The following is a 72089-nucleotide window of genomic DNA, read 5'->3' as shown; positions in this document are numbered from 1 at the left end:
GAGTTTAATACTGCCATTTGATGCTAGCTGGATATATTTTTGGAAAGGCTGATACTGGTTGTTTGTTTATATGTGTAGTGCTTCTTTCAGAAGCTTCTGTAAAGCAGGCCTGGTGGTGGTGAAGTCTCTGAGTACTTGCTTGTTTGCAAAAGATTTTATTTTTCCTTCGTTTTTGAAACTCAGTTTGGCTGGATATGAAATTCTGGGTTGAAAGTTCTTTTCTTTAAGGATGTTGAATATTGGCCCCCACTCTCTTCTGGCTTGTAGGGTTTCTGCTGAGAGATCTGCTGTAAGTCTGATAGGCTTCCCTTTGTGGGTAACCTGACCTTTCTCTCTAGCTGCTCTTAGCATTTTCTCCTTCATTTCAACCCTAGTGAATCTGACGATTATGTGCCTTGGGGTTGGTCTTCTTGAGGAATATCTTTGTGGTGTTCTCTGTATTACCTGGAGTTGAATATTGTCCTGTCTTACTAGGTTGGGAAAGTTTTCCCGAATAATCGCCTGAAGAGTATTTTCCAACTTGAATTCATTCTCTTCGTCACATTCAGGTACACCTATCAAACGTAGATTAGGTCTTTTCACATAGTCCCGTATTTCTTGGAGACTTTGCTCATTCTTTTTTATCTTTTTTTCTCTAATCTTGACTTCTCATTTTATTTCGTTAAGTTGGTCTTCGAACTCTGATATCCTTTTTTCTGCTTGATCAATTCAACTGTTAAAACTTGTGCATTCTTTGCGAAATTCTCGTGTTGTGTTTTTCAGCTCCACTAATTCACCTATATTCCTCTCCAAATTGTCTATTCTCGTTAGCATTTTGTCAAACCTTTTTTCAAAGTTCTTAGTTTCTTTGCATTGGGTTAGAACAAGTTCTTTTAATTCACAGAAGTTTCTTATCATCCACCTTCTGAAGCCTACTTCTGTTAATGGAATGCACTCGTTCTCCATCAGGACTTGTTCCGTTGCTGATGAGGAACTGTGATCCCCTGTAGAGGGAGAGGCATTCTGATTTTGTGTATTCTCAGTCTTTTTACGCTGGTTTCTTCCCATCATTGTAAATTTATCCGCCTGTCATCTTTGTGATTTCTGACTTTCAAATTAGGTTTCTGAGTGGACATCAAACTTGTTGATTCCCAGCGCCGAAATCTGAGCAATCCACTGTGCCGGCCAAAACAGCAGTGTCAAGATTGATGGTGCTTTTCTGCCTGGGAATCGGCCAAAAGGGACCCAGTCCCGCTCACTCTGCACCAAGAACCGCAGCACTGAGGCGCCAGCAAAACTGCCGTGCCGGCCACAAGAGTCGCGCTAGCAACCCGTGGGGCTCCTCCGCTGGGAATCTCCTGGTCCGTGAGCAACAAAAATTCATCTGAAAGTGTGGCGTTCTCTCGTTCTCTGCACTTTCACTAGGAGCTACTATCCCAAGCTGCTAGTGGTCAGCCATCTTGGATCTCTCCAGAAATCAATCTCTTTATAAATTTTTTTTAAATAGCCAAATGCTGAACAAAATTGTTCAAAAACAGTAGATTACATAGTGTAATTGAATATTATAATGGAATGCTTTAACGTGCAATTTAGACACATAATATATACTGGTTTTACAAACTATCTCTATTATTTTGTATTCAGCTTGCTTATAAAATCACTTTTCTATCTTGAACATCAGAGAGTAGCAAAAACTTGACTAAAACTGCCTAGAAAATTACAATAGGCTAAATTATAATGTTTTAATACAGCTAGGCAATCTCCCCTTTATTCCTGAATGACATTTTCACTGAACATAGAATTCTAGGCTGACAGTTCTTTTCATTCAGGACTTGAAAAATGTGTGATGCTTCCTTCTGACCTTCAGGATTTCTGATGAGAAATGTCTGTCATTCAAATTATTGTCCCCCTCTGTGCAAGGTGTCATTTCTCTCATTCTGTCTTGTCATAGTTTTACAGAAGTTTGATTATGATGTGCCTTGGTGTGGATTTCTTTTCAGTTTATTCTGTTTGGGGTTCATTAGCTTCTTGAATGATGCAATCACAGCTCACTGCAACCTCTGCCTCCTGGGCTCAAGCCAACCACCCACCTTATCCTCCTGAGTACCTGGGACTACAGGCACACACCAGCTATTTTTATATTTTTTTTTGAGACAAGAGTTTGTCATGTTGCCCTGGCTGGTCTCGAACTGCTGGGCTCAAATGATCCTTCTACCTTGGCCCCCCAAGGGCTGGTATTAATGCAGTGAGCCACTGCACCTGGCTTATTTGGCTCCTCTTCATATCTTGTGTTCTCCTGCCAAGATATTCTATTTTTTAATTTGCTTTAAGCATGTTTATAACTGCTCATTGAAGCATTTTTATAACAATTTCTTTAAAATTTTTGTCAACATCTGTCATCTCAACACTGGCATCTGTTGTCTTTTCTCATTCAAGTTAGGACATTCCTGGTTCTTGACATGATTTCTTCTATTAATTCCTGGACTTTGGGGAAATTATATGATAAGATGTTAGATCTTATTTAAATTTCCTGTTTTAGCAGGCCCTGTCTGACACTGTGCCAGTAGGGAAAGGGAGTTGCTGCTTCATAATTGCCAGGTGGTTGTGTAAGTCCACAGTCCTCACTTGGCCTCCATGGACACTCTAGTGGGGGAGGGTGTTTCATACTGTTGGGTGAGGATGAGAGTTCCAGGTCCCCACATGGCCTTCACTGACATAATCATTGAGGAGAAGGTCATTACAGGGCACATCACCCCAGCAAGGAAGGGTTGGGGTGCCTCAGTACAGCTGGGTGAGGGAAAAAGCCTAGGCTCCTTTTTTATATGGGTCATATTTTTCCACTTCTTCACATAACTGGTAATTTGTGCTTAGATGCTAGACGTTGTAAATGTACTCTGTTGGACGTTAAATGTTTTTGGATTCCTATATATATTTTTGAATTTTGTTCTGGGATAAGCTAAACTACTTGGAAACAGTTGGATCCTCAGGTTTTGATTTTATGATTTTTTTTTTCAAGGGTGATGAGAAGTGTTTAATCTAGGGCTATTTATTGCCCACTTCTGAGGCAAGGCCCTTCTGTACACACTACTGAGTGCCCCATGAATCATAGGGCTTTCCAATCTGACTGGTGGGAACTGGCACTGTTCTCAGCCCTGTGTGAGCACTGAACAGTGTCACTCCTAATCCTCTCAGATGGTTTCCTCACACACGTGTGCTGATTGGTACCTAGCTGAACCGAACTTGAGGAGACCCCTGAGTATCTCCTGGGCTCTCTCTGTGTACCTCTCTCCTCTCCATCATCTATCCTGCAAACTCTAGTTGCTTTGGTCTCCCTAGACTCTTATCTCTGTTTCCTCAGAGAGTTTTCCAGGTTCCACCTGGGTTCCAACTTCCTGAACTGTGGCCTTGGAACTTCTTAAGGGCTGTAAGCTGGAGCAATTGCAAAACTCTCCTCACCTCCCAGGAATCACTGTCATTTGTTACCTGATGTCCATGTCTTGAAAACCATTCTTTCATATATGTTTATTGTGTTTGTTGTTGTTGTTTCAGGCAAGAGGGCAAATCTGAACCTATCACTCCATTTTGGCCAGAAGCAGAAGAATTCTAGAGGAATTGTTAACTTTTTTTTAAATCAGACTTTCATAAAAGCTGCAAGAATAGTACAGTGAATATTTACATACATTTTACCTAGATTTACCAATTGTTAGTATTTTGCCTCATTTGTTTTCTTTCTCTCTAGATTGTTGAATAGATGGATGGATGGATGGATGGATAGATAGATAGATAGATAATCTGCACTCATACACACATCATTATTGTTTCTGCCTAACCATTTAAGAGTAGTTTGTTGACATCATGCTCCTTAACTCCAAATACTTCAGCATCTGTCTTTTAAGAACAAGGATCCTTTTATATAACTACAGTATAATTAACAAATTTGAAAAATTTAGCATTTATAACAAACTATTATATAATATATAGTCTACATTCAAATTTTGCCAATGTACTTTTCAGTAATTTTTTCCAACCCAGAATCCAATCTAGGATCATGAAATGCACTTATTTATCAGATACATGTTTTGACTCCATAGTTAGTCAAATGACTCCATAGTTAATCAAATGCAGGTAGTAGATGGGTGAGATCCAGCTTTGTTCTGCTTCCAGGTAGCAGAGGAGACAGAGTGGTCTACCAGGGATCCTGCTTGGTCACTGCCTCTGAAGCCTGCTATCTAATCCCTGCAGTTAGGGTGTCTCCCCTCCTCATTTGGCTCTTTGATGAGTGTGAAGTGAAAACGCTCAGAAGTGCTCAGTGGAGTGCAAATACTAATAGAAAGGAAATGAAGAGATTTCAAACAAATAGGCAAACTCAGAAGTGAAAATCAATGACACAAAAGTGGTAATGCTATAAAATAAATAAATGCAAAGAGATTAACCATGAAATATGAGTCAGCAAACCTCATCTAAGCAACCTAGTCCAGTACTGCCCATGTCAGAAGCTTCCCCATGTCTACTCCAGACAGCCCATCTGTCCCTACCCTTCCTCCTTGCCACGGCACCCATATGCTTTGGCTTTAGGGAAAAGCTCTAGCCTCAGTTGCTGATTCCTAAAATCTGACATCAAGTTCACATCAGATCTCCCTCCCTGATTATGCAGCCAGATATCCCCTCTCTGCATCTCCATGACCCTCTGTTTGTCTCACTCATGGGCCACTGATCTGGGTCTGCCTGGACTTGAAGTCTTTGGGTTTGTGGGTTCTGAGCCCCTCTAGTACTGCAAGCTCCTGTGGTCTCATGAAAAAATGTTAAACCTGCATGAATAACGGTAAGTTCTTTGGAGTCAGATTTGGTTTCAAATCCCACTGAATGTACAATCTTAGGCTAGTTTCTAATCTTCTATGAGCCTCAGTTCCCTTATCTGTAAACTGGAAATGTAATATCCTATGCAATTATGGTAAAAATTTAAAAAATTAAATATGCAAAGGATTCAGTTCCTTACCTAAAATGTTAAAAAAAAATCAATAACTGTTATTTCTCCTTATCCTATTCATTTTTTGGATTCCCAAAGCCTAAAATGTGTTACCAGTAGTTTAATGGAAATTAAAATAGCTTGTAATTACATGACTAATTCAAGTTCACCATAAAGCAATCAGAAAATATATACAAAAGCAAAAATAATAATAGAAAATAGTGCTCGCTTCAGCAGCACTTACACTAAAATTGGAACGATACAGAGAAGATTAGCATGGCCCCTGCGCAAGGATGACACGCAAATTCGTGAAGCATTCCATATTTAAAAAAAAAAGAAGAATAGAAAATAATTTGTAACCTCCAAACACCAAGATACTAGTGTATAAATTAATACATAAATTTTGAAACTTTAAAAATACGCAAATATTGCCAGGCTCAGTAGCTCACCCCTATAATCCCAGTGCTTTGGGAGGCTGAGGCAGAAGGATTGCCTGAGGCCAGGAGTTCAAGACCAGCCTGGGCAACATAGCGAGATCCGATCTCTACAGAAAAATTAAAAATTAGCTGAGCATGGTGACACACAGTTGTAGTCCTAGCTACTCAGGAGGCTGAGGCAGGAGGATCACCTGAGCCCATGAGTCAGAGGTATCAGTGAGCTATGATTGTGTCACTGCACTCCAGCCTGACAGATAGAGCAAGACCCTGTTTCTGTAAAAGTAAAATGTTTAAAAATACTCATTATAATATACTGTACAGGGTGGCTGGCAAGATGGTTGAATAGGAACAACTCCACTCTGCAGCTCCCAGCAAGATCAACACAAAAGGCAGGTGATTTCTGCATTTCAAACTGAGGTACCTGGCTCATCTCATTGGGACTGGTTAGACAGTGGGTGCAGCCCACAGAGGGTAAGAAGAATCAGGGTGGGTCATCACCTCACCCGGGAAGTGCAAGGGGTCAGGGAACTCCCTCCACTAGCCAAGGGAAGCCATGAGGGACTGTGCTGTGAGGAACAGTGCACTCTAGGATGAGTGGTCATGAAGAGAAAATGATCCTAATTTGCATGAAACTGATGGACCCTTGGATTGAGGGGCAGGAGGAGGACCAAATGCCTGGGAGAACAAAGACAGCTGCAGTGTTGGGAGGAACTGAATAAGAGCAGGGCAAATTATAGGACTCCAGGGCTGGCAGAAATGAAGGTCAGCATTATGGGGCCAGGTTTGGAGAAGGAGAGAAGCTAGGAAGGGACAAATCCAATGATCATTCAGAAGGCAGTCGGGGCTCTGCTAGGGTTGGGAGCATTACTGGCTACATCTGGCTAAGTGCAAATCCAGCCCACATTAGTAGGCAAGTTACAGTGTCTACTCACTCTTGTGTCAGCTCATTATACAATATTCATCCCCTAATAATTACTTTTCCTCAACTCCAATTGGTTAGATAATAAAAGTAATAACAATAAATAATTGTTGAGCTCTTTTTATATGTCAGGTGCTTTACTCTACATGCATTATCTAATTTGATCCTTACAAAAACCTCATGAAGTTTACACTAGCCAATTGTACAGATAAGAAAACAGCCTTAGAGCTATGCAACAACTTGCTCAAGGCCACATAGCTGGTAAGAAGGGATCCTAGATGAGAACTCCAACCTTTTTTCAAAGTAACCGCAGTATTTTACAAGGGCTGACATCTTTATCCCACCCATGAGTCATACTAGATAGTATTTCAAGTTGAAGGCCGAATAGCCATGAGAAAATAAAGGTAAGACTCTAGCAGGAATTCTACATGGAGAATGAGGAAAAGGAGATCAACAGTTCTGCCCCTCTTCACGCCCAGTTTATTCTAGTGACTCATCTAAGTCCCCAATTATTCAAACATCTGCTTTGTTAGAACAACTCTATGCCTACCTCACAAGCTGGGGTGAATTTAATGTACTTGACTCCTTGGAGATTTTACACTCATTTAGGCACAAAGAACAAATCTATTTCCTGATTCACACTTCCTGCCTGCCTTCTCCCCTATGCAGTCTAATCTAAAATGGGTACTAGGAACTCACACTTCTCAAACCCTACTTTGCACCTGGCTACCACCCACAAGGTTCGTGTCTGTGCTCTTTGGGGCTCCTCTAACACAGACTCCAAGTGGGGCTTGGCCACATCTCTAGAGTACAGGTACAAACTCAAAGCCTTAAGAGATGCAGGAAGGCCCTCCTATTGGCAGCTTTTGGTAGTTAACTCAGGACAATCTGTGGCCCCCTTGGATTTTCATGCTACAAAGATTTGGAAGTAGAAGGTGTAACTAAGTTTCCACGGGTTGGTTCCTACTGAGTCCAAAGCCTGAGCTTGACCTGAAAGACTTGTTTCCTCTCCAGCCAATTTGACCAGGTCAGGTGGGGATCCACTGAAGCCATTGTGATTGTTTTTCTGTGCCTGTTACAGCATCTCCCCATGACAGCCTCTTCCTGGAAAAGGCAAAGATTAGTGTTTCATTTTGGCCCATTGCAACACAAGCTGCTTCCCAGCTGTTAACGAGAGGGGAAGAAGGATGGAAGAAAACTTGCTTCACTATTTCCCTGCTAAGTTCCACTCCCTTCATGAGACTTTTTCCAGACCACTCCTGCCAACAAGTCCTTGGGCTGCATTCCTCCCTGCTCCCCAGCTTCTCTGAGCTTCTAGAACATTGCTTGTCTCCATGTACGTAATAATGCCTTGTTTGTTCTATCACCAAAATTGGCATGTGAATGCTGTCTTGTTTCCTTAACCAAAATGGACATTTCTGGAGGGCTGGGACTGTATTTTAATTTTTTTTTTTTTTGTATCTTCCCCCAGCTCAGAAGATGATGTTATGGTCCCTGATCACTGAACTTAAAAACTCCAAATGAATCATCTCCTCTCCTCCAACCTGGAATATAATTTATTTTGTTCAACTCTGACCCCCAATAGAAGGTTAGCTTCAGAAATGCAGGGATTTTCACCTGTTTTGCTCAGATTTTCCTTCAGCATTTAGAGCGTGCCCAATATATAGTAAATGCTCAATAAATACATGCTGAATTAAAGGATTAATTCAGGAAGAATTATGAAGTGAACCATCAATATCTATGGGAAGATGACCGTTTTCTATTTCAGCTTTTCAATGAGTATTTTACATGGTTCTCTTTATGCATTTCAGGATAATTTCTTTAGGCTCCCAAATCAGTTTCATTTTTTACTTTATTTCTAGCTGAGAATACCCTAAGTCATTACTACTAGTAGTTAACTGAGATTTTACTATGCATCAGTGACTACACATATTCTCATTTAATCAACACCCTCCTCCCCTAGCTTGATCCTATTAAAACCACCATTTTGCTGATAAGGATATGAAGCTTCTGGAAAGCAAGTAACTTTCCTAGTCTCACAAGCAGTAAGTGGTGGAGCTAGGGTGTGAACCCAGACCATTGATCATCAATCTGTTTTCCTGCCTGAATGGAACCCAGGTTTCTAGAATTCCCCTTGCTCTTCCTTCCCCTGCAGTCTTCAGGCCCTAATCAGATGAGACCAAGCTTTTGATGACAGTCTAGGTCTGAAGATGCCCAGGAAAAGAGTTCAAAGTTCACTACTAACGAAAGAACTAACATAGAGTAAGTTTGTGGAAGAAAAAGAAACTAAAACAACAGTTTCTGGTTGACAAAGTTGTTTCATTATATGCTGATGAGCAATTTTTGCTGCACCATAAACATGAACTGAATAGAGATGACTGCAGATAGAACAGGTTTCGGGGCAGAGGAAGGAGTTAAGTTTTGGTCATCTTAAGTTTGAGATGTCACTTCAACACTCAAGAGCAGATGTTCCATAAACAGTGTAAACAGTCTGAACTTCAAGTAAGAGTGCTAGAGATATAAAATGGGGAGTTGGTATCATCATGGGAGCTTGTTAAAAGCAAATGCCTCGGGGCTACCAGACTTACCTCCTGGCTGTCAGGTATCTAATCCTGAAGATTGTGTCAAATGTTTTTGAGAGGTTCCTAAGAGCCATGGAGAGATTTCAGTGTTCCCTGAATTGCTGCAGCTGCGGCATTATGAAGCTCAGGTTTATCACAAGGCCCTTCTCATTGGGGTCCCCCTGGAACTCCATGAGTGTATGTGTGATCAACTGCAATTGTTCAACAGCTGGAATGGTTGACCTCTGGAATTACCTTTTTCCTGGGCTTCCAGGCTGCCCAAGGCACTTGTAAATAAACACGTTCTTTTCAGATAGGTTAAAGCCATCATCCAGGCCTGGGATCCAACTTGCTTCTTTTCAGTAACTTTGCGTATCTCTGAACTGAAACAAGTGGCACAGATTCCATGTGTGATGTGAGGACCCTCCAATTTCCTTTCTTTTCGTACTCTGGGCACAGCATGTACCACTTCACCAACTACTCAGTCAATATGCATCTCATCCCTGCCACCAGCTGTGAAGATAGAAGTTACAGACAATGAGAGGTGCTGAGGAAAGGGGAGGGACTCATGGAGCATGGTGAGAGCTCAGAGCAACCGACAGGGGGTATCTGAAAAGTACTGACTGAATGAAAAGATTTTTTTAGCAGCATTGAGAACACAGCTGAGGTTGGAAATCATAAATTTGTTCTGGAACCAGTCAACCTGTGTTGCGAACCAGCCCAACCCTACACATGGTTGCCCTTAGTCCCGGTGGTGATGAGGGATTGAGAAAAGGAAATAAAGACAGAGACACAAGAGCAGAAGTTACAGCATGGCTCCAGGGGACCAACGCAATCGTTGGCCCCGAGCTCTGGGCTCCAAACACTTGTATTATGTGCACAATCTCATTGATCTTATGGGCGTGGAAAGGGGGGGTAAAGGAGTAGTTAAAATAGCCAGGTGGAGAGCACTTGAGATCCTTCTAAAACATGCTAAACTAGTGCTCTGAGCATCCAACAGCACTTGAGATCCTTCTAAGACATGCTAAAGGTACTCTGAGTTTACCACGGATTGTTATCAGGGTGTGGCTGCATCAGAACTATAGTGGATGAGGAGCCACCCAGTCTGACCACTCCCAGTGCAACAAGGGGCTTTTATCTCCCAAGCATTGAGGACATAGAGCAATTAAAATCACTCCATATTCCAAGAACCTAGGCAGAGCCTGAGATGTTCCGTGATTTCTGCCCTGCAAGGCTTTTCTCCTCCTTGCCAGCTCCCATCTGCAAAGACCCTCCCGGATCTTGTGAGCAGAGGTCGCCTCCCTTCTCAGAGATCTTTGCCTGAGCCCTCTTTACGAGACCCTCACGCAGACTCCATGTTGAGAAGGCATTTGTGGGACCAGAGCAGTATACCCTGCTCTGCAGCCACCCCGAGGTGTTCCCCGTTGTTACTGTGCTCTCGGATGGTCTTTACCTTAGGCCTCATGTTGCCACTTGATTTCTAATTAACTGCACCAGTAATATAGTTTAGTTTGGTGTATAAACTTCAGTGCACTGTAAGCCAATCAAGCTTATAATTATTTAGCTAGAATTAACATAGGTCTCCCCCTGGCCATCTTGACCCACAAACCTGGCTGTGGAATTTTCTCTAGCTGACTTCAACCATAGAAAATAAATGGTAGAGCTGATTCAGGACTGGGAGGTGGCCTGGCAGGTGCACCGGGAGAGCAAGGTGGGAGTCATTGATGAGAACGTAATTGAAATTGCCAGTGGGTCTCAGTCTGGGTAAGGAAGGAAGGGAAACCCAGAAGGAACACCCAGAAGGAACTGATACACAGTGTCCCATCTCAGACAGTCCGCCGGTGAACCAGTGATCACCTCAACAGGATGAAGTGGGGGAATCCAGGAAAGGCGAGGCCAGAACAGTGGAGACCAGTGCAACTGATACCCCCATGTGTGGTCCAGCTCAGTAATCTCAACAGCCCCATCCTCTCCCACAAGCATGACAGCAGGGGTGCTACACATTCCCCTCTGGCTAAGCCATACCCTGCCCATTAGAGATCCCCAAATATCAGGGGCTACTGAAGGCTGAGTGTCCCAGGAATGATTCAGAACCTCCAGCTGAATCTCTCCAATTTCATGTTTTACTAGAATGACACTGGGTTATCTCATAGCATCAAGGGAATAACTGAAGAATTAAGCCTCAAGAAAGCAGGAACAAGGAAATCTCCAGGGACCTCAAGGACAAGAACCAGGAACTGAAACACTGTTAGAACCATCACTGTCTTGTCCCCTCCCTTCTCTCCTTTGTTCTACATGTTACCTTCACTTTCTCTTACTAAAGAAAGTTAAGGTGGGCCAGGAACAGTGGCTCACGCCTATAATCCCAGCACTTCAGGAGGCCGAGGCAGGAGGATCGTAAGATCAGGAGATCGAGACCATCCTGGCTAACACGGTGAAACCCTGTCTCTACTAAAAATACAAAAAATTAGCCACGTGTGGTGGCACACACCTGTAGTCCCAGCTACTCGGGAGGCTGAGGCAGAATTGCTTGAATCTGGAAGGCAGAGATTACAGTGAGCCAAGATCACGCCACTGCACTCCAGCCTGGACAGAGTGAAACTCTGTCAAAAAAAAAGGAAGGAGGGAAGGAAGGAAGGAAGGAAGGAAGTTAGTTGAGAACATGGTCTCTGGAGCCAGTGCCTGAGATTTGAACCCTTGCTCTGCTCTTCCAGCTGAATGACCTTGAGCAAGTTGCTTACCCTCTCTGTGCTTCAGTTTCCTTGTGGAGATAACACTAGTGCCTACCTTGTATATTGCTTGAGGAACAAATGATTTAATACTTCTAAAGCACTTGGAAGAATCCCTGCCACACCCCCCAGGCTTTGTCTTATCTAAGAGAAGAGTTTGGACAACAACGGTATTATTTAGCAATCTATCCTACGAGGCTGAAGATAATAAACTGAGGTCCCATTCAGTCCATGGTTGGATCCAATGCCATGGACGGGGTAGGGGCAGCAGGAGCCATGGTGCTACTCAGGGTCAGGCAGGAGACATATCGTTTGGTGAGGAGCAGGGAGTATCTATTCCAAAATGTGGTATTTACTCTCAGACCCTTACTCTACCATTGCTCACTTTACTCACAACAGATGACCTCATCTACTATGTCAAGGCAAAACTGGGCACCTTGCCCTGCACCCTACCCCTACATTCATTCAGAGATGTCTGCTCTGAAGCCCATCCACATTGCCTTTCCTTCACCTCTGTGAATGATCTGTCCTATCCGAAGGTTATTTAAGAATAATCCCCTCCACTGTCCTTTCGTGCCCTCAATGCTCTTCCTCAAGACCATTCCAGCCATGGCTTTCTGCCCACTCTCCACCTATCTTCCACCTCGTCCTCCTCCTGGCCCCTTCCATTAGCATTGAAACACGCTTGGGTCTCTCCCACCCTCAACACAAATGACACTCCTTTGACTCTCCCTTGCCAGCTAGCATCTCAAAAAGTAGTCTTTACTCCCTGCCTCCACTTCTCCACTCCCATTCTCTCCTCAGCCTTCTGTTCTCTAGTTCTCGTTCTCATTTCTCATGAGAAGCTGCCCAATGCCTGGGCCTCTGCTACATTAAACATCATTGCTATCCCTATTTTGAACACTCTCCTCCCTGAGTTTCTATGGTAATAGTCTCTTGATCATTCCCCTGACTTTCCAACTGCTCCTTCTCCATGTCTCTTGTGTGCTCCTCCGTCTTCCTCCATCTACCCTTGAACAATCCATCTTCCCCAAGGTTCCATCCTCTCTTTATCTTCAGTTTCCATAGGTGACCTTAACTACCTTCAGCCACCCCCAACATGAGCTAATGATTCTCAAATCTATACCCATTGTCTTAGTCTTCCCTCTGAATGTCAGATTATTTATCCAACAGCCTATGTGGCATCTTCACTTGGAGGTCCGTCCCTCTGAGGCATTATTCCTGTTTTCAGCCATTCTCCATATGATATGGTTTCAGGAGCTCTCCCCTACACCCACGTGCAGGGCACTCAGCATGTGGGTGTAGGGAAGAGTTCCTGAAACCATATCATATGGAGAATGGCTGAAAGCATAGGAGGTGTCTGATCCACAGAGGTGACTCAGATGAGTTATGGTAGTAAACTGGGCCACAGTCTGGGTCAGCTGGGAAAGGCCCTGGAGATGTTCTGTGTGTACCCCAAGGGGTGAAATGAAGACCAATGATTGGAAAATTGGAAAAGATAGATTTCAGCTGAACCTAAACAAGACCCTTTGGAAGTCAGAGTGGCTCAAAGGTAAACTTGGCTACCTTGTAAGTTACCTTGGTTACTGAGAGCATTCAAGCACCAGGCTTTAAACTCTCTCAATAAGGCAGGGCACAGTAGCTCACACCTGTAGTCCCAACACTTTGAGAGGCCAAGGCAAGAGGACTGCATGAGGCCAGGAGTTTGGGTCTAAGCTGGGCAAAATGGTGAGACACCATCTCTACAAAAAGAAAAAAATAATAATTCCCTAAAACTTGAGGAGTCTGTGATTCGGTGAGAAAGCAAAATAGAGCTTATGCAGATTTGACCAAACACAGTGAAACCTGGTACTACTGCAGCTTATTAATTGGGCATTGGTTTGCTTGTGGGGGCTCTGACCCTCTGAAGTGGAAATAGCAACAGGGATCTTTTAGGATACCTGATAGAAAAGAAGAAATTGAGTAAGCCCTCAAGAGGGAAGGACTGATAGTCAGAGGAAAACTCACCATGGCATGACTTTCTTGGAGGTATTTGTACTTAGGTATATTTGTAAGGAACCCCTCAGTGGATATGGATTTGGCATGACTCATATTGCAGTAGGGCCTTCGTGCTAAGGTTCTGTTTCAATAAACCTAACCAGATATCCTTTCAAGCAGGGCCCCCTGAATCTGGGTGGAGTAAAATGGCCTGATAACCAGGCTGGTAAGGACTTCTGTGACTGAGTCTACAGGTATCCCTGACTTCTAGGTAGAGGACAGAAGACTAGAATTGCTGTCTGGAAAAGAATAGCTCCCACTTACAGCCAGCTCCATGCACATCTACTTGACCAGGTATCCCAACTCTGTGACAGCTCCATCCCTGCCCATCCCTGGGCCATCCCATCCCGTAATATGTATTATACTTATATTTTCTTACTTATATGGATCCTATAACCTCTGCCTTCTTTCTCCCAGTTTAAATCTTCTTTTTTTTTTTTTTTTTTTTTTGAGATGGAGTTTTGCTCTTGTTACCCAGGCTGGAGTGCAATGGCGCGATCTCGGCTCACCACAACCTCCACCTCCTGGGTTCAAGCAATTCTCCTGCCTCAACCTCCCAAGTAGCTGGGACTACAGGCGTGTGCCACCATGCTCAGCTAATTTTTTGTAATTTTAATAGAGACGGGGTTTCACCATGTTGACCAGGATGGTTTCGATCTCTTGACATCGTGATCCACCCACCTCGGCCTCCCAAAGTGCTGGGATTATAGGCATGAGCCACCGCGCCCGACCCAAACCTTCTTATTATGAACAGATTTCTCTTACTTGCATCCAGTTTTTTCACACCTGGATTTTCCAGCTCTGCCTAGTGCCTTCGGATTGATGGTTTGACTAGATTCTTTCCCATAGCATCACCCTTACACCTAGGCCCTACGTTTTAGAGGGATCTTCTTTGGGGAAATCTATGGGCCCTAAGGGATGTGCTCATCTGGAGTCCAAACCTCCTTTTGGACCATCTTCCAGGTACCTGGGACCCTGGAATTTCCAAACAGTCCTGATCCTGATTCCAGGGCCCGGACAAGCATCTTCTCTGGGTCTGGAGAGTGGACCTTGCTTCCTGTGAGTAAACTCCCAGGCCTGAGGGGTGGCTGAGGCCAGCACACAGGGCTTTTTGAGATGCAGGATGGAGCCAGGGCCAGGAAGAGAAGGGGGAAGACTAGGGGCTGGAATGAGCTGTTTTTACTCCTGCCCTGGCCCTGCTAATCTTAGTGGTTCCAGGTACTAAGACAAATGAGGTCCAGTCCCTTGCCCGAGGGAACATCAAGAACACACGCAAATCAGGGATCAAAGTTGAACTAAAGATAGTTTCTTTCTTCTGTCTAAAGCCTGCAGGCTGGAGCAGACTTCAACGTGCTGCTCTCTACTCCCTTAAAACAACCTGCACCTCCCCAGCAGGAGGCACCACCACCTCAAAGTGTTCCCTTCTCAAAATACTCTCCAGTTCATCAAGACCCCAATCTTACAACTGGGGCTCATCTCAGAAGAGGAAGGGGGCAGTAAGAAAGTGCTCTCACAGGGCATAGTGGCTCACACCTGTAATCCCAGCACTTTGGGAGGCTGAGGCAGGCGGATCACGAGGTCGAGAGATGGAGACCATTCTGGCCAACATGGTGAAACCCCGTCTCTACTAAAAAATACAAAAATTAGCTGGGCATAGTGGCGCACGCCTGTAATCCCAGCTACTTGGGAGGCTGAGGCAGGAGCATTGCTTGAACCCAGGAGGTGGAGGTTGCAGTGAGCTGAGCTCGCACCACTGCACTCCAGCCTGGCGCCTGGCAACAGAGCAAGACTCTGTCTCAAAAAAAAAAAAAAAAAAGGAAAAGAAAAGAAAAAAGTGCTGTCTCTTCCCTCTGTGCCTCAGCTTCTTCATCTGTCAAGTGGAAGTCATAACTACCCCCTCACATCCCACAGGATCACTTTGAGGATAAAATTAGAATTGATCGCCTGATTGCCCAAATTTTGAGGCTTATTTTTTCTTGAGATGGAGTCTTGCTCTGTCACCCAGGCTGGAGTGCAGTGGCAGGATCTTGGCTCACTGCAACCTCTGCCCATTTGAGGCTATTCTAAGCAACAGCCTCTCAAAGAGAAGTGCAAGAAAGAGCTAATCTGAGGTGAAAGACACTGATACTCTGGACTGTACATTGAGCACTAGCCATGCCAAGTTCTTAAGTCGATGCTGGTTTTCCATGTTACCCAGCATGCCTCAGGACTAATGCCCCCCAACCCCAGTATGTACTCAAGAGATGAAACAGAATTTAATTTTAGTCCAAGCAGACTATAACCTGGGAAGACAGATCTCCAGCAAGGGCTAACTCTAGCTGTGGAGAGATGGGTACACTTCTGCTTTGTTCATGGAAATACAAAATGGTACAGGCCTTTGGGAAGGTATTTTGGTAATATCCATCAAAACTACACATGCAATTACTTTTTGACCTCACAAATCCATTTCTGGGAATCCACAGATACACATTCTTATGAGATGACAAATGTACAAAGTTAGTTATGACAGCTCAGGTTGTAACAGCAAAAGATTAGAAATAACCCCAAGGTCCATAAATAGAGATTAGTTCAACATACTATGATTCAGCCTTACAACCCAATACCTTAAAACGGAACAAGGACACTTTCTATGCATTGATGTGGAAGGATCTCCTTGATAAATTGTTTATGTAAGAAATGGTGGAAATAACGCATTTTAACATTTTTATTTTTCTTTCTTTTCTAAAAAAAAATTTTATTTCCATAGGTGTCTGGGGAACAGATGGCATTTGGTTACATGAGTAAGTTCTTTAGTGGTGATTTGTGAGACTTTGGTGCACCCATCACCTGACCATTATACACTGAACCCAATTTGTAGTCCTTTATCCCTCTTTATATTTGATTGTATTTTCACAAAGAAACACTAGAAGGATACAGAAGAAATTAATAAGAGAGGCAAGGCCGGGCACAGTGGCTCATGCCTGTAAACTCAGCACTTTGAGAGGCCAAGGCGGGTGGATCACCTGAGGTCAGGAGTTCGAGACCAGCCTGGCTAACATGGTAAAACCCCCATTTCTACTAAAAACACACAAAAAAGTTAGCCAGGCATGATGGCATGCGCCTGTAGTCCCAGCTAATTGGAAAGCTGAGGCACAAGGATCCTTGAACCTGGGCGGCAGAGGTTACAATGAGCCGAGATTGTGCCGCTGCACTCCAGCCTGGGCAAAAGAGCAAGACTCCATCTCAACTTAATAAAAGAGAGAGAGAGAGAGAGACAGTAGAGAGGTTTTTCAGTACACAAATTTTTATATTGCTTTTATTTTTAAATCATGAATATTTTAACTTTGCAAAAAGGAAATTAATATTTTTTAAAACCACTTCAGAATGCCTTCTAGAAGGGCAAAGAGTGCTGGACTAGGTGACAGAGGTTCAGATTTGATCTTGGGTGGGCCCCTGGCTTCTCTGAATTTACTCTGCTGTGAGACTAGGGTGGCCCTGAATGCTCTCAGTCCCTTCCAGCCCTACTCTTCTATAAATAAGATTTTTTCCTGGCTCACACCCTGTGTTATATTATTGCTCCCTTCTGTGCCCTTTCGTTTGTACAGGCAATATCAAGCTTACTGAGCATGTTTGGTATCAACTCCGGGAGAATTCCCAGCATCTCACAATTCATATCTGGTTACTTCCTGCTCATGGATTATATCTGTCAATTGTCCACGTCATGAACTTCTCTCTTAGGCTTTATTCAGTGGCTTTTAAATTTGCAGTTTAAGTTGGATTAATCCTTTTGGAAAGCACTTTGGTCATATAAAAGGTAATTCATTTACCCTTTTGAAAGAGTTTAATACAGCATCCTGTTTCTTGGGAAATTACCCTCTATATGACAAAGTCCAGTTGTTTTATTCACTGACTTGGAATTACTTCTGTTGAGGGTTGTAGGGATGAGGGAATAGGAGTAACAGAAATCTATGGGTAAAAGAGATGGAAGACGAGGTGAGCCGACTGCTCTGCTGTGTTTTGGGAAGGAAAGGGTAAGGCTGAGGACAATGAAAAACCGGACAGTGGAGTGCTCTGCGCAGGTCAGAAGCACTGTTGTGCTCTGAGGTTGTGCAAAGGAGATCATTGTGTGAGAAGCATGGAGACAGCGGGCGAAGGCTTAAGGAGGATAGAGGAGCTCTACAAGTATAAGACACGAGCTCTGCAATTGAGTCTGCTCCCAATTACACGGGAGTCAACTCGACTCTCACATCTGGCTGGGTGTCTGATGCTAGTGTGGACAGTGTTGATATAACCTGTTGAAAAAAACAGAGATCCCAGCACAACAATTTTCTTCTTTTTATCCTTAAAAACCATTTTTGTTCAAAAACAAAATTTCAAATTAAAAAAAAAAATTCTCAACCCAGCTATCACATTCCTCGGGATTTACTCAAAGGAGTTGAAAATTTATATCCACACAAACACCTGCACATGTATGTTTATAACAGCTTCATTCATAATTGCCAAAACCTGGAAGCAATCAAGATGTCCTTCAGGAGAGGAGTGGATAAACTGTGGCACACACCCAGACAATAGAATATTATTCAGCACTAAAAAGAAACAGGCTATCAAGCCTTAAAAAGGCATAAAGTAACCTTAAATGCATTACCAAGTGGAAGAAGCCAATCTTAATAGGCTACATACTCTATAATTCCAACTATATAATGTTCTTTTTTTTTTACCCCCACAGTTTCCCTCTGTCATCCAGGCTGGAGTGCAATGGTGCAATCTTGGCTCACTGTCATCTCCACCTCCTGGGTTCAAGCGATTCTCTTGCCTCAGCCTCCCAAGTAGCTGGGATTACAGGCATGTGCCACCTTGCCCCGCTAAATTTGGTATTTTTAGTAGAGACAGGTTTTCGTCATGTTGGCCAGGCTGGTGTCGAGTGATTTAGCCTCAAGTGATCCTCCCACCTTGACCCCTCAGAGTGCTGGGGTTACAGGCATGAACCACCGCATCCAGTCATTCCAGCTATATAACATTCTTCTGCAAAAGGCAAAACTATAAAGACAGTATAAAAAGATTAGTGGTTGTCAGGAATTAGCAGGGAGGGAGGGATGATTAATTGTAGTATAGATGATTTTTAGTACAATGAAACTACTTAGTATGATATTATAATGGTGGATACATGTCACTATATGTTTGTCCAGATCCATAAAATGTACAACACCAAGAGTGAATCCTCATGTAAACTATGGACTTTGGGTGATAATGATGTGTCAATGTAGGTTTGTTAATTTTAACAAAAATACAATGTTGGTGAAGGATATTGATAATGGGGGAAGCTATGCAACCGCCTCCTGTATGAGGCGGACTCTGTACTTTCCTCTCAATTTTGCTGTGAACCTGAAACTGCTTAAAAAATAAATTCTATTTTTTTATTCTAATTACTCTCACCCAAACACAATTCTTTTTTTCTCTTTGTTTACTTCCAGGTCCTGATCATAAAAACTTATTCTTCCAGAAGTAGAATAATTCTGTAGGTAAATTTCTGATGTCTTCATTTAATATCCCTTTATAAACCTGTGGCCTGAAAGCCTTCAAAATGATTATTTTAATGACTGAATAATGTTCCATTGCATAGATACACTGTAATTTAGTCAACCCTTTCCCTATTACGTTAAATTTTCTTATATATTTGGTTTTCCTATCCTCAAAAATGTTTCTTTAAAATGAATTCTCAGCACGAGGCAAGGTGGCTCACACCTATAATCCCAGCACTTTGGGAGGCATTAGCAGGTGGATCACTTGAGGCTAGGCATTTGGCACCAGCCTGGGCAACATGGCAAGACCTCGTCTCTACAAAAAATACAGAAATTAGCCAGGCATGATGGTGTGCACCTGTGGTCCCAGCTACTTGGGAGGCTGAGGTGGGAGGATCACTTGAACCTGGGAGGTAGAGGCTGCAGTGAGCCAAGATTGTGCCACTGCACTCCAGCCTGGGCAACAGAGCAAGACACTGTCAAAAAAAAAAAAAAGAAAGAAAGAATTCACCAGAGAAGCATAACTAGGTTAAAATATATGAATATGGTAGATGTTTTCATTATTTCTTACTTTTTTTCTTTCTCAAATTATCCTATCTTCAGCCATGAAGTTAGTAAGACATTTAGGCAGAGCATCTTGGCCATTATTTGGGGTCAATAATTCATTTTCTTATGTACTTTAATAAGCTTTTTTAAACCTCTCGTTTAAGTTACCATAACCATTATCTTTATTTTAAAAGTCATGCTATCACATTGATTCATTTAATCTACTGTGTTTTTAAGTTCTTTTTTGAGATTTTCATTGCTATCTATTAATTTTTTTCTTTACCATTTTTTTCTGTAGCTTTAGTTCTTATAAAGTTATTCCTACACAATAGAAATTAATACTCTTTACTAGTTTTTCCACAACTTGATTTAGAGGTTTAATAAGCTTACAAATCTGGACTTTAATTTGATATATGGTGTGTGGCCTTCAGAAAGAAGAAACTAGTCTTGACTGATTGGTTGTACTTATTTCACAATGTTTAAGTCCCTACCCTGGGAAGTCAGTTTGGCAGCATCATCCCATGGGAGCAGTTATTTACAGGTTAACCAGTCAACGTACATATTGCTTGGCAAGACCAGGCTTCAGCTTGTCCAGCATGAGTCTCGACTTACCCTTCTATATTCCCTACAACAACTAGCTCCATGCTTTCCACCTGACAGATGTTCCACAAGTGTTTGTTAATTTTACCTGATTGGCATCAAAACAAAGATAGCAACACAGAGCTGTTATTTAAAAGAATAAGCCAGAAGCTGAAGGGTATTGTTTTTAACTATTAGGACATGTCGCCACACATTAGTCTTTCCCAGCTCATTGTTAGCTAGGAATGACTGCGAATGGGAATGCTAGGGGAAAAATTCTGGATGGGTGTGGCTAATAAAGAGGATATGGCTGTGGAGCACGTAGACTTGGCTTCAAGCTCTGCATTTACTACCTCCTAGCTGGGGACCTTGAGCAAACTGAGCTCCGGGTTCCTCATTTTGTAAAAAGAGTTCAAAAGAGCTGTTAGTGTGGTTGAAATGAGAGTTCGAAATAATACACTCAGAGAACCTGGCAAGGTGTCTGGCCCTGGGAAGGTGCTCAAGGCCTAACAATGATTATCACCTTCCTTGCTTCCAACATGTGCTAGAAAATATAAGTACGGCCAGGTGCTGTGGCTCACGCCTGTAATCCCAGCTCTCAGGGAGGCAGAGGCAGGAGGACAGCTTGAGCCCAGGAGTTCGAGACCTGCCTGGGCAATATAGTGAAACCCTATTCTCCACAAAAAGGAAAAAAACAAAAAGACAAAAAAAAAGAAAAGAAAATATACGTGCATTAAAAAAAGAGAGACTGAAGGATGTGCATCACTATGAGAAAGCATGACTATCAAGAAGAAAGCATAAAAGGTTGAAAGAAGCACACACACACGTGTGCACATATGCACACACGTGCACGCGCACACACACACGTGCAACAATTCCAGGCTCAACCATCTTGGCTGCAGATATTTTATTAAACATAGGAATATATTATAGCCAAGTTGTCTAAACTGTTTATCTGAGTCTTTCAGAGTTTGTCTGTTAATAATCTAGCTCTAAAAGGTTGAAAGCTTCCCGGTTCATTCTAACACAGCAGTCCCATTTCTGAGAATTTCTTTTAAAATATATCCACATACCTACAGAATAATGTATTTATGAGGTTACTTACTGCAGCAGAAGACTGGAAACACTTCATATATGTATCACTAGGGAACTGGTTGAATAAATAAACTGTGACACAACCACACAAAGGAACACTCTGTAGCTATTAAAAAAAAAATGAGGAAACACCCTATGAACTGATAGGGGACAATTTCCTTGATTTATGGTTAAAAAGAGCAGGTGTAGCACAGGTTATAAAGCATGCTACTTTTTCTGCAATATTTTCCAGAGCAGCAACTTCCCCTTCCCGAGCTGCAAAACCACTAACACAGGGCTGATCTTAGGAACCAACGTGGGTTCAGCACTGGGACATTCACAGGCTAAAGGAGAAAAACTATACCATCATCTTACTGTCTGCTTAGGAAGATATTTGGCATAATTCAACATCCATCCTATCCCCTGAAAAGAAAAATATAAAACCCTGTTAGTGTTAGAGATAATACAAAGACTCCCTCTATATTATAAACCTATTAGAAATCAAGAGGAAATATGAAAAACAATGGTGAAATACTAAAGGTGCTGCTGTAGAATCACGTTCAAGTCAAGAATTTGAGTTCTATCTGGGCCAGTTGTGGAAGTTCCAGCCAACACACTGAAATAAGAAAAAAAAGAAACAAAGGTAGTATTTTCAAATGATGTGATATTAATCAATGGAAAGTGAGTTAAAATAAGAAATATCAAGCAATAGCATCTTTTGCAGGATGGTGATATAGAATAAATGTATTATTGTGAAAAAGTATCCAAGATATAGTATCAAATGGAAAAAGCAGTTTACAAAACAGTATCATACTGTGTTTATTTAAAATATCTATTTATATCCCTATGTTGAATATATACATAGAGAAAAATCTAGAAGGAAATTCACCAAAATATATTTAGAGATTGTATCTCTGGCCTATGGGTTTTGAAGTGATCCTTATTTTTATATTTTTTTCAGCATATCCTAAATATTATGAGCATATTTACATAATTTTTTTAGATAAATATCTTTCACCCACAAACACACACACTCATGTGTGCACATGCAAAACTCATTTCAAGGTCAGTGGGATGAGCTGCATTTCTCTTAAAGCAGTTAGTGTTTGTGACCTAAGGCTACTTTCCAACTCACTCCCACTCTTGTGAAAAACCAAGCTGGTCTGCTCTGCCTCGTCCCTGCCCCTCTGAAGGGAAGCCTCAGATCTGTGGGCTCCAAAAAAGCTTACTCTGGGCTCAATTCCCCAGGTAACCAGGGCCCCTGTCCTCAGTAACCACACCCAGTGCTAGCCCTATCCTAGCTGTTTGCAAAGAACTCCCAGCCCTCTGAAGACTGCCCACTTTGCCTGAGTGAAGAGGGCCCCTCCTTGTGACACATCCAACAGAAGCCGTTGCCTCCCCAGTGGGTGATTTTGGAGGTCACTTTGGCAGCCTCAAGCTTCCAAATGCCAGACTTCTCAGCCCCACAACGGAGCTGAAGTTCATAGGCAGAGCATACCAGGTCCTGTCATTTCATCCCAGATCTCTTGAGACCTTAAATGTCCCTCACGTGTTCCCTCCCTTGGGTCCCTGCCTTGTACTTTAGACAGCTGGTTGGGTGCATTCTGCTGCTTTGTTTCTGTTGGCCACATTTCATGAACCCTGTGTCTGCCTGTCCCCACCTCATCTTAGGTACACTGCCCGGCACAAGCTGCTGGTATGTGTGGTGTATCTGATCCTTACCTATTCTCCACCCTGCATCCTGAAGTTGTGAGAAGGGCCCTACCAGGTCTCAATTCCTCTGGGGAGAGGACTGGATTTGCTATCTTCCTGTGTCAACTTGAGTCACAATCCAGCAGCTTGCCCCAGAGCCTGGTACTTCTTTTGCCTGGTACTCGCCCCACACCCCACCAGCTTCCCTCCTGGCCCAGTGCCTACCACACCATCGGAGGGTGGTCAGGCCACTCTGTAAGGCTGGACACCCTCACCACAGACAGGAGCATTCCCTTCACATGACTGCAGCAGTGAAGTGAGTGACCAAGCCATACATATGCCCAGCGTGACTCAGTAGACTGAGATCAAAGCTGGCCTTGATCACTTTGGATCTCTGAAAAATACTGGCATAATCATTCCTCATTTATCCAGAATCAGCTATCAGTCAGTGTCTCCTTTCCATAATTCAGTTATGAACCAGGAATTAATGCACAAATACAAATGTCTTCAAATAGAGTTGCTTTGAACCTGGGAAAACTTGATGTTATACTCATTTTCACCTAGCTTGGTTATTTGATTTCTAACTCCAAAACGTTTTAAGAAAAGCAAACTAGAAAAGGAGCTACGTGGCAGGCATCAGGAAATGACTGCCTGATAATTGATAACATGCAAGGTTTGGGAAAGTATGAGACCTCCAACGGAGCAAACAGTCCTTTGCATCTGATACTACCACTCAGCACAAAACTTCACGTTTATAACAAAACCCCAAGTCACGCATGTGCAAACATGAGTCACCTTCAGCATGCTCCCCCAGGAGTCTCTCTGTTTCCGAGTAACTCCCAGACTTCTGAAGACTGAACACCTTGTCCACAGTTGAGAGGGCCCCTCCACATAATGCATCTCCAGAAGCTTTTGCATAATCACATTAGGCAAGCAGCATGGTCAGTTCTCATAATTTGTACCTCAGTTCTCAGAAACTGATAGGAACGTATTTTTATGGTTGATATATTTACACCAGTAAATAAATATATATTCATATATTTAAAGCACAAATAGTGCTGTATTTGCTGCATTGTTTCTTGAATTAGATAATGGAGGGGAAAGAAAGCTTGACCAATTCGTTGTTAATGGCCTCAGTTTTCTGATGAACTTCGCCCTCCTCATCTCTAAAACAAAGCTAATAATACCTACCTGAAGCACTTTGGATTACCATGAAAATCTAACAGAATGGCTATGTAAAAGTTCTCCAGAAAGAAATAAAGAATATATAGTAATTTCTCTCATCTAGATTGGATTGTGGATCTAAATTACAGAAGGAAGGAAAACTACAAATACATATTACTCAAAGGTTAGAGATAAGGCAAATCTTGAAGACAGCTAATTGACAGAATTGGATACAGCTGAGAGCGAACTTCCGCCCAGCATTAGCAACAGGCTATTCTTGGGGAAAAAGCGACACCTACTGCATCTAACTATACTACAATGGACCTGGAAAACCAAAAGTCTTCAAACTTGTCTTTAATGTTAGTCAGGCACAAGATCCGTACGTCACTATTGCAAAAATAAAAAATTAGAAACAGTCATATTGTATTTCCCCGGGAAAATCACAATCTTCTTTCATTTAAAAATAACTTGTTTTTCATATTCAAGTGTAATGCCTGTTAATTATAGATATTTAAAGAAAAACATAAAGATCCTCTAATAACATCATCAAACATCTTAGAGCTGCTGCCACTACCATCTTCGTCTTCATTATTCCATTTTTTCTTTCCCTTATTCTCCTTCCCCTCCTCTTAATTGTCCTCCTCCTCTCTATCTCAATTCATGCACATTGTAAAAAATAAAAATAAAATAAAAAGACAGTAAATCAAAAGTAAAATCCCTCATCAGGTGTGACCATTGCTAACAGTTTGTTGTGGGCTATGCCACACAATTTTATGACAATGAAAATACATATCTGTTACAAACAATTATGAGATAGTACTGATCGTCATTGCTCTCCAGTCAAAGATCACTGGGAATACACTTGTAGTCAAGCAAGTTGGGGTTATTACTTTTTTCTGTGGGGGAGAATGCATGACATGGGAAATTGTGGGGTGTTTCAGTAAGAGGGTATCGGAAATAACTTATTATGGGACTCAGGCTTGTGTGAGTCAGGTTTGCAGAAGGGTTTAAGGAAGAAGAGTAATTCTGTGCGTGGGTGTCTTAATAACTCTCATCTGGGAGGAGGGAAGACTGCTGCAAGGCTAAAGCCAGTAAAGAACTGGTAAAGCAGCAGCAATCATTCCTATTAGCCAGGAGAAGAGGATGCTAGGTCATTTTGTGGTCTGGACAATGTTCCTGTTTTGTCTATGTTCAGACATGATTACAGAGTGATCTCATTTTTTTTCTTGATCTATCATTGGCACTGAGTGTCCTTGTCTGATGTTGGTGTTCTACGAAATCCTTCATGTTCAACAAGAGAACACCGAAACCTGGCTCTGAGTGCCAGGCCAGCTCCCAGCTGTCAGAAACTGCTTTGCTCTTTCTTATTGTTTTCTCTTTTTTTGCTTAACAATCTGTACATTTTTTCATGTCAATACTGATGCTTATTTACCCAAATTTCTCTTGTTGAATAATTGATTTTTTCCAACATTTTAGGCTTATAATTAATATCAAAATAAAAATCTTTAGAAGTTTGTCTTTGCAGAGTTTACTGCTATTTCCTTAAAATAAATTTCTAAAAGTGTAATCACTGGATCAAATTATATATATTCACTTTAAAGCTTTCAGTAGATATTACCAGAATGCCCTCCATAGAGTGTATACTAATTTCACTTCCAACAATAGTATAGAATACCCACTCTCCCCAAACCCTTGTTTGGGGAGCACACAATGTCACCAAACTTTTCTTTTTGTCTTTTCTGGTTCCATAGACAGAAAAACATCTTACTTTAAAGTGTTTTATTATGTAAAATTTGATACACACAAAAGACAAAATGAGGCATGTATATGTCTCACTAGACTACACTACATTAGACTTTCTCAGTAGCTTCAAGGGAGTCTGATTAGGTGGTACAAAGGCTTTGACTGGCATCTGAAACCTGTTTCTCAAACTGCTAGTTAAGAAGAGAGGTCAATAGAATGAGGTATCTTTGGGTTCCTCAGATTTGGAACACACCTTAACAATAGTGCCTTTCAAAGTGTGTTGCTGTCTGCTTACTCTCTCCCTGTCCCCTGAATTATGAGCTTTAAGGGGAGAGAGACTTCGTTCTACTCACTTTTGTGTTTCCAGAACCTAGCCTACAATCTGACCTAAATAGACCTAAATTAATATTTAATGAACATCCCCAAATGTATTTTTTTAATTAATTGATACATAAGTAGTTGGAGGTGATAAATTAGACCCATAGATTTTCTATGTAAGGAACATGCTTATACATAAATTTCATTTGTCCAACTACTCTGTTGGAATAATTCCTGTGGATTGGAACTGCCAGGGTAAAGTATCTACAAGATCTAAATTTTGAGCAAATTTCCCAAAACTGGAGTAAATTTTTCCAGTGTTTAAGAATTCCCCACTTCCTAAAATTCTATACAAATGTTAGATATCTGTATTTATGATCATCGATAATGTAATATTACAAAGAAATTGCTTTGTCATCTATTAATGTTTAGCTACGTCATCTTCATATCACCATATTAATCATTTGTGTTCATTTTCCTCTGTTCCTTTTATTTTCATTTCCCTTGTAATATTAGTCTTTGTTGTTGATTTGTAAGAGCTCATTTATGATTAAGAATGTTAAAATTTTTTCAAGCATTGCAAATGAAATACCATGTTTTTCTCATTTATTTTACTATGGTGTTTTAATTTTTGGTTTTACAGATGTTATGTATTGAAATAGGATCATGTTCTGTTTTATATATATGAAGAGAACAATAAGTGAAGGAGGAAATACCACTCCACTATAGGAAGGCAAGACCCAGTACTTGGAAGTTGATCCCTAATGGGCACTATTTGGGTACTTTGTATACCACAGGGGTTCTGAGCACAAGCTTTGGAATCTGAGAGACCTGGGTTTTAGTCACAACTCAACTACAAACTAACTGTATGACCCTGAGCAAGTTATTTCTCCTTCGAGCCTCAGTTTCACTGACTGACAATGTGGCTAACAACACCAGTCTTTCTGAGATTGAGTTTGATGTATAAAATGTTTAGCTCAATGCCCACACCATATCTAGAACCTTATTATACTTTAGGGCATTATGATTACTATTAAGGGCAACTATGATCGGAGAATTTATGCTTGCAAAGTAGTGTTGTGCCTTCCAGGGATACTTTGATTCTTTCACTCTGAAAGAAAGAGCAGAGAGGACCTACCTGTGAACACCAGACACAAATTAGGGCCCCAAGCAAAGAAGGGTTCAGGATGGAGTTCAGAATATAGACGGGGAGAGGTCGTTTGAGGTCTAAGAGAAGAACACTCTAAAGCTGTCCCTTGAAAAGCATGAGCCTGTGAGCAGAGGCTCCCAGGGGCTGCCACTTAGTACTGCAGAACCACAGGAGCTGGGAACTATGTGGTCTCCTATAGGAGGACTGACCAGTGGATGATGTTGGCCTCTTAGCAAGACCTGCGTTCTTTCCATTACCCAGTGGGTCAGCTCGGCAATGGCCATATTCATTCACTCAGCAAATATTGAGCATCTACTACGTGTTCAGGCACTGTTCACTGTTCTAAGAACTGGAGAAACAGCAGTGAACAAAAAAGCCAAGAACAAAAAAAAACTCCGGCTTTCAGGGAGTTTGCAATCTAAACAAGAAGGAAAATAATTAAAATAAACAAGCAAACAAGAAAATACAAATTAATGATATGCTATGCTGAGAATTAAAATAGGAGGATGTGACATGAAGTAACTGGGAGCTACTTTATACAGAGTAATCAGGGTGGGCCTCTTTATGAAGGCAACGTTTAAGATAAAGCCTGACTAACCAGAAGGACACAGGCTTGCAAAGATCGGGGAAACAACTATTTCCCTGTGGTTGAGAACAAGCTTGGTGTATCTAGAAAGCTAAATGAAGGCTGGTGTGGCTGTTGCCCTGTGTGAGGGGAAAGTAAAAATAGTTTAGATAGATGGACAGAGGTCCTAACATGTAAGGCTCTGTAAATCACAATGGGGGATTTGGATTTTATTCTAATTGTAACGGGATGTGATAAGAATGTTTTAATTTGGAAGGAACAACATGATCTTAGTTTTCAAAGGTCACTGTTGATACCTAACTCTAAGACAGCTATTACTATAGCTGTCTTTCCTGGGCACACATTTTACGGTATCTATGGTTTTTATTTGCCCAGCCAACTTAACCATGTCCCTCGTTCTGACAATTTAATCCTGTCTTCCCTGGGCACACATTTGACTCAGGCCTGACCAATCATAGTATCCCATTTCCTTGGACACAGTTATTGGTTCAGTGTGGGCATGTGATCTAAGCTGGACCAATCAGAATCTTTCCCTGGGATTCCTGGATTGGAGCTAAAGAAGTAGCCTTGCCTCTACTATACAGAGCTGAGAGAATATGAAGGATTGATGGCAGCCATCTTTCCTAGCTCTAGGAATATGTCCATTTACAGCAAGCAGAACATGCAGAGATGACAGACTAATGGAAGAAAAAGAATCCTGGTGGCATTAAACCCTGATTCCAGTGGCTAAGGCCTCAGTTCCTGAGGCCCTTCCTGCAATCCTGGGAAATACCTACTCCTTATCTTTTCTACTGAGTCACTAAGTTTCTCTTTTTACTAAACTCAGTCACCATGAGTCCTCTCCAATTCAGCAGCCCTTCTTACCTAGGTATTTTTTTTAAATATCCAGTCACCATTTCTCTAAAAGGAAATTCACTTTACTTCATGGAGACAGAAGAAAGGAGAAGAAGTAGCAGGTGCTCAATAGGAGAGGTGAGTGAGATTATGAGTGCATTTAGTATGTTTCCCTTCAGTAAAGAAACAAAGAGGACATCAGCAGCTCTTAGTCCTAACAAAAGGGTCTGAGGCCATAATTTTTGTTTTTGTTTTTTTGTTTTGAGACAAGGTCTCGCTCTGTCACCCCTGCTGGAGTCCAGTGGCTCACTTCAGCCTCCACCTCCCAGGCTCACAGGCTTAATCCGTCCTCTCACCTCAGCCTCTTAAAGTAGCTGGGACTATAGGCGTGTGCCACCATGCCAAGCTAATTTTTGTATTTTTTGAGAGACAGGATTCCAACATTTTGCCCTGGCTGCTCTGGAACTCCTGGACTCAAGTGATCTGCCTGCCTTGGCCTCCCAAAGTGCTGGGATTACAGACATGCGCACCATGCTGGGCCTGTGGCTATCCTGCAGGCACAAATGCTTAGTACTGTGATCTGAGCATAAGGCTATGACAACCCTCTCCATCTGCTTGAATTTGCATAGTCACGTGGCTTGCTTTGGTCATTGAAATGTGATCATGAATGTTACTTCTACACAGAAACTTTAGGAGCCTACCTATGGCTAGCCAAGTTCCCTTTTCTGTCTCTACAATCATAGAAGCTTGTGTCAAGATGAAGCCTCCCTGAGCCTTGGTTCCTGACTACCAAGGATAGAAATACGGCATGAGTAACAAATGTTTTAAGCCACTAAAAGAGTGTGGGGTTGTTATTGCATCATAACAAAGGCTTCCCTGGCTAGTACCACAATAAATACCCAAAGGAATAAGAACTTATCTAGCAAAGATCCTAATGACAGCTGTATTACAAACCTTTGTATAGGGAAGATGTGGACACCTTATTTTGTTGACTGGAATCCTGTAGGTTCATGTTCCCTTTTTCCCAAGGACATTTACCTAGGAATTGTAAGGCAATCTCAATCTATGATGACCTATATTATAATGATGAAACCACAGGCTTGGAGTCTGGTAAAAAAGTTAATTTGGTGGATATGCGTGAGGAGAAGTTGCATTAGGGGAACGGCCCCTGCAAAAGGTTGGAGGAAGGTCCTCTTTCTTCATTTTGGGAACTTGCCGCTCACTCAACTCCACGCTATCTTGAGCTATTCTTCTCAATCTATAGGTAGGTTCCTCATGAATATGCTCCAGACCATGTTAGAAATGCTGATATTAGTGGGCAGAAATTTTTCTCCACAAACTCATAGGTACAAAAACTATTTCTGTTTCTTTATTTAATCAAATTAACCTGATTCTAAGCATCCAGTCACCTGATAAGATACTTGATCTCAGCCATAATGACGGTGGTCATCCCTTTCCCTAGAATTTCACATGAATCCAGAAGGTTCATGTAGCTCCCAGCAAAGGGCAGAAGATCCTCTGGTTCTTATGACTGCTGCTGAGAAGCTCCTCATCCAAGCCCATACAGAGGATGGGCAGCTCCCTCCTTCCACACCAAGCATGGGACCCTTTCTCACAATCCTCCAGATCACAGCTGTCTCAAGCAAACACATTCCATCCCAGCAGAGGTCTGTCACATCTGGGGAAATGGCATGGAAGCAGGGCATAGGTCTGTGCTGCATCCCACGCTGCACAGGAGTTCAAGGACCTAAGAGGGAATGGAAGGGGATAAAGAAAGACAAAGACAGGGACATAGAGAAAGGTGGACCAGGCAGTCTGGGAGGTGAAGATGTCAGTCTCTCTGGCCCCGATCTGTCTCAGTGTACTTTATTGTATATGTTCACAAAGCACATAGCTGAGGGAGGGTGCAGTTACTTGGAACAGCCTGTGGTTATTATTCTCATACTTTAGTTCACATACTTCAGCTAAAAACTATCTTGTAGCAAGGTCAGCAAAAGCTGGTTATCTCTCTGTAGGCCCATCTGTTCTCTCCGAGACATACACATCTTCCTACCGTGGTTTCATTTCCCTGAAGTTCACCCAAAGTATACAGCAGCCTTGCTGCTATCCCCCCAGAGTGGGTGGGCTACTCTGGCTCCCTGCATAGGTCTGTATCACTCAAAGAAAAAACACTCATCCCCGTCCTCACCTCAGGGAAGGCCACTTCTGCCTTCTCACTTCTTATGGAGGAAGGAATTGAAGCTTACCTATCAAACACACTTAAGTGTATCTTAAGAGTGCTAAGAATGGGTGCCACGTTGTCATGTTTCAGGTTGGCAGAGAATTCAGATAAACCCATGTGAGGTGATTAGTGGCCCTTACTTGACAGACGTGCAACGTGCCTAATGAAGGCCTGAGGCCTCAGCCTCCCTGATTAGACAGGTCCAATCAGCGTTCTCAATCGTTAACCTTCAGGAAGTCCCTGGTATTTTAAAATGTACCCAGGATCTGTTTTAATAAGGTATAATAAGACACATAGACACAGAAATGACTTTCATCAAGGAATTTTATACTCATAGGTCCTTAGAAAGAGGAGGCAAGGCACACTATGCAGGCACCACATGGGGAAGCACCAGGGTCAGTTAGGATGCAGAGGGAGCAGGGAAAACGTGGGCAAGAGTGTTTATTGTAGTTTCCATTGGAAGGAGTGGGTGAGGCAGGGTAGGCAGACTTAGGATTGGCTAGTTTCAGTAATTTCAGCAGGCTTTGGGGAAAAGAGGCCGTCCCTAGGTGCCTGGCCCTAGGTGATTAGGGCAGGGAAATAGTGGTTCAGAGTATAAGAGCCCTGGTCTCTCTCCTCCTTGAAAAACTCTTCTCTCCCACTCCCCACAGAAACCCAAGTCACCTTTGACATCTCCCCACCTTCCTTCCTCCCCTAAAGTGGAACTAGGCCATAACCTTGAGTGGGTTGAAAGATAGGCTGAGGATAAACCAAAGAACACACAGCCTTCCTCTATTCTATACAAAGGCATCTCAGGCCACTAAGGTCAGACAGATTTGAGGATTATAAAAATCACAAATCTGCCTCCCAAAACATAGAAACCAGCAGCCAAGAGCTGGCCAGAGGTGACCCAGAACAGGACACCTGTGAAGTAATGACTGTCCTTTTACTGAGTGAGGCTTAATGTGATTGCATGTGTCATGGTTATCATATAGTTAAGCTATATGATTATGGATAATAAGCCCATTTTTGCAACAACATCCATTGGTACAGACAGGTCTTTATTGTTGACATATTTTCTCATTTAATCCTTGCAGCAACCCTGAGGTAGGTTTTATTATCCCCACTTCACAGATGAGTAAACTGATGTCCCTAAGGTTAGGTTACTTGCTGAAGATCACACATTTTTTAGTGGCAAACCCACTAATAATTCCAAACCCAAGGGGACGCTTTTGAGTAGTTCACAGGCTGCTGCCAAGGAAAGTAGAGTAGAAAACTTCAAAGGGGAAGGACTGGATCACTGACTGGAGCTTGAAGGCCTCAAGCACCAGGGATGAAACGAGGCACATTCACAGGCCAAGACCGGGACTGAGCAGGAGAAGCCTAGAGCAAGTGCAAGTGTCAAGCAGGAAGAGGTCTTGACATTTGGTGAGAGTTGACAGTGTCATCAAATACACACAGAGCTCAGCTTCCAGGGACCGGAGAAACAAGAAGCTACCAGTCCAGGGACTGGCCACAGTCAGTCAGACTCAAAGAGAACTGAGAGGCCACGACAGTCTTCCAGATCCAGCAACCTCTGATATCTCAGTGGTCACTGCGTTTCAGCAATCACACTGTTCCAGGCAGAGCAAGGCCAGGGAGAGCTGCCACAGAGTGACACCATCCTAGCTTGGCCTCAGTGCAGTGACCTCAGGGCAGTGGTCCTTTAACTGTGTTAAGGCCTTGGAAATCTGACAAAAGCCATAAAACCTCCCCAGACAGACATACAGACACACACATACAAACAACATTTTGCATACAATTTCAGGGAGTCCATGGGCCCCAGGTAGGGGGGACTCCTGCTTTAGGGCAAGGGTGTCACCCTGAGTAAAGTCACTGATGCAAACCTATCTTTATACTGCTTGTATATCCTATGACTGTACCCCTTCTGTTGTTCCCTAACCATTAGAATGTTGTTAATTTTTAATGGAGCCAAGGAAATGGGGTGCAGCCTACACTCTAGCCAGAGAAAGCAGCTGTGACATGGCAGTGGTGTCAGCCAGAGGGCAAAAACAAAGAGAAGGACAGGGTCATGTGTACTGCTGCCCTTCCCACCCAGAAGGTCACTTTAGGAGCTTTTCTCTACTCAAATTTAGAGTAGGGTTGTGGGGTAATGAGGAGAGGGGCAGTGTTTCAGTTCCTTTTAGAAAGGAAAGCCATTCCCTCACTGGCTACAGGGTCTAAAGTTCTGCAGGCGATGCCCCCATTCCAATCTTCTCCCTCCCCACCTCCCATAAATATTCCTAAGCATTGGCCCAGTTATTCATGCACATGTGGCCAGGTCTCCTATGAACACCACGTATTTACACGCACTCTTTCATGGAAGAAGGAAAACTGAGATGGAGAACATCTCAGGGCAGAGATTCCATGTTGCAACATGGGGATCATGCACTCCCCACAGAGATTCAGATAAACTTGAAGAATAAGCAGAACCACCCCAAGGACTCAGTGCACATTGGCCCCCAACCACCTCCATGGCTCTTCCTTCTGGCCAGGTTCCAACCAGAAAGCAAAGTCATAGCTATGTCCTGTGCCCTATCCCCAAAACTAATGGGCCCAAGACAGGGGGCCAGGAATGAAGGGTCACAGGGGTTCAGATATTGGGGGGAAGCCTCAATTTGCTGCAGAAAGCAGTTCTAATCTCTCATGGGAATCAGGAATCAGACAATGGTCTGGCCCCAAGCCCATCCAGGCTCAGCGAGAACAGACATTAAAGTCCCAGTAATCACTCAGACTCAAAGAAAACTCAGAGGCTGAGATGGTCTTCCAGGCCCAGCGACCCCTGGTATCTCAGTGGTCACTCTGTTTCAGTGATCACTTATATGCTAGTGGTCATTTGCCCAGCTCTAGATGGATGTTTCATCACATGTGGCTAGAGGAGCCCCAGTTAGCCGAATGTGGGCTGGGCTCGGGCAAGGATCAAGCAGGAAGGGTGGAGAGAATCCACCAAAGCCACTGCCCCTCTTGGCCAGGGCCAGGGGCAACCGCTCATCTTCAGGAGAGGGGGAGGGAGGGTCTTGGCTGTAGCTTGTGGTCCCAGAAGGTGGAGCCCCCAGGTCCAAGCCCACCTTATCTCTAGCCAGAAGTTCCCTCTGTCGCCGTCTCTGCTGACGACGACCAATCAAGAGAAGAGTCAGGGATGCTGCGAGAACCCCCAGGAAGAAGCCAGCCAGTCCCGCCCCCACTGTGTGGGCCCGGCTGGGGTCATCTCGCTGGCTGCCTGATACCAAGCTGTAAGCTGCCACAACACGGGCTGCCCCACCCTCCTGACATTCACAGGCATAAGCACCCATGGCCCCTGGGGTCACCACCACCTCCAGCCCATCCCGCCGAGGGGTTAGTGCAGTCACTCCACTGGGCTGGTGCCACACACAGGATGCCCATGCTGAGCTTGGGGAACACGGCAAGACCACATGCGCAGCTGTAGCCACAGGAACTTCAAACACTACGGGACGTTCTGTGAGAGACAGCAAAGGCACAAAAGGAGGTGAGGCTAAAGGCTGGAGGTGTGATGAAGAAGTGTGGAGTGATGTCAGACATGAGAAGGGGTCATCGAGACTAAGCTAAAAAGGGGATTCAAAGAGGGTAAGGCCCGAGGTCCCTGGCTGCCACATCTTCTAGGATCCAAGATTTACAGTGGTTCCAAAATGGACAACTCTCTAGCCCCTTTCTATCCACTCCACCCACATTTCCCTAAGCCATACAGACCTCCAGGCTCTTTGGGACAGAAAGAGGAGACATCCGCTGACTCTATGTCTTGGACCAGCCTATAAAGAAGAGAATGCTTGGTAAATCCAATGTCAACATTCCTTTCAACCCTGAGTGTTCAGTGTTACTGAACATTCCCTCATTCATTAGATCTCCCATCATCTCAGAAATCACTCCTGAAATTATCAGTCAACTTTCTCCTCATCACCAAAATTTTCCCCAATACCTCTTAATATTACATATGATATTTCATTTGCCATATCAAATTCCATGCATATTTCTAGAAGACTATGGATAGCTAAATTTGTACTAGGTCTATTGGAAAGATGTTTACTGGGGGTGTTTTAAAGGAAACATAGGAATCTTCTAAGAAATGTACCTAGATGTCCACAACCACAAGATTTTGCTAGGAAGAAAAAAAGGACAAAAACTATAGAGATTTTTTTTCTCTTATTTAAGAGTCTGTAGAAGCTAATCAAAATTCCTTTAAGGTTAGTGAGGTGACTTTTTGTTTCCTAAAAGCTGCTTGTCACTACAGAGGAACTCTTCAATAGCAGTTGAAATATACTGGTCTATGTGTTGTTTGAACGGATCTGTTTCAAATAACACAGTCCTGGCACGTCCAGGATTTGGGTGGACTATATCTGATGGAGGATAGCAAGATGGACTGCTCACTGCTGAACTCTCTGGCACCACTCCCAGAGGCAGGGAAACCAATGAGATCCCTAATAGTGTTCTCAGTGACGGCCAGGTAAGAAGTCTGAACACACAAAAGCCTCAATCAAAGACAGACTTATCTGAGTATGAACTCCTTCAATATGAATTGAGGTCCCTGAAATAAGCTCCAAGACTAGTACCAGTAGATCCAAGTTTCTTAGGTAAAACCAAGGTTGATTACTCTAGCCGAGATTGGGGAACACAGGAAGACCATATGTACAACTGTAGCCACAGGAATTTCACAGTCTATGTTCTTCTCCCTTGGATGAATTGAGGTATGGAGAATGTACACAAGAACCAACCCAGAGCACTGGCATAAACACACACCCCACACTCCCCACCACCACCCTCCACTCACATATATCTTAAGGGAATCCCTGAGGCTCAAGTATAGAGGATATTGAGGACCAGTGAATTCTTATTTTAAGAGAAATTAAAACAATAAAGGACAGAATAAAGCCCTTTCTTTTGTCTTAAATGTTTAAAAGTTCTCCCCCAAAAAACTAAAAGACCAGGTTAAAGTTCTTAACCAAAAATGCAAAGCTGGTTGAGCCAGTCATCCAAGAGTCAATTTATATCCCCAACTGGCAAAAAGTCAAGAATTTGATCAAGAGATGGCATAAGATTTTACATTTATAATTCAAGACAAATATCAGAAAAACAAAATTAAATGTTATGACTATTCTAATTATATGTCAGTTTTTTCTTTATACCTAGTCCTACAGATCAATTACCATTTTAAACATTTCACTCTGCTTTGACATGTTGAATTAATCTGTTTTATTCCCAAAGACAGGTACTTTTACCTCTAAAGAATTTGTAACCATAAGGTTCTGTAATATTCTGGGGTTTTGCATACACTTGGGGTTCTGTAGAATACAAATATGCTATAAATTAACTGGACTTCAAAATAGGAAATCTCAAGGTCAGTTTGCAAAAACATTTTCGAATCAACTAATTAAAAATACTTTACTGGAAGATCTCAATTAAAGATTAAAAGACACTTAAGAAATATATCAGCCAGTTAAAATTAATATGCATTATTTGTACATAAGCAGAATATTTATAAAAAATAAACATTATTTGGATACTGACATAAACTAGTTTTTAAATATATGCAATTGAAGAAATCAGAATACTGACTGGATATTTGTTGACATTAAGAAAGTAAGTTTTTGGTATGATAATGGTAATATGGATATTTTTTTAAAGCTTTGAATGTTAGAGATATATACAGAAAGATTTGTGAATGAAGTGATATGATGTCCAGGGGATTTACTTCAAAATAGTTGGGAATGAGCAAAGGTACTGATGAGGCAAGATTGGCCAGGAGCTGATAGTTGTTGAAACTGAGGGATGGATGCATGGAAATTCACTATACAATTCTCTCTACTTTTGAATGTTTGAACTTTCCCACAATAAAATGCTTTTAAGAGTACTGGGCTAGGTGCAGTGGCTCACACCTGTAATCCCAGCACTTTGGGAGGCCGAGGCAGGTGGATTGCTTGAGGTCAGCTGTTCCAGACCAGCCTGGCCAACATGGTGAAACCTTGTCTCTACTAAAAATACAAAAATTAGCCAGGCATGGTAATGGGTGCCTGTAATTCCAGCTATTCAGGAGCCTGAGCCAGGAGAATCACTTGAACAAGGGAGGCAGAGGTTGTAGTGAGCCGAGATGGCATCACTGCACTCCAAACTGGGTGACAGAGTGAGACTCTGCCTCAAAAAAACAAGAGTCCTCATCTGGTAGAGATACATATTGAAATATTTCAGATAAGTATAATGTCAGGGATTTGCTTCAATGTGACATATGCTTTTAAGCTGTTAAATGGAAAATGGATGGTAGGAGCCCAAAGTGGTCAAAAAGATTATTAGAGTAGTCCAGTTAAGTAGAAATGATGGCTTGGACTAGAGTGGTAGCAATAGAGGTAGAGAGAAGAGGGTGGACTAAGGATGTTTGGCAGCTAAGATCAGCACAAATCATAATACAATGTGGGCAATTTCTAGCTTGAGCAACTGGATGCACGGAGGTCCCTTTACTGGAATGAGGAAAACCAGAGGAGGAGCAGGTGAGAGAAAGAGGAAACAACAGTGCCTACTTTGACTTGCTAAGTCTGAGTTGCTTGTGAGGCATTGAAAGAGAATATCAATTTGACAGTTGTATGGGGAGTTCCATAGCTCCACTAGAAATATTTGTGGTTATCATTAGTACTCAGATGGTATTGAAAGTAATGAGAATGGAATTGCCTAGAGAGAGCATGGAAGTGTAAAGAGAATGGGTCCAGGACTGAACCCTGAGGAATATCAACATTCAGTAGCTGGATGGGAAAGTAAAGGAGACCAAAGAATGCAGAGTCATAGACAGCAAGAGGAAAGTATTTCATGGAAGTAAGGAGTGGATAACTGTGAAAACACTTCCAAGAGCTCCTGTAAGACAAAAACTAAGAAGTGTCCACTAGAGATGGCACACTGTCAGGTCAAGGCACGTCCAGCAGAAAGGCAAGGACACTGATGAGGCAGCACTAGATGGACAAACAGATAAGTTAGTGTGGACTGACAGAAGGACACACAAGTGATGTAGACACTAACAGACAGAAAGAAAACAGCCTCCGATAGGGCAGCATTAACCAATGAGAAACAGACATGTGGATGGGACAGAGACTTGGCATGGCAAGTAAGAAATCCAGGCAGCTACACTCACCCTCGGTGCTCCCCAGTGTGGGCCACACACTCATCTAGTCGGAAGCTCCAGGCACAGACGGGGTCCTGGGCCAGGATACACTCTGAGCAGCTCTGGAGACGGCCACAGTTGGTCATATTCACTTGTGTCACCTCAGTACGGGAGCCAACCAGGAGCCAGCTCTACAAAAAGGGAGTGAGGAAGGGGAAGACACTGGATTTCCCAGACCTCAGGATCACAAACCAGCTCTGGACTCAGATATCTTCCCAACAGACTCCCCAAAATCTACAACTTACATGGTACAATTTCATGTTCTCAACTGGCTGTGGCTCTGGGAATAAGGCCAGATCCTCAAGAACGCTGAGCTGTTCTCCAATCCGCACTGCTCGGTGGAGGTGTCCATCCTCTAGGGGGCAGGAAAGGAACAAGAATAATGACATAACTGTCCCTGTGCCTGGGACTCAGACCTATATGTATTACAGGACCCTCTCTGTGATGAGAATATGTATGTACTAGGTGGGCAACCTGCTTGACCACTAAATATACCTGTCCCCAGGTAGAGCACATCATACTCTTTCCCTGAGAGGCTGGTCACCCTGTGGGCCATGACTCTGAGATAAGCTGTATCCGTAGTGACCAGCAGGGGGTGGCCATCAGCTGGAAACACTGGCCTGTCCATGAGTGGATGGTCCCGGATGAAGGTGAGCACACGGTCAGGCAGGGAGAGAGATGAGCCAAAGTGCCGGAGCTTCATGTTGTTGGTGATGCACTAGAGGAAATACAGAAGCTGGTAACAAAGTTTCCCAGGAAACAGGACATTCGAGTGATGCTTAGTGGGGCTCTTGCCTTAATAGCAGCTCTTTACTTCAGGCCTGGAATGAAGATATGCCCCCCTCACCTCTCCAGGTCTGGGCTGCGGCACATCATTGTCCATGACAGGCAGTCCTCTGTTGCAGTCATGTTTTAGCTCTCTGAAGGGACCATTCAGCACCGTCCGAATGTCTTGTGGTCGAAAGGCACAGACAGCAGAGATGGCAGCCCCCTCCCTGGAAGTCACAGGTTGGAGCTGGATATCTGGAGGGGGCTGGGAGACAGCAACTCATCCCTTGTCGAATAAGATGACCCCCGAGAAATGCACAGGGAGCCATGCAGCCACAGGCGGGAAAGCCTGCCCCCTCTGGAAGAGACAACACTGACATTGTGCCAACCCTACATATCTCCCACCCTGTAACTTTCCTCCACACCAAGACCCCTCACCACTGGGAAGAAAAGATGCCATAAAAGATGGGAGTCCCTGCCCCAAGCTCAGGTCGAAGCACAGCAACATCCTGCAGGACACTGGAGGCCCGGCCATGCTCGGGCCCTGGACAGAGCAGGTCAGCTTTCAGAAATGTTGTCCATCTCTGCTGGAGGGTCTTCCGGCCCCCAAGGTCTCCCTGGGGTGACAAGCACATGGGAGATTCTCTTCAGACCATCATCATTGGGCAAAGAGCATGGAGGCCAATTTAAGTTTCCTCCCTGACTTCAGGGCAGACACAGACAGATGGGGAGACAGATGCATACAAATTTAAGGACAGAGAGGCATACAGAGTAGCTGTGGGGATAATGAAATACAGGGGTAAAGGGGTCACAATAACAATGACAGTGACTAAGTTAACTGTGCACTTATAAAGTACTGTATTATGTGTTTTACATAAGTTACCTCATTTAGTCCTCAAACAGACCTCACGAACAGGCATCATTATTATCCTCTTTTTATAGACAAGTTTCAAAGATGCTAAAGAACCTGGTCCGAGTTGCAAAGGCAGTTAAGTAGTAGGTGAGGCAGGGACTTGAACCCTGGTCTGTCACCAGGGTTTAACCTCTACACTAATCTAACTCCTGTGGACAATGTGTCACAAGAGTAATTGTGGGTATCAAAGAGACCAGAGCCCATCTCACACATTCCTCGCACTCCCAGAAGAGAAGTCAAGGCGGAGAAAATAGGAGACAGAGGAGAGATTCAAAGACAGAGACCCAAAGAGGAAAAGATAAGACAGGGGACAGACAGAGCAGGAGACAACAGACAGATAGCTGAGATAGGGTCTCACCGCGCACACACGGGCCACCCGTGGGACTTTAATGCGCTCGTATGAGTCAAATGCTCGAGAAGTCTCCGTAAAGAAGAAGTAGATTTCGTCATCTCCATCTTCATCCCCCCATTCGGCTGGGCTCAAGGCCACGGCTGCGACAAAGGCTGGGGCTGGGAAGATCAGTGGCCTCAGATCCCCACAGATACAGCCTGAGACTTCCCAGACTCCACCCTATCAATCCCCTCAGAGGACCCCTCTCCCTCTCCCCACCATTCAGCCAGGACGGCAAGGTGTCTGTCCGAATCCAGTCCTCGGCACGACCCACTGCTCGTGTGATAATTGGCTCCGTCCCCAGGTAGTTTTTCACAGTGGCAGCATAGAGGACGCCTCCTGCAGGGCGATAGGAGATGGGCTGTCAGGGACCTACTGAGGGAAGCAACAGAGGTCACAGGCAGAGTAGGGCATAAAGCAGGGCAGCGACTCTCAGGGACTGAGCACCCATGAGTGCCAGACACTGCTGAGCATGTCACAGACATTGTCACAATTAAGGAAATCTAGACATAAACTGCTCCAGGGCAGTCAGGGAAACCAGGGTTAAGAAAACACTGTGCCAGAATATCCATGTGTATGAGAATAAAGGCCTCCCTCATAAAAAATCAAGCTTAAATCTCTGGGGCTTTTTGTTGCTGTTTCAGTAACCCTGTAATGTGCTGATTATACTGTGACTCTCTGAAGGGGGTGTTTGCTTTGTACCTTGTCCCAATCTTATTTAAGTTGTCCCACTATGGTAAATGTCTCAGGGAATGAATATTCTTTCTGAACATTAGTGGGCATACACTGCTCTAGAACAAGTCACAATTTTAGAGAATACTAGAATCACTTGGGGAAGTGATTTAAATGCAGATCCCTGGACCAGCAATTCTCAATCAGTAGAGCTGGGGGTGGCCCAAGAACCTGCATTTCAAACAAGCAATCGGAGTAACTGGATGCAGGTGATTCAGGACCTCACTTTGAGAGATACTAGCCTCAGAGATGAGGAGATTTCACAGGCAGCCAGGAGAACAACAAGGAATCAGGTCCTCCCTCCTAGTACAGTGGAGGGGCAGAGGTGCTCCAGGGATAGTGGAGATTGAATAAGAGACAAATCACAGACATCCTGGGAAGGAAGGGAGGTTCAGCTCTGTGGGTTGAATGGGAAAGAACGGTAGCCACTCTGAGTAACACCACCTAGGCCTCTGACATGAGTAAGAGGAAAATGAATCAGAGAGTAGTACAAAGTTGTGAACACCCTGGAAGTGTGTTGAGTATCACAGGCACTCTGGAGAGAACAAGGTGGCATGCCTTCACCAGCTACTATGTATAAGGAACTGTGCCAGGTGCTAAGTACATCCCTGACCCCAAGAACTCCCACATGATCAGGAAGACAAGTGTGTAATCAGATTCCTGGAGGCACAAACTAAGAGATATGGGGACCCAGCTATATCTACCTGCGGGAACAGCATCTCAGAGGCAACATGTGAGCTGGGTATGGGAATGAGAAATTTGCCAGATGGAAGGAGGACTTCAGGGAGGAAGACAAGCAAGCAGTGAAGAGGGGAGCCATGCTCAGGCATGTGGGAGCAGAGGGGTTGCTGGGCAGGGCCAGTGAGCAGAGAGGAAGCTGGAGGTATGGGGATGGGCACTCAGTTGTGGTTAGTCTGCTCTGCCATGCCAGCAAATATGCACTTTACCCTGCAGGTAAGAGCAAAACTGCAGAGATTTTTTTTTTTAGGAGGAAAGTGATATAAACAGTTTTGTTTTTTAAGAAGATAATGCTACTTAAAAGGCTATTCATATAGTCGAGGCAAGAGTGAAAGGCCCAAAGTAAGGCAGAGGCAGAGGGAATAAAGGGGCTGGATTTGGAAGGTATTTCTGAGGTAGAATCCACTAACAGAATTTGAAAACCAACTGAATATGAGATGAGACAGAATGGAGTAAAACAATGTCTCTCAAAGTTTCTAGCTTATAAGACTGATGATAGTCGGTGGTGACATTATTAACCAAGCCAGCAAATGACAGAAGAAGGCCCATAAAAGAGGCAGCTGGAGAGGAAATGAGTTCACTTGTTGCACATGCTAAGGCTGAAATGCCTTCAGGACATTGATCAGAGATCCTGGAAAGCAATTAAGGGAAGGGCCTGGGAAACAGTGCCAGAGTCAGCAACTTGGGAGTCATCACACATCATGTTTAAGTCATGACATGAAAGTCATAGCCAGGGAGAAAGGTAAAGCCAGAAGAGAGCCCTGGGAACACTCCCATTTAAGGGGAGAGCTACTAAAGGCAACAGAAGATCAAGTCAGAGAGGCTAGAGAAGCCAGACAGGCTGGTGTGCTGGAAGCGGGTGCATGAAACCTTAGCCAGAACCACAGGGCTCATGCACACTGGGGGAAGAAGTAGAGAGTGGGGGGCCACATACAGGGAAGCATGATCATCCTGGGGTCACAGATGTCCAGAGAAGCTGCATGTCTCAGGCACCAGAAAGGTAACCAGCATTGAAGAAACACTCTACACAGAGAATAAGAGGGCCAGAGACCTACAAGGGCAGCAGTGCAGGGCTGAAAGCCTTCTTTTGGGGTGGCGAAGAGAGACTATTCCATTATTTGCAATTATAAAAAGAATTCAAGTGTTTGGGAAGACTTGGTTTTGAACCCTGACTACTTGGGCAAAGTAACTTTCCTAAGCCTCAGATTCCTCAAATGCAGAATAGAGATAATGCCATCTTCTACTCAGAACAGTGCTAAGGGTTAAATAAGATAAAGAGCCCTAGCTAAGGCCTGGCACAGGTTGACATTCAATGCATGCTAGTTATAGCTCCTTGGGCCATATGCTTGATCTGCCACCAGAAGAGAGGGAAGCTATACAAAGATATTCCACTCCCTTCTAGAAAATTTCAGGAAAGAAAAGCCAAGTATTAGTCAAAGGTCCTGGCAGGAAATGGAGCAGCAAATGAGCCAACCCTCTGCACTTCCAAGGAGGGAAAAAGTTGACACAGAGGCCAGAGTTTGAAAATGTTCCCTAAGAGCATGACACATTAAACGCTCTAAAACCAAAACCCTGGTAGAAGCTATGTCATGGATACCCTAAGAATAGGAGATGTGGTAAAGGAGACGCTGAGAGCATGACTTGGTAAGTAGGGTTGGAGAAAAACAATCATAAATATTCTGGAAACAGTATTCAAAGATTCAGCAGTAGATGGAGGTCACAGAACTTCCTCAGTGACCAATAGGGGAGTCAGCGACACTGGAGCCCAGAAATGCTGAAGAGTGTGCAGTCACTCAGAGTGGAATAGCAGAGGATCACTGACACTACGAAACAGTAGGAGGGATCAGATGCTTTGAGAGAAAGTAGCAGAGCTCCAGGTGCCCTAAGAGTACCAAGGGACTTGCAGTACATCTTACAGACAGACACACAGACACACACACACACACAGACACACACACACACACATACACACACACACACACACACACCCCTATACAGCAGAAGGAAGAACAACCATTACAATCTTGAGCACAGGATCACCATATGTCCTGGTCTCTACAGGACACTCTCAATTCCAAATACTGTGATTGTGATACATTCTTCATATAATAAAATAATACTGACCATGCAACTGTTTGGCAAATTATTGCTGAATGGATCAAGGCAACATCTGCCACTGGCAAAAGATGATATACAAAAATGAGTGATTCCCACAGTGATGAGTTCGCTCAACAAGCAGGTTAGAAAACACCCCAGGGGCCGGGCGTGGTGGCTCACGCCTGTAATTCCAGCACTTTGGGAGGCCAAGGCGGACAGATCATCTGAGGTCAGGAGTTCAAGACCAGCCTGACCAACATGGAGAAACCCTGTCTCTACTAAAAAATACAAAATTAGCGGGGCGTGGTGGCTCATGCCTGTAATCCCAGCTATTGGGGAGGCTGAGGCAGGAGAATCACTTGAACCGGGAGGCAGAAGTTGCGGTGAGCCAAGACCGCGCCATTGCACTCCAGCCTGGGCATCAAGAGAGAAACTCTGTCTCAAAAAAAAAGTGAAAACACCACCAAGGATAATTCAACCGTATTTTTTTTTTTTAAATGTGTATATATGCCTGCAAGCATAGGAAACATTATTGATTGAATAATCTTTGTTTTTTTGTAGTTAGCATCTTTTATAGTGCAAAAAAAAACAAGATATTTTCATTTTGAAAATACAATTAAAAAGACATTGAAAGCCACAAAAGATGAAGAAACACAGCCAAAGAAAAATCATAATGATGTGTGAAAATAGATCCCAACTTGCCCAGAGGGAAAGTTTGTAAACACGTGTCATGGAAGTGAATATTTCTCTACAGTGCAGGGGTTTCAATTTTCCATTCTGGTATCAAAATGCTTCCTTTTAAAGGAGACTTACAATAGGAATTATCAGTTCATTAGTTTTTTGTTTGTCACTTTTTATTTTTAAGAGAGGGTCTCACTCTGTCGCCCAGTCTGGAATGAAATGGTTTGATCAGCCTTAACCCATGCTCAAGCAATTCTCTTACCTCAACCTTCCAAGTAGCTGAGACCACAGGCATGTGCCACCATGCCTGGTTAATTTTTTTTTTTTAAGACAGGGTCTCACTATGTTGTTCCAGCTGGTCTTGAACTCCTGGGCTAAAAGCAATCTTCCTGCCTAGGCCTCCCAAATTGCTGGGATTACAGGTGTGAGCCACCACACCTAGCCTTGTACATTAGTTTTAAAAAGTGAATTTTTTTTTTTTTTTGCCCGGGCATGGTGGTTTACACCTGTAATCCCAGCACTTTGGGAGGTCAAGGCAGGTGCATCACCTGAGGTCAGGAGTTTGAGACCAGCCCGGCCAACATGGCGAAACCCTGTCTCTACTAAAAATACAAAAATTAGGCATGCAGCATATGCCTGTAATCCCAGCTACACGGGACGCTGAGACAGGAGAATTGCTTGAACTCAGGAGCTGGAGGTTGCAGTGAGCCGAGATCATGCCACTGCACTCCAGCTAGGTTACAAAGCAAGACTCCGTCTCAAAAAAAAAAAAAAAAAAAAAAGTGAATTTTTTACATGCCCTGGCCTTTCTTCTTCCATTCCCTTTTCTTCTCATGGACAGATATTTTTCAGGATAGATAGCTCCTACTCAAAAAGTATTTTCCTTATTTAAGGATTGAGCCAGCTGGATACTTTATTATTATTATTTTTAAAGCCTATTATTGGGGCATAATTAGATGGTTGGAGATGCAGTGTTGACTCTATCTTTCCCTCCATTGGCCACTGAGGATTTCTGTAACTGTCTTGTTTTAATGTGTGAATGCTAGTCTCGGAGATTTAAGAGCTAGAATTGGCCTCAAAATGCTGGCAGCATGCAGTGTATCTGGAACATTTGCAAAGCTCCTTGACAGATGCATTCACAAGATGCAATGACACCAAAACCATATGATAAAAACACAGGATGGATTCCCAAAGAGAAAGAGCAAGGTCTTCTGCTCTTCTTGATAGAAACCCTATCTATTATAGGATGTGATAGGGAGGACCAAAGACAACTGACTGCTGTCTCTAGCTTGGTACCTGAGGGAGTATGGCACTAGACACTCGGAGGAAGGAAGAATGATGGAGAAGCAGGTTTGGGGGAGATGAATAAAGATGATGAGCTCACTTTGGGACATGTTGATTTTGAGATTCCTGTGGGACATCCAACTGAAGATGTCTGGAAGGCAATTGGATATGTGGTCTGTACCTCCAGGTAATGTCCAGGAGGCAGTCGCAGATTTGGGAGTCATCAGAATGCAGTGGAAACAGAAGCTACGGGGCTCATTGAGATCACAACTACATAGAGTGAGAAGAGAAGAGGCTCTTGAGTAGAAGCCTAAGGAACTCCAACATTTAAGAATGAGCAGAAGAAAAAAGACCTATCAAGGAAACTGAGAAGGAATCACCGTTGTTTTTAGGCTAATGTGAACGTCAAAATATTCATATTTTTCCAAATTAGAATAGCGCAAATAAAGACAATGAGATCATTTTCTTAATTGTATCGAAGTGCAGTACAGATAAACTTCATATTTTAAAATAAGATTTCTGAGGCTTTCCCAAAAGAAACAGAAGTACCAATAAACACATAAAAAATTGTTCAACCTCACTAACAGAAATGCCCATCAAAAAAAAAATATATATATATATACACATCATATCGGACTTTGAAGGAGGTCACTGTACATATTACTTAGGACTGGCAAGGGTGCAATGGGACAGGCCCTTTAGCCACTGCTGGTAGAACTAACTGGAGAGCAATTCATTTGTCCAAATCTATCAAGCACCATCAAAATCTTTACACTTTTCTACCTAGCAATTCCACTTTTTGGATTGACTCATATGCAATTAAGTAGATTAATGCAGAGAATTATGTAAAAGGATTCCTGCTGTAGCATTATTTATAAAAACAATAATTTGTTTTAAAATTTGAGTATATAATTATATGGAAATAATTAAATCATGCTACATCCATTTATGTATACAGTACAATTTATGTAATTGTATGCAATTGCTAAAAGTCATGTTTTGAATAAATAATTTTTATGAGAAAATGTTCAGTATACAATAGTAAATGAAATATACATAATTCCAAGTTATAATAAATACACAGACACATAGACACAGTAGAAGAAAACACTCAAAATACTCTAAAATAGTAATAGTGGTTACTTGGTAACGACAGAATTACGAATAACATTTTTACTTTCTTCTTTATATATTTCTACATTTTCTCAATTTTCTACAATGCACATTGTAATTTTTATAATTTTAAGTAAATATTCCTACTATTATATTCTAATCATATTTTCATTATTAAAAGTTCTTTTTATTTCTAAATACTGCTACTATCTTTAAGGACATTTTTATAGAACCTAATTGGGAATTTTGGTTCTAATTCTTATATAATGTTACCACTATTTCTATACTGCTATTTTCAAAACAAAGGCAAAGCAAGGCATAATCAATCATTCTTGAAAGCCCCAAGTGACAGCTGAAAGTGGTGGTGCATGCCTGTAATCTCAGCTACTCAGGATGCTGAGGCAGGAGAATCGCTTGAACCTGGGAGGTGGAGATTGCAGTAAGCCAAGATCACGCCATTGCACTCCAGCCTGGGCAAGAGCAAGATGCCATCTCAAAAAAAAAAAAAAAGCCCCAAGTGAATGCTAGCACTTATGTCAGATCAGGAAAAAATTTTAAATTATAACCCTGTAAAGTAATAACTGCAGATGAAAATGTATAATATTAGTATTGACTATGATTTGGATCTGAGACAGCCAGAGACATAGTTTCTACATTAACTGAAGCTAACCATTCTAAACCATTAAGAAGTGAGTCCTGATCGCCTCCATCAATTATCAACTGAAAGGCAACCCTAAATTTTATTTTAAAAAGACTTAAAACTTGTTTGAAAATGTTCCTCCCACTTTGTCCTACAATGATCTTCTTTATGAAATTTGTATTCTTAAACCACATTCTAATACGAATTCACTTGCTGACTGAACAAAGTGAAATTACTCACAGAGGGCTATACATGCTTGAAGTTTACTGTTTAAAAGAAAAGTATGATAACCAATTACCTTAGCTTGTTGCAAGTAAGAAGTCATTTTGTTGATAAAAAATTTTATAGACTCATCACAAGCATTCCTATACACTAATAACAGACTTAAAGAGAGCCAAATCAAGAACGAACTGCCATTCACAATTGCTACAAAGAGAATAAAATACCTAGGAATACAACTAACAAGGAATGTAAAGGACCTGTTCAAGGAGAACTACAAACCACTGCTCAACGAAATAAGAGAGGACACAAACAGATGGAGAAACATTCCATGTTCATGGTTAGGAAGAATCAATATTGTGAAAATGGCCATACTGCCCAAAGTAATTTACAGATTCAACGCTATCCCCATCAAGCTACCAATGACCTTCTTCACAGAACTGGAAAAAACCACCTTAAACTTCATATGGAACCGAAAGAGAGCCCGCATAGCCAAGTCAATTCTAAGCAAAAAGAACAAAGCAGGAGGCATCACACTACCCGACATCAAACTATACTACAAGGCTACAGTAATCAAAACAGCATGGTACTGGTACCAAAACAGAGATATAGATCAATGGAACAGAACAGAGGCGTCGGAGGTGACACTACATATCTACAACCACCCAATCTTTGACAAACCTGACAAAAACAAGCAATGGGGAAAGGAATCCCTGTTCAATAAGTAGTGTTGGGAAAACTGGCTAGCCATATACAGAAAGCAGAAACTCGACCCCTTCCTGACACCTTACACTAAAATTGACTCCAGATGGATTAAAGACTTAAACATAAGACCTAACACCATAAAAACCCTAGAAGGAAACCTAGGCAAAACCATTCAGGACATAGGCGTAGGCAAGGACTTTATGACCAAAACACCAAAAGCATTGGCAACAAAAGCCAAAATAGACAAATGGGACCTGATCAAACTCCACAGCTTCTGCACGGCGAAAGAAACAGTCAATAGAGTGAATCGGCAACCAACAGAATGGGAAAAAATTTTTGCAGCCTACCCGTCAGACAAAGGACTGATATCCAGAATTTACAACGAGCTAAAAAAGATTTACAAGAAAAAAACAAACAAGCCCATTCAAAAATGGGCAAAGGATATGAACAGGTACTTTACAAAAGAAGACATACATGAAGCCAACAAACATATGAAAAAATGCTCATCATCACTGGTCATTAGGGAAATGCAAATCAAAACTACGTTGAGATACCATCTCACGCCAGTTAGAATGGCGATCATTAAAAAATCTGGAGACAACAGATGCTGGAGAGGATGTGGAGAAATAGGAACACTTTTACACTGTTGGTGGGAGTGTAAATTAGTTCAACCATTGTGGAAAACAGTGTGGCGATTCCTCAAGGACCTAGAAATAGAAATTCCATTTGACCCAGCAATCCCATTACTGGGTATATATCCAAAGGATTATAAATCGTTCTACTATAAGGACACATGCACACGAATGTTCATTGCAGCACAGTTTACAATAGCAAAGACCTGGAACCAACCCAAATGCCCATCGATGATAGACTGGACAGGAAAAATGTGGCACATATACACCATGGAATATTATGCAGCCATCAAAAACGATGAGTTCGCGTCCTTTGTAGGGACATGGATGAACCTGGAAACCATCATTCTCAGCAAACTGACACAAGAACAGAAAATCAAACACCACATGTTCTCACTCATAGGTAGGTGTTGAACAATGAGAACACATGGACACAGGGAAGGGAGCACTATACACTGGGGTCTGTTGCGGGGGAGTCGGGGGGACAGAGAGGGGTGGGGAGTTGGGGAGGGATAGCATGGGGAGAAATGCCAGATATAGGTGACGGGGACGAAGGCAGCAAATCACACTGCCACATATGTACCTATGCAACAACTTTGCATGTTTTTCACATGTACCCCAAAACCTAAAATGCAATAAAAAAAAAAAAAAATTTTATAGACTCAAGAGACATCAAAACCACTAAAATTCAGAAATCTTTCTTAATGACTCTGAGTTTAGCCAAAGATGTTGATAAAAAACCTAGAAAAGTAAACTATCAACTAAACCATTTTATTCAAACATGTATGAGTATAAGCAAGGTCTCATCAATTTCAACAGTAGATAATGATAATTATGACAACTCAAAATATTGTATTTAGTCAATATATACTTTATGCTCATTTTCAAAATTTTTTTTTTATTTTTCAGAAAAAAGTCATTAACTATAAGACTAAAGGGTGATTTAATCTGTATCGCTTTTAAGACTTTCCCTAAAAAATAAAGTCATGCATAAGAAAAAATTTTTCATTGTTAGATCTTGTATCTCAATTTTTGTTTTAAATAAAACATTTCACAAAAATATAGGCAAAAATTAATTTTATGATAAAGTTGGCAAAAAAAAGTCAGCAAGGAAAAAAAAACAGTGTGATGAATGATGCTGAGTCAACTGATTAGCTAGCTGGGAAAAACTAACTTAGATGTTCTTCTCATTCAATTCATCAAAATAACTCCAAATATTAATAGATCAAAGAGTTGTATGTTTGGAAAAAAAAATTAAGAAAAAGCGTTATCTGCTCTTTAAGTGAAGGAATGAGCTTAAAAATTATATACAATCACAAAGGAAAAGATACTGAAACACTAATATCCTACCTGTTAATTGGTCCAAGAACATGAGCAGAGGATTTACCAAAGAAAAAAATAAAAATAAATACTAAAACATGAAAAATGTTCATGTTCACTAGTATTCAAAGAAATACAAATAAAAACAAGGTGCCATTTTTAGTCTCAAAATAGCAAAGATTTTTTTTAAATGACAATACATTCTGGTGAAATTTATGTGAGAAAAAAACACTCTCATTCAATGCTGATTTAGGGTGTAAATTGGTATACCCCTTCTAGAAACTCAATTTGCAACAGATAATGAGCCATTAAATGTTCACATCCTTTGATACAGTAATCCATTTCTAGGAATCTTATTAGGACAACCTAAAATGAGAGCAAAAATTTATGCACAAAGATGTTCAGTACAGCAACATGGAAAATAGCAAAATCTTTGAACTAATGATAATAAATTTATATGAATAATTTGGAATTGTTTAATTCATAGTATGTTAGCAGAATAAGTACTATGACATCATTAAACATTATCTTTTCAATGAATTTTTAAATTAGATAGAAATGCTTGGGATATAAAGTTATATGACAGAATTCAAAATTACATCCATGTAGTTTGACATTTAAAAGTTTTATAATGTGCACATGCTCATAAAATTTCTATTACCTGCTTGTTTTATAATACCACAAGAAAATGGCCTTTCACTGAATTTGGAGGGTATATGTTGGGTGGTCTGACCTAAAATTCAGGCTATGTGGCACAGAAGAAATTTGCTGTGTGGCAGCTAACAAATTAGACATTCTTCAGAAGAGGTTTAGGTTTGTGATAGAACCATTTCACACTTGAGCAATCAGAGCTTGATTAAAAGAAGCACTAGCAGGAATCTATTTAATAGTTATTACTGACTCCCCTGAGCAGTAAAGGACTGGCCAGCAAATGTATGTGCATGAATGTACATGGATGTGCACACACATTAATATCCATTTAGGATATGATATGGTTTGGATGTTTTGTCCTCTCCAAAACTCATGTTGACATGTGACCTCCAAGTGTGAGGACCAAGTGTGAGGTGTTTGGGTCATGGGGCAGATGTTTCATGAATGGCTTCGTGCTGTCCTAGCAGTAATGAGTGAGTTCTTACACTGAGTTCACAGAAGATCTGGCTGTTTAAAAAAGCACCTCCTCCTTCTCTCTCTTGCTCCCTCTCTCAGTATGTGACATGCTGGCTCCCCTTCACCCTCTGCCATGATTGTATGCTTCCTAAGGCCCTCACTGGAAGCAGATACCACCACTATGCTTCATGTCCAGCATACAGAACTGTGAGCCAAATAAACCCCTTTTCTTTATAAATTACCTAGTCTCAGATATTTCTTCATAATAACATCTATGAAGATGGATGCTACTAATGGACTAATGCGGAATATTAGAAAATATCCTAAATATGGATTAACACAGAATATTAGAAAATACCCTAAAATGGACTAATATAGAATATTAGAAAACATCCTAAAACATTAGCAATACTTTTCTAAGTAGGGATATTTTAGAATTGTACTAATATGGTACCACTAGACACATGGGGCTATTTACATGAAATTAAATACAATTTAAAATTCCTTTCTTCAGTCGCACTGGTCACATTTCAAGGGCTCTACAGCCACAATAGCTATAGTGACTACTGTATTAAACAGTGCAGATCTAGAACATTTCCATCGTTACATAAAGTTATGTTGGACAGTGCTGTTCTAAAAGTTTTTTTCATGTTCTTCTTTATACTTTTTCCAAATTTATTACAATATGCATTGTAGTAGATTCCACTTATAAACAGGAAAAAAACACTATGAGAAAAGAAAATGAGGTTAAGAGAGGAAACATTACACTAGAGGTGCAGAGGACACATTCTGTAGAGAGAATCCTAGGGATATCATACTAGGTGGGGAAAAGCAGGTGGTCACACAGGCACTCAGGGAAGAACAGGAAAGGCTAAAAAGAGACATGGGAATAATAGACATTCCAAGGTAAGAAAGAACACAGAAATTCTAACAGCAAGGGTGGGGAAGGAGGCAATTAGAGCAAGAAGTTACAGGTTTCTTGTCTTTCCCCACTCACCAGCCATTACAGCTGCTGATCGCTGAGCTGGCTCAAAAGGACATTTCCCCCGGCCACTCTCAAGTCTTTCAACCTGCTGGAAACTGGACACGTCCTATAGACCAGAAGGGGGCAATTGGTTTAAGGGTCATAGAGAAGGTTCATGGTGAGAATTACAAAGATGGTCAGATGAAGGAAAAGGTCAGTTCCCATTCATCTCCCCTTCCACTCCCCACCCCAACTACCATTCCCATATTCCCAGTCAGCTATTCCTGATGCCCCCATCTACTCCTGCATTTCTCATCTCTGCTATCCTTTGTTCATCTTCCCTCAATCCCCCCAGTAGCCAACACCCACATGCCCTGATGAAGGAATTCCTAGGACAGCCCAAGAAGCACCTAAGAGGCTGAAGGTAGGTCTTTCCTCTGAAACACTGCTGAACTGTACGGTTTGCAACTGGCTGCAGAATGTGCTACATGACAAGAAGGATCAGGAAGGAAGCAGGCCTCTTGAGGGCTGGAACCCTTAAAAGGGACAAAGAAAAGTACAGGTTGATAAAGGACCATCTGAAATCCAGAGGCCTAGAGAGACAACAGTCATCCTCCTCCTATTCCCCACCCCAAGGATGAAAGACAGAGCTGCATAATATGACTAAGAGCAGAGGACAGGGGAATCTGCAAAGTCAGTAAAGAATGATACGAAGCTCAGATCAGAATTTGAGAGTTTGGTACATAAGTACCTTCCTCACCCAAGGACTCCAGAGGGACTGACACGGGCAAGGAACAAGAGGTGTAAGAGCTCCATCAGGGCCAACCAGAAATTACCTTAGTCTAGCATTTGGCACTACGAGAGGCTTCAAGATAACATCTAAAAACAAGGATGATTTCAACCTAGGACTGACAGGGAAGTTAACAGTGGCTGGTTGGGAGTCAAAGTTATGGCATGGAAACGCCAGGCATAATATCTTTAGTTCACAAACTGGGGTGGGCATATGGTGTCACTGGAGCCTAATTACTTCCATGGTAGCTGGAACAGAAATATCAATATATATCCCTTGAATATAAGTGTACTACTGGCCCACTACGATTGCTCATCTCTTGCTCTAGATGGCAAACAACGTTCTATCTTACTGAGAGTATTGAAGAAGTCCTGTTAAAACTTTTGAAGACCCCAAAAAGGGAATACTGGGTCAGAAGAGTCTGCAAGAAAGAAGGACTCCACAGAGGCCCAGCACTCCACTTGTGTGGCAGTGGGAGCATCCTCACCTGAGGAGAAAGATGAGTTTGGTAAGAGATTAAGAAGATGGTTGGGCACTCTAGAGATGTGATCCGTACCTCCTGCTGCTTCCCTTCTTAACTCTCACCTAAACTATGGCAGTAAACTCCTTTTCTGCACATCATCTAGCCACCACCCCCAACCAAGTTATTCTAATATCCACCCAAGATTAATCTTCTGAAGTATCAGTCACTGACTTAATAATACATTTTTGTGCAAGAGAATGACAAATAGCCTACCACTGCCTGGAGTATAACCTCATTAGCCAAACCTACTTATTTTTGACTACTTCTCAAAATGATCTTTGTTCTATCCAACCAGATCACCTGTTATTCCTGGAAAATAAATTATGTTTTCTATGCCTATAACTGCTGCCTTACATTTCTCCAAAGACTAAAGGGATGAACTTGTGCTCAGTTCTCATTCTCTTTAACTGTTAGGCACCATTTGATACTTTTGACTCACTCCCTGCCTTGAAGTATTCTATTCTTTGACTCTCCTGAAACTCTACCCTTCTGGAATCTCTCCCATCTGTTATTTCTCTATTTCCTTCTTCTTCTTTCTAGCTCCTACATGTGTATCCTAAGAATCTATCCTTAGTTGCTTTCACATATGCTTCAAAGATCTCATTCATTCTTTCCAGCCAGATAGTCTATGCAAATCATTCTCCAAACTCTCCAAGTCCAATATCTTCCAAACTCTAGCCATATTTTTATTTGACTGCTGGACTTCCTCACAGAGAATGCCTATCTGCCCCTTAAAACTCAACATGTCAAAACTAGTTCTCTTTTAGTTTCCCCAAAGGTATCATCATGTCATCCAGGTTTCTAACCTTTGAGAAAGTGAGCCTCCTATTAACTAGATAGGTTATGATTATTGCATGGTGAAAATGACATTTAACTCAGGTCTGAAAGAGGCACGACCACTCCACTACATTCCCTATCTGAATGTTGAGATTCTTCATTGCATCATCATTGCATCAGTCAGCACAGTCTCTCAAAACCAGCTGTGGTAAAGCAAAGTCCCTGAAGCTGAAGGCCAGAGCTGGACAGGAAGGCTCTCTCTGAGCTATGGGTTGGAACTGGTCCCTTGCCTTGGCCAAGAGGAGTACAAGGCATAGAAAGGACCTCTCCCAGGTGATTAAGAAAAAAAAAAGAAAGATGGTTCCTAGTACATGAAACACATCAAATGCCACAAGGAATTGAAGACAAATAAGGTCTTCTGGACTGCAGGCTAGACTAGAGGGACAGGATAGTGGAGCAGAGCCAGAGACAAACACAGTTTTAAATTTTGGCTCTGCCTCTGCTAGCTATACCATCTTAGATGTGATACTTAATTTTCCTGAACTTCAGTTTCCTTACTTATAAAATATAAATAATACCTAAGTATCATGATGTGGTGATAAGAATTAAACTTAATCATGAATGTAAAGTACCTAATATGAAGTCTTCATCAGAGCAGACACTCAATTGAATGGTTGTCGTTGTTATTGTTTGTTATTGCTGTTAGAAGTCTAAAATTTTTCTCTGTTAACTGCTGGAATTCCCTCAACAAAACAAATTATGATATTTTCCTCCAAAGTCCAGTGAGCTATCACTGAAGGACAGCACCCCACGTTGTGGGAGCCCTTAGATCCAATGCTTGAACTTCCTTTTTGTAAGAACCTTCATTTCTCCACAATCAACTTTGAGCAAGTTGCTGTGTCTGAAACAAAGCTCTCAGATAATTGTTTATATACAGTCTCAAAGTCGTCAGTCTAGGACATAAGAGGTTCAGCAGTGAGGATAAAGGAAGAACTTGGTGAAGCAGACTGGGGTTGCTGGGTAGTAGGATAAGACAGGTTAAGGCAGAAGAGAACCTTCAAAACGTCTACAGAGCAGACAGGATGTGACTCAAAGGGTTACCAGAGCTGACCTCTTTGGGGCTAGTCTCTATATTTTCCTTCAAACAAGCCTTGACCAAAGGATGGGCCCTCATTTCATAAGCCTGCTAGACAGGAGGGTTCAGGGAAAGAGCTGAACTCGTGGGAGTGCAGGTCACAGATCCTTGGCTTCACTCTTCATTGCTGATGTTCCTCGAGAATAGATAGGCATCCAAGTCACACCAATCCTGACAGGTACATCCAGAAAGAACATTTTCTGTCTAGATACCTAATGTAACAACTACTAGAGTCCCACCTCAGAGAAACAAGGAAGAATTAAAGGCCCTAGGAGACTAACTTGGAAAAATCACACTGTCTATAAGCTGCGCCTCTGGAATTCATACCCATGGGATCCCAGAGCCTGGCAGAATGGCAAAAGACAAATATGGCAATGGCACTACCACTGCTACCTTATGAACTTAAGGAGAACTGTAGGGAAATTAGACCTCAATGTTACCTGAGGATATACAGAGATTTTCAACACCACCCTGAACTGGGAACTTTTACAGAATGAGGGAGCTATCCAGACACTAGTAAGGAGACTATTAACACCTTCATTATGGAAAGGACTCAACGTAAGTCCAACCCACCCCAAGGCAGCCCAGGGGAACTAAATGGAGCAATCATGCATATACAATTGTAGCATTCTAAGCCAGAGATATGAGGGTGGTCTGTAACAAAGGGTGGTTTAGAGATACACGATGACTTGATCCAGGTGGCAAGGACTACTATGGACTGCAGTAGAGTCAAAACAAGATCTACAGTTAAGGATTAGGTCAAAAAAGGAAGTTGCTATATTCCCTCCTATTACTCTATAGAACAGAAAGGGAAGCCACTGGATATAAAGGGCATGTGAGGCTTCTGACTCACCCCAGGGCCTTGTCACAAATGTGAGCTGCCAAAAGACCAGTGCTGACTCCTGTATAACTGACGGGAAAAGCTGAGAGTTCAGAAACAGTCATCAGTGGCAGAGATTATGACTAGCCTAGATGTGATTAGGGATACACATGTCCCAAGCCTGCCTGTGTTTGACAGTGGTGATGTCCAGGCCTTCAGCAGCAATAAACAGGATCTATAAGAAAATGTGATTGACAGAGTACCCACCCTGAAGGCAAGATCCAGAGTATGAGGCCAGCAGATTAGTGGAAGTGACATCAAAACCCATGGGAGGAGAGAGTCACAGCCCATACACAATGAGGTTGGCAATGGAGGTTAAGAGAAGGTGGTAGGAGGCAGTCACACATTATGGGAGGAAGAAACAGGCAATGGGCTGCACTAATTAAGAAATGGACCCAGGCTGCCTGGACAAAGAATACACAGGGCAAGGGAAACACGAGTTTCTGGTTTCCGAAGTCTCTCCTAGATTTGTTGTTTCCGCAGCCCAACCAGCATCTCTAACTTCCTTAACTATCCCACTACGTCTCTCTTTACATTTTGTATACCTCACCCTCTACAGACAACCTCCCTCTCCCTCCCTCAGTGGCTTACACATACCCTCATCCCACGATGACAGCCCCTACACCCGATGCTTATCATGCACAATGGTTGCCTTGACCATGCTCCCATCATGGTCACTCACAGAAGACTCTTCCCATCCTCCCACCACCACCCCAGTAACTCACACTGGTGCAGCCACCCTCTCCCTCTCCTCCCACCCGTCACTCACAATAACCCCGCACTTCGGATCAAAAGCGAAGGTGCCACAAGTGAGGAGGTGAGAGGCATTGGCAATGGCGAGAATCTGGACAAAATTGTGACATTCGTCCTGGGGGTCAGAGATGGTTAGAAAGAATCAGAAGCAGCAGGTATGAGGAAGGGTAAGGTAACATCGGGACTGTTAGATGCAGCTGTAGGATCAGAGATGATGGGTGATGGCACGGTGTTAGAGTCTCTGCCTAGGCCCATTGGGATGGGAGCATTATAAGGGACTGAGAGTCAGGGCTGGGCCAAGGTCTCAATTAACACTCAAGACAGGGCTCAGATTTACACTTACCTCTTTCTTGCCTTTCTTCCTACAGTTCTGTCTGTGAGACTCAGGAACCATCCAGTCAATCTGAGAAAGGAGGAGTGATCATTTCACCCAGATTCCCCTAACATCAAACTCCCTCGATGTTAGAGGAGATTAAACTGTTCCACGACCTCCATCAATTTGGGAACTTCAAACGTCCCCCTAGAGCATTGTTTTTCAAATGGAGGTCCCCATCTTATCACTCATTAATGAGTAATAAATTCTGAAATCATGAGCAACATCATTTTTAATGAAATAGAATATATCAAAATGTATCACATACAAGAGAGTAGATATTGTTTCAAGAAAGGTTTCTTTCAGCACATAATTGTGTACTGAGCCACAATACACAGTACATATTGAGTATCCTTTATCTGAAATGCTTGTGACCAGAAGTTATTAGATTTCAGATTTGGGGATATTCACAGAATATATACAGGTTGAGCATCCCTAATTTGAAAATCCAAAATCCAAAATGCTCTAACGAGCATTTCCTTTGAGTGTCATGTTGGCACTCACAAAGTTTCAATTTTCGGAGTATTTTGAATTTTGGATTTTTATATTAGGGATGCTCAAACTATACAGTTCTTAATAATAGTCAAAAAAGCTTGAAAGCTGTTTCCCTAGAACATTATAATTTTAATGATCCCTCTGCCCACTGTCACCTGAAACCTGGTCTCTGTGGCCTCCTCCCTATCATCATGAACCTCCTTCATATTCTCCCCAGTCACCCTGACCCCCCATCACTCTTAGCTAAGAAAACAAAGTGGATGATCTCCCCCTGTTCATGTCTCCCAACTCACCCCCTCCTACTACCCCAGCTGTTACATCTTTAGTTATTATGAAACCCCCCACTGACACACTCATTTAATCACATGCTATGGGGCCAGGGGTCCTTCCCTCTTTCGTCTCTCACCCTGCGGGGTTTCTCCCCTGAAAAGGGCAGGGATAAAGCGAAGATGGTGTCCCGGGCGCCAACATAAAGTGTGTGGGAGGCAGGATCCACAAGGAGAACGGAGTAATTGTATATCTGAGGGACAGCGAACCGGGTGAGATAGGAGTCAGCCTCTGGCAGGAAGAGAGGAGAGAGTGATGTTAGCCATCGCTTCCTAAGGGTTGAGTCCACAAGAGCAAAACCAAATGGGCCAATTTTTGTTTTCTTCTAAGTACCATTTATTTAGCAGCCATGGGGGAAAACACCAGAGCCTTGACAAGTTAACCAGAGACAGATGAGGCCAGAATATTTAGCACACAATCCAGTGGGTAAGTATGCTTTTTCTATAAAAATAGAGCACTAGCCAGACACCGTTGCTCACGCCTGTAATCTCAACGCTTTGGGAGGCTGAGATGGGCAGATCACTTGAAGTCAGGAGTTCAAGACCAGCCTGGCCAACATGGTGAAACCCCATTTCTACTAAAAATACAAAAATTAGCCAGGTGTGGTGGTGCATGCCTGTAGTCCCAGCTACTTGGTAGGCTGAGACAGGAGAATTGCTTGAACCCAGGAGGCTGAGGTTGCAGTGAGCCAAGATCGCACCACTGTCCTCCAGCCTGGGTGACAGAGTGAGACTCTGTCTCAAAAAAAAAAAAAAGAGAGAGAGAGAGCACTCTAATAAAATAACAGCATAAATATTAAATCTGTAATTTCTATCCATAACAACATGATACATAATTTGAAAATACCTATAGAAGGTACAAGTACTTTCCTCTCCTAAATTTGTTTCTTTTTTCAAATCACTACTTAATAGCTACTTTTTTACTTAGAAGGGAAATATTATTTTCACCAACACATTAGGAGTCTATCTGCTCTCTCCCTCACCACCCTTGGCCTCCCTCCACCCCATTCCATGCAAAGAGGTAGAGAGTGTAGTGGGAAAGAGTGTGTCCTGGAAATAGTCCAGCCTGAGTTTAAATGTGGCTCTTCTACTTACCTGATGTATCATCTTGAGTAAGTTATTTGCCCTTTCTTAGTATCACTTTCCCCGTCTTTAAACACCACCATCCAGAGTTGTTGGGAGAATCAAATGAGATAGCCTAGGTGAAAGCACCTGGCACATACTACGTGTTTCACAAATGGTGCTGTTCTTACTTCCTTTGATGTATGTTATATTTTGGTTAAATCTAAACCTCGGCCAGGCGCAGTGGCTCACATCTGTAATCCCAGCACTTTGGAAGGCAGAGGCGGGCAGATCACTAGGTCAGGAGTTCAAGACTAGCCTGGCCAACATAGTGAAACCCCATCTCTACTAAAAATACAAAAAATTAGCCGGGTGTGGTGGCAGGTGACTGTAATCCCAGCTACTCAGGAGCCTGAGGCAGGAGAATCACTTGAACCCAGGAGGTGGAGGTTGCAGTGAGCCAAGATGGTTCCACTGCACTCCAGCCTGGATGACAGGTGAGACTCCATTTCAAAAAAAAAAAAAAAAAGCAAAAACAAAACAAAAACAAAAACAAAACTAAAGCTCATATCAGCATTCAAAACTCTTATTTAAAAACTGTTATAAATAAGTTGGCATGAATTTACCTTCTTAGCTTAACCTCTGGTTCTGTGGACCCTACCCCTACACCAATACAGCTCTGCTCTACCTGCTTCCTCTGCTCAGCACCCTGAAGACAGTAGGCCACCAACCCATTCATTCCTAGATGTGCTGATGTGAGTCCCACCCACTCCATCCTCCCACACCCATTCTCACCTCTGTGCTACCCTGCCTACTCTCTCATGCTTAGTATAAGCCCTGGATCACCTAGTTTCCCCTCATATCCCCAACTCTGCTTCACCTTGCTTGCCATCTAAACATCTCTGGATGCCTGGACATCAATTCAGCCTGGCAACCTCAACTTACTTTGTGGCTATTGCTCGGTCGCAAAATGAAACCCCAGGCTCTGACCACAGCTTCGCCTTCTGGAATCACAGCATCCCTATACGGTATTAGTCTGAGTTTAAACTCTAAACTACTACTACCCAGTCGGGAGTTGTAACCAACAGGTTATACTCTTGGCTTCACTGGTTCTGTCTGCCCAAGGTGCTAACAATCAACGCCCAGTGAGAAGAAAACAAGGTCCACGGCCACGCTCACGCCCACCTCAGCGTAGTCTAAAATGTGAATGGCCCCAATGATCACTTTCAACCTTGTGACGTCTCCTAGCTTCTTCCACATCTTTTCAAAGGATCATGTGCCCCTCCTCTATTTTTCCTTCTAAAGTCTTGAAAAATCATTTAAGCAGAACTTTACATCAACACATTGAATGGTTTATCAATATTCAATATAGAGAATGGGCAGAGGCAGCAGAGAACGTTGAGGAAATTAGGAGAGTTAACGTGGATCCAATAATGGGAGAATGCGAGCTGGTGTCAGAGACGTCGGGGGAGCAGGAAGAGGGTTAGAAAGATTAGGGCTGTGAGCAGGGCCAAAAGGGTCCAAGGATGTGTAGAACTGATAGGGAAATGAACGAGAGAAGATGAAAATGCTGAGCTGGGGATCAGGATGGACAGCTGGAGGAGAATGAGACTGATGGGTCTGAGAGCAGAGTGGGCTTTGAGCTGGAATGATGGACCCAGGTGTATGTGCGGGGAAACAGGGGAATAAGGGAGATGGAACTTCGAAATGGACGACCTCGAGCAGCCCCCACCCAGGCTCCGGGCCTCAGTGTCCGAGTCTGCACTGTGAGGAACTGGACGCTCCTGCAGCTCTAGGAATAGGGCCCGCTGGAGCAGCCTGGGCGTGTCGTGGGAGCCGAGGCGCGAGATCCGGGCTGGGGATGCGGAGCCTGGGGACGCGCGGTGGGGATGCAGAGGGATGCGGTGAAGCGCTGAGGTCTGGCCCGAGGCCCGGAGGGCGTGGGCGGCGCGGAACGCCATACGCCAGGCTGAGAGGCCCAGGTCCCGCCGCGAGGTCTGGGGAGCAGGTGGGTGTGAGTGTGGGCGCGAAGGGCTGAGGGCGAGGGCGCCCGTGCCTTACCAGAAATGGGAAGCGAGGTCCTGGGCACCGAGCGGGGGACGCGGCCGTATACCTGGCCGCTCAACACCGCGAGCAGTATCAGCGGGAAGAGCGAGGCTGTAGGCGGCCCGGGACCCGGGCGTGGCCGCGCGGCAGAGGCCGGCATCTTTAGCTCCGCCTGGCCGCGAATGCGGCGCAAGATAACGCTTCAGCCCAGGGCCCCGGGGCTATCGGCCTCGGCCCCACTCGGGTCCCCTCGGCTCGGTCCTGCTCGGCCTCAGGGTGAGGGATGCAACACCGCCCGGCTCCGCCCCCTCTAAAAGGGACCAATGGTCGAGCCTTCGTCTTCCTCCAGCCAATCGGGGTTGAGTGGAGGCGGGGCTGAGGTGAGGAGAGGCCTAACCCAGGCAGAGGCGGAGCTAGACGCAGGTGAAGGTGGGCGTCCTGCCTTGGAAGTGGGCTGGGGCTACCACACAGTGACCTCGAGTGGTGAGTTTGCTCCTGCTACTCCAAAAACTCAAATGCCCGTATCTGTACTAATAAGAAAAACTTACTAATAAGGGGAAGTGGGTACACGCACCAAGTTTCTCAAAATTATTACTCGACAAGCATTTAAGGACGGCTGCCTATGTACTGGGCAGGTACAGCGTAACGCGCGCTCACACACACACACACACACACACACACACACACACACACGATTCTACAGAAAATACTAAAAATCAGGGTCCTAACCCTAAGGAATTCACACAGGAATGGGGTTTCCAAAAGTAAAAAAAATAACTCCAAATAGATTATTGCAATATGAAGCAATGCATGTTTGCTATCATAACGTGCAGTAAGTGTGCGGAAGGGCCAGGTTTTGCTGGAGGAAATCAGGAAGGCCTCACAGAAGAGGTGACATTTGAACTGAGTTTCTAGGGTTAGTAGGCCTTTGAGGGCGAGGAACAAAGACTGCCTATAGGCATATCCACTTGGATATCCTACAAACAAGGCAAGCATAGGTCCTGAGCATAACTCACTGTCTCCCCCATCCCAACCCTAGCTCCTTCTTCAGGCACTTAGTCTTCTAACTTACAGCCTTGCAAGTAATCTTTGCTTTCTCCTCTTTCACCTCCCATTGTATTAGTTATCGAGGTTGCAGAACAAATGTAACAAATTAACCTCAGAATTTGGTGGTTTAAAACAACAATAAACTTGTATTATCTCTCACAGTTTCTCTGCATCAGAAATTCAGGAGTAGCTTAGCTAGGTGGTCTGGCTCCCAGTCTCTCACAAGGTGACAGTCCAGATATCAAATGGGGCAGCAGTCCACTGAGGGTTTGACTGAGGCTGGAGGATCCACTTCCAAGATGGCCGACTTCCATGCCTGCCAAATTGGTAATGGCTGTTGGCAGTAAGTCTAGGTTGTTCTCCACATGAACTTCTCCATGGGCTGCTTGAATGCTTCACAAAATGGGGTGACCTCAGAGCAAGTGATCCAAAAGAACAAGGCAAAAGAGCAACTGATATATTTGTGACCTCACCTCAGAAATAACACACAATCACTCTGCCATATTCTATTTGTCACACAGGCCAGCCCTGATGCACTGTGGAAGGGGACTTCACCAGGTGGTGTACAGGGATTTCAGTGGGAATAGAAGAATTTCAGCCTCCTTTCTTGGAGACTGGCTACCATGCCCATATGTAAGAAGTCACTATGTCCTTATAAATCTAACTAAAAAATAACTTAAATCCATCCTTTGCTTTCCATTATCATCATAGTTGAGGTCATCATCATCATTCGCCTGGACTGTGTGATAGTTTTATTTAAAGAACAAAAACCTTGCCCCCAGTCTCTCCCCTTTCAGGCTGCTATCAGGATAATCTTTCTAAAGTGCATTCAACAGTTATTAAGGGCCTACTATGTGCCAGGCATTTTACTAAGTACTAGAAAAAATAAGAAGAAGACTTGGTCCCTTGGCTGGGCATGGTGGCTTATGCCTGTAATCCTAGCACTTTGGGAGGCTGAGGCAGGAGTTTCACTCAAAGACTGGAGTTCGAGACCAGCCAGGTCAACATAGCGAGACCCTGTCTCTATGAAATAAAAATAATAGCAAAATGTGGTGGCACACACCTGTAGTTCCAGCTACTTGGGAGATTGAGGCAGGAGGATTACTTGAGCCCTCGAGTTCAAGGCTGCAGGGAGCTACAATCGTACCATTGCACTCCAGCCTGCCTCAAAAAAAAAGACATGGTCCCTGAATTCAAATTGCTTAGCCTAGAGGGAAAACCAGACATTTTGTATCAGTACTTCAAATCTTCTCCCTGAAATCTTCTTTCTAAAACCAACCTCAACACAATGGGACCTCCACCCCTTTGAGTCTCTTACTCTAGCACCACTATGTGCCTTTCCTAAGCCGCTTCTCAGCAATCTAGCCTAGGCCTTAATCCCTTCTCTGAACATGATTTTTTGGTTATTTTGTCTTTTGATTTTTTTCAAAAATCTTTTTTCAATTTTTTTGACAGAACATATAATAAGAGGTTCATTTTACATTGCAACCTAATCACACTTAAGTACATACATTCATGTACTTAATGTACATATTAGTGAGTTAAATTTTTAACGAAGTCATATATTATATTTACCTTTACTTCAGGTGCTAAATTCTAATTTTTCTTCCTATCATGTTGCATTTTATTCTATTCCACTTTTTTAAATGCTGGTTGCAGCTCACTAAATTGATTTTACTACTCACTAATGAGTTGAGATCTGCACTTTGAAAAAAAATCACTGTTCATGTAGTCTCATTCATACTAATTTAATTAATAATGATTTTCTACATCCTTCCAGGCCATATCTTTCTCTTCAGCTTCTGACTCAACATCCAAGTGCCTAATGGACATTTCCACACAGTGTAACCACAGGCACCTTGATTTCAATATGTCCAAAACTGAACTATCATCCCCATCCTCATCGCATCCTGGTAATTGTGTGGATGCCAGAACCAATGTTCCCCATCTCCAGCTGTCTAAACCAGAGACTTCGCATTTGTTTATTCAATAAGTATTCATTAAATGCCTACTATGTTCTAGGCTCTGTCATTCTGGATTCCTCCTAATAAATCTAATCAATCATAAAGGCCTATCAGTTTTAACTCCTAAATATTTCTTCCCACATCTCTGCATCCCCTCTACCAACACTCTAATTCAAGCAACTATCTCTTCTTGCCTGAGCTACTTCCTACTCTAGTCTTGTCCCTATGCCCTGCTGCCACCACCCCAATTTCAACCCCCAACCCATTCCTTTTAAGGCAGGGAAGGCAGGGAGAAGATTCTCTCCAGTATACAAATCAGATCATGTCACTCTTCTACTTAACACTTCAGTTTGTTTCCCCATTCCAGCCCACCCCACCTTTGCTATGAGATAAGATCCAAAATCTTTAATATAGTCCACAAGATCATATATGTTCTGGCCCTTTGCCCATCTCTTCTGCTTCATCTTTGCCACTCTTCTTCCACATACTATTATACTCCAGACTGGCTGAGCTTCTTCATTGCTTCAGAACTCCCTCTGTCTGGAATGCTCTCCATGACCCTTGCTTGGCTAATTCCTATTTAGTTGTGTTGATTCAGCTCAGAATGATAATCCCTGTCTCCAGGAAGCACCCCCTAATTCTTCAAGTTCATGCCTTTCCCATATGTTCCCATAACCTTGTTCCCCGCTCTGTAGCACATATCATACTACATTATCATTGCCTAAGTACTTCTCTGTCTTCCACTAAGTCCTAGGAGGACAAAGATTATGATAGTCTCAGAGTCTAGCACAGTGCCTGGCATTGAGCAGGAAGTTAGTAAATATTTGGTGAGTGCTATTATGTTGTTCAAATACTCATGTATTACGCTAGGTCCTCCAAGAAGCAGACACCAAGATAAGATTACATGTACAAGGATTTTACTAGAGGAAACACCTGTGAGAGAAAATAGGGAAGGATCCAAGAAAGGCTAGGAGAGCAGTCATACTGTGATGCAAGTGAAGAAGAAAGGAAAGGAAGTATCCAAGACGTTGAAAGTTCAGCAAGACTGTTGGGAATCATCAGGGCAACATTGCCCATTAGAGGAGTGCTGTGTGAGGAGTGCTGTGTTTCCCAAGAATGGGTCTGCCTTAGTATCTCCACCACATTCAGTCAGTGGTCAGAAGATAGCCTCCATGCAATGTGGCAGTCGATTTCTAAGGCAGCAGCTAATACCCTTGGTCAGTTATACTCCTTGTAGTTTAAAGTGTGCAAGGTGCTTTCTCATGACCCTCAGAAAACAATTCTTATGTCATAGTTCCCATTTCTGGTATGGTTCTTTGCACATTTTTAATAAATGCTATAGAAGGTACAGAAAGAAATTAATAGTAGGTAGGAGCAATGGGTGATATGGTTTGGAGTAAGGCTAGTGCTCAAGTTTAATGTATCCCCCAAAGTTCATTTTCTGGAAACTTAATACCCAATGAAATAGTGTTCAGAGGTGAGGCATAATAAGAGGTGATTAGGTCATAAGAGCTCTGCCCCCATAAATGGATTAATATCGTTATCTTGGAAGTGAGTGAGTTATTGAGAGAGTGGGTTTGTTGTAAAAGTGAGTTCAGCTCCCTGTTGCTGTCTTGCTCTTTTGTACCCCCTTGCTCTTTTGCCTTCTACCATGGGATGACATAGAAAGAATGCCCTCACTAGACGTGGGATTCTCAACCTTGGAATTCCTACCCTCCAGAATTTAAGAATACATTTCCTTTATTTATACATTACCTGTTCTGCGGTACTCTGGTATAGCAACACAAAGGGGAGTAAGACAGTTAATGTTGGGATTGAGCCTAGTAAGGTAGGTGGGGTCAGTTATAATAGACCCTCTAACTAAAAAGGAAACATAAACCGTTTTTAAGGCAAAGAATGATATGATCAAAATATTTTTACAAGACAATTCCAACATCATTGGAAAGGATAATCTGGAGATTAGAGACAAGAAGGCTAATTTGGACTGTATGGGGGAAAAGAGCTGTTGAGAATCTGTCCTTTAAACTGAAACACAGAAACTCTATTGGATATCAGATTATAGTGTTTAAAAAAGATCATGGGTTAAATATTTCCGTTCTTACCCTAAGGAAGAGTTGACAGGAGCAAAATAGTTTAGTGGGACTAGAACACAGGCAGGCGACTCTTTTCTTGTTGAAACATCTAACCTGTCCTGTGTCATTCATTGAAACAGTGCCCCACCCCACCTCCAACCTGCATATAGGCAAGGAACTGAGAAAATAATAATAAAGAAAACAGGAAAAAACTGTACATTTCTAGCTCGGAACTAGCATTATCTTTCCCTCTCTTGTGGACTAATTCAGAAAATTCCTATCCAACCAGACAGAGTTGAAGACCCAGACCAACCAGCTGTTAAGGACCAGGGGATGCTCCTACTCCATCTGGAGTTCATCAAAGGGACTGTGGGAATCAACCTCAAGTAAGCCAGAATGAGTATGAAGAGAGGGACAGAGTGTGAAAAGACTAAAAAGAACTTTCTGAAGGTAGCCTATAACTTCCACGACGGCAGGGACCATTGTCTGTACGTCCATTGTACTCCAATCCTAGCACAATGCATGACACATAATGTACCCACCACAGATATTCGGTGAGCAACATAGCGACTGGCTGAAGGAAGTGATGTGGAAGGGAAAAGTTAAAACCAAGAACACTGTCGGTGGGGGCGCTACTGGGATGTTTCAGGAAGGGAAGGGGTAGAAAAAGAAGTGTCAGGTTTAGCACAGTATTTCCCACAGATAGCCAAAATTCTACCTAAGGGACAAAGAAGGACTGTTCCCAGGGCGTCTGGGGACTTGGAGACCGTTTTCCTGAAGTTCACCCTGAGGCGGCTGGTCTCCGCCTTGCCCTCAGTGAGCCTCCCGCCCAGCCGCGACGGCCTGAAGGGGGCGCCTCCAGACACGCGGGCGCACGCTGAGAGCCGGGAGGGCCAGGTGAGGGGGGCTCTGTCTTCCGAAGATAGGGACGCTTCTCCACGCCTCAGGGTAGGAGGGGCCTCGGGCCTCGGCGAGGGAGGACAGCCCGAGAGCGGTGGGCACCACTTCGCAGGCTGGGCGCGGGCCGAGCTCGGTCCCGCCCTCAGGCAGGTGTTGACTGCGCCGGCCCGGGCGGGTGCGGGGGCAGGACTGACGCCCAGAGAAAGGCCCCTGACGTAGCTGTCAGAGTCATCCCTTCCCGTACTGTTCTGGGCGGCCAGGCCTGCCCCGAGTCTGAGCCCGGAGCCTCCTCCGCGGGACCCCCAGGCCCAACGTCTCGGCTGTTGATCAGCCAGACACGGTAGACACCATGCTGAGGGCCCACGAGGCTTACGGGATGCAGCAGGCCGGGGCAGGGGGGGTACCAGAATTATGGCAGGATCTCGGCTCTGCAACCTCCGCCTCCCGGATTCAAGCGATTGTCCTGCCTCAGCCTCCCGAGTAGCTGGAATTACAGGCTCCCGCCACCATGCCCGACTAATTTTTTGTATTTTTATTAGAGACGGGGTTTCACTATGTTGGCCAGGCTGGTCTCAAACTCCTGACCTAGTGATCCGCCTGCCTCGGCCTCCCAAAGTGCTGAGATTACAGGCATGAGCCACCGCGCCCAGCCACGAGAATGTTTTCATTTCGTTTAAAGTGAACCCATAAAGTCAAAGAAAATGTTTTGATTTTTTCTCACATGGAGAGGTAGGAAATGAGATTTTTAGGGCCCACAAAAACCCATTAACTTCTTTTAATCTTTTTTTAATGAGGGACGGGGCCCACGAAGACGAAAATGCTTAGGCCCACGAAAATTTTAATGGGGCCCTGCCAGACGGAGAACCATTGAATAATTTATCACGAGACAAAGTGAATGAGGGCGTGTAAAGGGGCCCTAACCTAGAAAGATCAGCTTGGAACAAAACGTCCACAGAGGAAGACACAGTGAGAGGTCGATCTGTGAGGGGAGGATCTCCCGGGGTTCGGGCAAGGGAAGGCCTGACATGAGGATCGAGAGTTGGGCAGAAGGCAAAAGTAGAACTTTAGGGCTAGGGTAAAGAGTTTGGATTTTGTTTCCAAAGGTGTAATGGGAAGTCCTTGGAGGGTTTTTAGTTTGGGTGTAACTTAGTGGTTTGGGGTGGGTCAAGGCCCTGTTCCAGGTTTAATCAGTTCGCAGGGAGGAACCATTAAGCGAGTGTTCTTGGCAAAAGTGGATAGTATAGGGTCAAAATAAGGTCAGATCCTGTGTTATCGAGGTGTTGTGGGGCATGCCTGTAGTCCCAGGTACTTAGGAGGCTAAGGTGGGAGGATCACTTGAGTCCAGGAGGTGGAGGTTGCAGTGCTATGCCCAAACACATCAGATGCATGAATTGGTGTTTGAGGATATAAGGAAGAGATCTGTCTCTTACCTCATTTAAAATACAGTCTTTCAGTTGCACATTAATGTGGGATTGAAAAATGACTGCAAGCTGAAACCACTCAAAGAGATCTTAAACACCAATGGGAAAAATTACAGTAGTTCTATAACCTTGAAAAATTGATAAAAACAATGCTTTAGATCCAAGATGGCTGATCACTAGCAGCTCGGGCTCCTGGTTCCCAGTGAAAGCGCAGAGAACGAGAGGACGCCACACTTTCAGATGAATATTTGTCGCTCACGGACCAGGAGATTCCCAGCAGAGGAGCCCCACGTGTCGCCAGGACGACTCTTGTGGCCGGCGCGGCGGTTTTGCTGGTGCCTTAGTGCGCCAGTTTTTGGTGCAGAGTCCAGAGATTCCCGGGCAGAAAAGCACCATCAATCTTAACACCGCTATTTTGGCCGGCGCAGTGGACTGCTCAGATTTCGGCGCTGGGAATCAACAAGTTGGACGTCTGCTCAGAGACCTAGTTAGAAAGTCGGTAATTACAAAGATAACAGACGGATAAATATATAATGAAGGGAAGAAATCAGCGTAAAAAGGCAGAGAATACTCAAAATCAGAATGCCTCTCCCTCTACAGGGGATCGCAATTCCTCATCAGTAACGGAACAAGGCTTAATAGATTATGAGTGTGTTCCAATAACAGAAGCAGGCTTCAAAACGTGGGTGATAAGAAACTTCTGTGAATTAAAAGAACTTGTTCTAACCCAATGCAAAGAAACTAAGAACCTTGAAAAAAGGTTTGACGAAATGTTAACGAGAATGGACAATTTAGAGAGGAACATAAGTGAATTGATGGAGCTGAAAAACACAACACGAGAACTTCGCGAAGCATGCACAAGTTTAAACAGTCGAATTGATCAGGTAGAAGAAAGGACATCAGAAGTCGAGAACCAGCTCAGTGAAATGAAATGAGAAGACAAGATTGGAGAAAAAAGGATGAAAAGGAATGAGCAAAGTCTCCAGGAAATATGGGACTATGTGAAAAGACCTAATTTACGTTTGATAGGGGTACCTGAATGTGATGAAGAGAATGAATCCAAGTTGGAAAATACTCTTCAGGATATCATTCAGGAAAATTTTCCCAACCTGGCAAGGCAGGGTAATATTCAACTCCAGGTAATACAGAGAACACCACAAAGATATTCTTCAAGAAGACCAACCCCAAGGCACACAATTGCCAGATTTATTAGGGTTGAAATGAAGGAGAAAATACTAAGGGCAGCCAGAGAGAAAGGTCAGGTTACCCATAAAGGGAAACCTATCAGACTTACAGTAGATCTCTCAGCAGAAACCCTACAAGCCAGAAAAGAGTGGGGACCAATATTTAACATCCTTAAAGAAAAGAACTTTCAACCCAGAATTTCCTATCCAGCAAAACTAAGCTTTATAATCGAAGGAAAAATTAAATCCTTTGCGAACAAACAAGTACTTAGAGAGTTCACCACCACCAGGCCTGCTTTACAAGAGCTTCTGAAAGAAGCACTATACATATAAAGGAACAACCAATATCAGCCTTTCCAAAAATATATTAAAAAGAAAAGAACATTAACACAACGAAAAATTTACACTAACTAATGGGCAAAATAGCCAGCTAGCATCAAATGCTAGTATTAAAGTTATATATATTCTAATTGGATAAAAAGCCAAAACCCATTGCTATGCTGCATCCAGACCCATCTCACATGCAACGATACACAAAGACTCAAAACAAAGAGAAGGAGGAAGATTTATCAACCAATCAGAGAGTAAAAATAAACAAATAAAAAGCAGGAGATGCAATTCTCGCCTCTGATAAAGTAGACTTTAAAGTAACAAAGAGCAAAAGAGGCAAAGAAGGACATTACATAATGGCAAAAGGATCAATGTAACAAGAAGAGCTAACGATTTTATAGATCAATGAGACAGAAAATTAACAAGGACATCCAGGACTTGAACTTAGACCCGGAACAAGTAAACTTAATAAACATTTATAGAACTCTCCACTTCAAATACATACATTACCACCTCACACCTATTCCATAAGTGACTACATAATTGGAAGTAAATCACTCCTCAGTAATCGCATAGCATTTCATAGGTTTAAATGAAATATTGGTTGGCTGCGCGTTTGTTATTTTCTTCCCTTATTCCTTCCTGTTTACATCAAGTATAATTATTGGTATAAAAGAGGTTTTCAATACCCATTACTAAACTGCATTCTAGCCTGGGCAAGAAAGCAATACTCCCATTCTCTCTCTCTCTTTCTCTTCCTTTTTCTTCCTCTTCTTTATTCTTTTTCTTTCTTTCTTTCAAAAAAATAAATAAATAAATAAATAAAATAAAATCACTACCCAAGAACTTGTCTGTCCTTGAATATGTAGTTTTGTGTTCCTTCTCTCTCTCTTTCCTTCCTTCCTTCCTTCTTTCTAAAAAAAAAAAAAAAAAAAAAAAAAAGACTACAATTTGGGTACAGTATATACTACTCGGGTGATAGGTACACCAAAATCTCAGAAATCACCACTGAAGACCTTGTTGATGTAACCAAGCATCACCTGTTCCCCAAAAACCTATGGAAATAAAAAATTAAAAAACAAAAAAAAAACAATGCTTTAGGAAGACTTGTGTTGGCAATGCCTGGAATATATTTGAGGAGAGAATCACTACAGGCAACGAAATTAGATAAGAAGCTACAATGAGATAGTTGCCTATACTTCATCAAAGCGGAGAAAAGGAAACATTTCAAAGGATGTTGTCTAATGCAACAAGTGATTAGATGTCTCACATGCTCTCTGTCTCTCTCTCTCTCTCTCTCTCTCACACACACACACACACACACACACACACACACACAGCAAAAAAAAAAAAAAAAAAAAAAATTGTCCAAACACTAAATCTTTCTTACTAAGTGTATAGGGAAATGTAAAACAGTAAAACTATTTCATACACTAATTTAAAACATTAGAAACATTGAGAGCTAAAGTGTTTTGTTTGAAGAAAAAACTTATCAAGAGT

The 72089-nt window shown here is 42.9% G+C and overlaps 1 protein-coding gene and 1 non-coding gene across 6 annotated transcripts; one reads left to right on the top strand and one right to left on the bottom strand.

Moving 5' to 3' along the window:
• Positions 1–5166: 5166 nt before the first annotated feature.
• LOC135275644 (U6 spliceosomal RNA) lies at positions 5167–5273 on the top strand. The gene has a single exon (XR_010343249.1). It is a non-coding gene; the product is annotated as a U6 spliceosomal RNA (small nuclear RNA).
• A 15870-nt stretch (positions 5274–21143) lies between these two features.
• On the bottom strand, positions 21144–61831 carry SEMA4F (ssemaphorin 4F). Of its 5 annotated transcripts, none has more exons than XM_012452138.3 (14): positions 61687–61831; positions 58644–58795; positions 57713–57772; positions 57386–57484; positions 52545–52638; positions 40499–40618; positions 40247–40398; positions 39414–39592; positions 39055–39202; positions 38703–38925; positions 38453–38562; positions 38178–38338; positions 34760–34818; positions 21144–21941 (listed from the first exon to the last, which is right to left on the bottom strand). In XM_012452138.3, exons 1-14 carry the CDS (start codon positions 61829–61831, stop codon positions 21886–21888), a joined length of 1758 nt encoding a protein of 585 aa, XP_012307561.1. In that variant the 3' UTR covers positions 21144–21885. The 5 variants fall into 5 exon arrangements, with proteins under 5 accessions (XP_012307561.1, XP_012307563.1, XP_012307564.1 ...); XM_012452141.2 differs by lacking the exon at positions 21144–21941 and adding an exon at positions 30134–30559; XM_012452136.2 differs by lacking the exon at positions 21144–21941 and adding an exon at positions 32057–34508.
• Positions 61832–72089: the final 10258 nt, after the last annotated feature.

The sequence above is a fragment of the Aotus nancymaae genome, unplaced genomic scaffold, assembly GCF_030222135.1.
Source record: "Aotus nancymaae isolate 86718 unplaced genomic scaffold, 86718_ANA_hifiasm-v0.15.2.pri h1tg000017l, whole genome shotgun sequence".
Taxonomy (NCBI): Eukaryota; Metazoa; Chordata; class Mammalia; order Primates; family Aotidae; genus Aotus; species Aotus nancymaae.
This window is presented reverse-complemented; position numbering and strand designations above follow the sequence as displayed.

Excerpts from the sequence above, each read along its gene's own strand:
- SEMA4F (XM_012452136.2), bottom strand. The coding sequence starts at position 61,831 with ATGCCGGCCTCTGCCGCGCGGCCACGCCCGGGTCCCGGGCCGCCTACA. Across the intron at positions 38,926-39,054 it reads CGCAGCCCAGACCTGGAGAG|TGCATCACCAACAACATGAA; the intron begins GTGAGGGGGGCA and ends TATTTCCTCTAG. Across the intron at positions 38,339-38,452 it reads AGAACATGAAATTGTACCAT|AGCTGGCTCCTGGTTGGCTC; the intron begins GTAAGTTGTAGA and ends CCCTTTTTGTAG.